Source organism: Ischnura elegans, chromosome 5 (genome assembly GCF_921293095.1).
Source record: "Ischnura elegans chromosome 5, ioIscEleg1.1, whole genome shotgun sequence".
In the NCBI taxonomy this organism is placed as follows: Eukaryota; Metazoa; Arthropoda; class Insecta; order Odonata; family Coenagrionidae; genus Ischnura; species Ischnura elegans.
Window position 1 is genome coordinate 84,105,937 of NC_060250.1, and position 60,182 is coordinate 84,166,118.

The window sequence follows — 60,182 nt, forward strand, 5'->3', positions numbered from 1 at the left end:
TTTGACCTCAGTAATCCATTGGGATAACTAAAACAGAGTTACCGGCCGCAATGCCACTTGCATTCCTAAGTACTAGGTAGAAAACGGTAGCGATGGTTCCGAAGTAGTCCCGATCCATTTTTTTTCTCGAGATAATTTCAGCTGATGTAAATTTTAAGCACAATTCCGGCAGTGATAAAGTAGTTTGCTTTATATTTCTTGAGATAAATTTCACATTAATCTTCAATAAGTCCAAAAAATGTGATTAAGGCCAGTTTTAAACAAAAAATACATGGTAGATTTTGTATCTCGCGCGTGAATGCTTGGTTTTTGGTGGCTACCCGAAGAAAGGTTGTTAGTTCTTGCAGAAGCATCTGCGAATCATGAAATAGTTAGATATTTAACATACTTTATGGGCGTTTAACCCTTTTTTAGGATATAATATTTGAGTGATAAGCACAATTTCCTTCAACTCTTCTAGTATCACGAAATGCCAATAGATGGCATTACAGTTATGATGAGAAAAATTTTCCGCCTGTCATTTATTTATCATGTTTTTCTTAACCTCCAGAAGAGAGCGTTCGTGTTCTAGCTATTAGAGGAGCGATTTGAGCAGGAAGATTAAAGAGTCGTTGATACAATCTTACACGGACGTTCAGAAGTTAGGTACGTTGCCTATTTATCGGCTTTTTACATAACTGAACTCGTGGATTCCTTTTTAACTGCTTCCCTGCAGCTGTATTACCGCAGTGATGTATATTTTTCTTGAATTTGATATCGAAAATTGTTTTTATTTGTCTTTATACTGTTTGGATGATGAAAATTGGACTTCGAGTGATTATATTCCCTGCTTTCATATTACAGAGGTCTCCTGACAGTGGAAAAAATGTCCCTTGACGAGGTGAGCCAATCAATCTTTCTTAATTTTCATTGATATGAGTTAATTTTGCATCGATTATAAGCCGGCGCCGTTGTCTCTCTGTAAGGGAAGGGACGGTTTACTCGTTCAATTAGGCGCTTTGGCGTTTTTCTAGTTCTGCATGATTTGTCTTTGACGTATATTCTTGCTTTTTTATCGACTTTTTAAACTAGGGCCGTTTGTTATGTGATTGCCTTAATGTAGCCGGCAGGAGTCCGCTTTCCTATTAGGAAAAGATATTGTCCTCAGTTTTCGTTGTTGATTATTATCCTAACTCTCAAATATGAATAGTTACATTTGACAACCAATTCGTAGCACCTTATCGAAGGAATACGAAAGGCCTTTCAGGGCTGTAGTGGGAGCTAAGGCGACTCCCGTTCTCATTTGCTCTCCGGTGAAAAGCCGGTTTATGCATGGAATAATGATGATATTTTGTCGTTTTGTCATTATTTATAATGCTCTCCTCTTTAAAAATGTTCTACTTACGGGAAACCTGTCGGGGTCCATTTGGATGATCTATTTTTGGATCAGCCTGATAATTTGGACCGCCCTTGCTAACTCGCCCCTGAGACTGCAATTCTCTTGAATTTGTCCGTTTATTCACCTCTTTTAAGACTAAGGATGTTTTATTGTTTTTCATGTGACAGAGGTTCAATAAGGCTGCGGAAGATGTCAAGAAACTGAAGACATCCCCCAAGGACGATGACCTCTTGGAGGTATACGCCTTGTTCAAGCAGGGATCCGTTGGAGATGTGAATGTCCGTGAGTATCCCTTACAAACCAGTTCTTCATTCAATCGGCCATACCCTCAGTCAAAACATCGTACAGTGCATAAGGGCAGTTCATGTCGTTGATATTTAAAATACTGTGTCGTCCCTTCAGTGATGACGGAGGATGGGAATTAATTAATTGACTCTTTCCGCCGGTTGTCTATTCTCCCTCGAGAACGTGACGGGCCAGCATCCTTTTCATGGCGGTGGAGGCTGGGTGTACCATTCAGTATCATCGACCAGTACCATTCAGTTATTTCTAGTTAGTCGCTTAAATGTATTCCGAGTGGAAAGTCCACAATTTAGGATTACTCGTACATTCGTGTGAGTTGTACGCGGTATTCATAAAAAGGCGTAGTAAATTGGTCGTGGGCCATGCTTTTACAATGGAAAAAACGTCTTCCCACGTAATTTCCGCTTCTCAAAGTATTACTGCGTGCTGAGAGTTTAACAGACCTATCAAAGATTTATCTCTGCGAGACTACGGAGCACGGTTTTTTTTTGGGGGAGCAATGTAGATGTGCTTGTTGGGCTTGTAACCGGGTTAGTTAAATCATCTCCGACGCTGCCTACTTCGCTATCGTCGAAGGGTCGACAAGTGAGACAGTTACCCTACTGCTAACCTAAGAAGCGCGTCTTCATGTTCTTGGTCGAGAGAGTAAATTATCTACCCTCCCGCAGATCACGAAACAGAAGGAATGCGAAATAAGAACTGCAGTGGCTAATAGTTGATATGAATGACTTTTGTCCGATGTGTTTTTTCGAAAACTCGTACAATTTATTCATATCACCATGGTTTGCTTAATAGTTACCTAATTTTTTCCAATAAGTTAGCGTAAATATTAACGAAAGAACGGCTCTTAAAAAGGGCAGAGGGGCGAGCCCCCCTACAGGCGTCGAATGCACATGACTCTTTCACTAACAAAATTGATGGTTTAAGGCGTGACTTGGTGATATTTCTTCGTTTTAAATAATAAACATTGTAAATTTCACATGTGACTTTACTAACAACTAGTTTCGTCGCTGTGCTTCATCATCAGCTTCAAATACAGATCTTTCACTAACTCTCCGACGCACATGGAAACCGATACCGCGGCTGTGAGATATGCAACCCGTACGGGAATCGTAGCTGCCAGTATTTTCATGTGAAGCAAATACCCCTCAAAAGTGGCATGGAATTTTTTTGTGCTTCAATCCAACGTTTGTTAGGCATTCCAACGAGTGTCCCTATCCATTCATCTGGTGGTCTTCAAAATTTCGAAAGCATTTTTTGTGCGAGTTGAAGCCCCGTAAGTGCAGCGGGGACCCCTTCTCGTGTTCATGTAAGTGTTACTCGCATGAATACCGCCGATGGCTTCCGTAATTTTACACGCACTTGTACCAGCAAGCTCAGTCGTCAAATGGTATGGCTATACGGTCAGCCGGCGATGTTCTTGGATTGCTTTCCGTCTTCGGCTAACAAAAAAAGAGGATGTCAGCGTTCATTGACACTGGAGGGTTGTCGGAGGGAATGGCACGCCTTGTCCTTGACCTAGTCGACATTTTTGGACAGCAGAGTGTCATCGTTTAGGTGGACGTTTTTTCGACTGATATTTTTAAGGCGTCTCGTTAATTTTGTATTGAAGCCATGAATACCTTAAGGGCACTAGTTCATTTTATAGAGCAAATACTCGTAAGAACGTAAGCAAATTTTTATCTCAAAGCCGTCTCTAATCCTTTTCGATGTTTATATTTAGTGTGCTTCGAATCCTCATGAATTTGTAAAAAACAGCAATTTTTTCCACATTGAATTTTTCTCGGGTTACCGACCAGGTTGAGCTCTTCATTTCTGCCGTCGTTTTGATCGAATACTTTTCAATCAACCTCAAAGAAGATACAAATTTGATTTGACGTGAATCGTGCAGCCCAATCTGTTTTTGTTCTGTAGAATCAAAATAAAATTCCCGATCCATTTTCTAATCTGGAGCACTATGTTATTTACTGCTACTTATCGATGAATGTTATTTCATCATCATCATTACTGGTCAACATCCCTAAAGGCCGTTTTACACGGGGCACGGAATTGCGCAGGTTAGAGCTGCATTAATTTCTAGAATGGCGCGGAATTGCGCGAATGCATGAACGAAATTAGAACAGGGGCTACTTTGCCGTCTCGCATCCACGTATTCTCGCATGTGTTCTAGCAATTCACGTCTTTATACACGACGCAATTATGATTGCGCCTTCGCACGTACGTCAGATTGCGCAATTCCATGTACCGTGTAAAACGGCCTTAAGATAGGTATGTCGCACCTCTCCGCTCCATTCTCCAACTCCAGGCGTGGACCTCTAGAGAGGGTATATCGGTCGAGGACGATAGAATGTTAAGGGTGGGCGTATGATATTATTACTTTAATGCTTCATATTTCCCTCATTATTTGACTTCCATTTTTGTTCATAGAAATGTCTTCGCTGATGAATAACGATAAATATGATAATGTGCAGATGTGTTGTTACTCACTATGAGGGCAGTATTCAACTATTCTCTTCTTTTTTCCTCCCCTTTCCGTTATCCTACACGCGTACAGAGTACCCTAGCTACCACGAAAATGAAATCGTGCCATTATTACCACTACTACCGAACGTATGGAAGTAGTAAATATTCCTCCTTTCTTTACTTTGCCAATTGGCACAGATTCGGATACGTCATTGATCTTACTTCTGGTGGGTCAGTGAAATGTATTCTGAGTTTAAATCATTATGATGTTACTTTGCGATACCGCTCAGAAATATGCCTTTCCGTGCCAAACTTTTGGGAAGAGGAAATATTGCATTATTCAGTACATCTGTGGTTTCTAATATCTGTAATAGCTCGACGGAAAAGTAAATACAACGGTATTGTAATCCCGTTTCCGTACGAATTTCGTTTTGACGAACAAAAAGGCCTCTTGATTTTGCACTTAAGAAGTCGTAAATGTAAGCATAAAGAAAGTTTAAAATTAATAATGCATGTGTACTCGATTAATCAGTGGCCCTCGCGATCTTGGGCTCCATCAAATTTCGCCTTGCTGAGACTTGGCTTCAGAAAATTGAGGTGTACCAAAATTTCTCATCGACGCCAGAGAAAGCCTTAATAATGACCAAACTATTTTGAAAACGTCGTCGGAAATGAAGTTACAGTGTGGAATTTTTCGAGTTAATTTTCATTTACTATTTCGTAGATCCGCACATGGGAGCTTCGAGCGTTTAGACAGCAATTTGCTTAATTGATTTGACAGGATATTAACTGTGATTTTGGTCGGTCATCACATCATGTGGTATAAATCCTATTTGAAGGATGGTCCTAATGATAAGACTGATTTCCTCTGAATTTTGTATAATCAGATAATCTAGTTTTTTAATATTTCTTCGTTAAAACTTCCGCGGGTACTCGTCATGTTGGTTAAAAGCTTTTGGACTTTGTCGCCGCGTCAATTTTCGGATTTCCCGACCGATGCTGGTCGCTTTTTCTAGGGAATCTGGGATTTTCAAGGGAAAATTGACACGGCGACATAGCCCAAAAGCTTTTATACAGCATTATTTCGTATTGTCAAATTTGACACATCGTTAATATAATGACGGAAAGATGTGTCAATCATTTTTCTCGAAAAAAAAAACGCTGGAGTTGTGAGTACGTATTCGAACATATACATGTAATTTTCACTGCCTATGAATCGCCAGAGGGTATCGGAATGCCGCTGAAAAATATCTTCCCCGCCCGCGCCCGGCCTCCGGAGTGGGGCATGCGTGATATTTTGCAGCAGGTCGCGACCCGAGTCACATCTCGGCCTGCCTTGAGAGTCCTTCGCGTAATTTGGATCGGGGAATCGAGCGGAGGATATATCTGGAGGCTGCTCTCTGTGTACACGCTCCGCTTTCTTCCCTTACGGGCATCGCTTGACCCTTCGTTTTTCTATTTGGAATCGGTCCCTTCCCAACGCCACGCGTTTCCCATCCGTTATATAACCCAGTGGTGCGCTCGCTTCTCTTAGACGAGGCGAAAAAAACCAGTTTCCACCGCGCGTATGTCCATTCTTTCGTAGTCCCTTCGACGTAATCCTTTAACGGCCGCGGACTTATTTCGTGTCCGCGGCGTCACTCGTGCGGTTCAGAAAGCTCTCTGGGTGGTTTCAGGGTGTGGCCATCCTTAAGGCCGCGTTTTTAGCTCTAATGTTGCCTGAACTGTAGTGGTTCTTTCTGGATTACAATATTAATGGACGATGAAAAATTCTTGCGTTACATTTGTAACAATTTCAAATTATGCTCTTTATCGTGTCTACATCTACGTGGTACCATACAAGCCACCACCAGGATGTGTGGCATTGGGTGATTCCGCACCAGGCATGCAGCAGGTATTCATCCTAGCCTTAATCGGTCACGCGCTCTCAGAATTTACGCGTCATAGTATGCGATATAATTGCATTTACAAATCTGTAAACTTATATGACTCCGTTTGTAAAAGCCGTATGGTTAAGTTGCGGTATGATTTACTAGATAAAGATAATGAATCGTGGACACCCTTCCATACTGCTATTGCAGCCATTCGCTAATTTATTCTGTGATTGATGGTAAAATACGTTAATTCGGTGTAAGTGACGCTGTATACCGCCGTATCGAACTAAGTTGTCTTTTAAAATTCAAGGCCATTAACTTTACCGGTTTTATGTAGCCCACATGCGGCGTAATTAGTGAGAAAATTAGCGTATAGTTAGCGTTGATTTTAAGTACAACTTAAAATGAATTTTTTGTTTGCCTCCATGATACTGGGATCATCAGTGAATAGGGTGACTTTTATGCTAAGCCATTTATTAGAATTTCATATTTTTGTGTTAACAATTTGCGAGTCCTATTGATCTCAACGAGAACAAAAAATTGAGAAAAATCTGGTCACGGTTACTTTTGCTCTACGCGTTATTTGACGGGATTAGCGGTGGAGGGAATGAGATGGTAAGTTTTTTTAACCGACAAGCTTATTTCGTATTTATTAAGGAGGGACCTCTACCGCGTCCGTTATCGTGGCTCGAACAATTCGTTAAATTTGTGGTGCACATTATTTCGCGGAGGAAGACCAAAAAGTTACTCAAGCTTATTTGAGTGTTGGAGCGCATTCTTGCCGAGTCACTATCATGTCCAGCGACGTTTGTTGTCTCATTGTCGGTGATTCCTTGACGTCGCTGTGGACGAGGTGATTTGCCCACGGCGATGACAACGCGCTCTCGGCTGAACCTTTTAACGCTCCCGTAGATAGAACGGTTGCTTCCCGAATGACATGTCATTCAAGCCAAGGTCAATGTTACGAAAAACATGTTGTACGTATCTTTTCAAAGCTTCCGTTCATTAAATACTGGTACTATTTCCTATCTTCTGTCCATTTGCCAGGAAATGTATCAGTGAAAATATGTTCGTCCTCATTTTTTAATCACTCTGTCTAATTAATTATGTAGCATTATAATAACTTGTTTCAGTATCGGCTCCTTATTTCGTCTCCGTGGCGTAGATGCAGTAGCTTATCCAAAGCAGTGCCGAAGAGGCCAAGGCATGAGGGCTCTGCCTAGAAAAAAGAAATTTTCAAAGGTGGCGTCCGCAGTATAAATGTTCCTTTTTTCAATAATGATATTTACTTTAATTCAGTATTCACTCGATAAGGCGGGACACTCCCTCGTGATCAGTCTTATTTGTGGCGCAATGCTCGTTAAAAACATGGGCAAACATCTTGAAACTGTCAGGATATAATAAATATACCATTGCCAACATTTGCCTGTCCCTCGAATCCGAAAAAAATCATTATTATCTCTGATGTAATATTTTTATATCGGAAATGCAGGAAATGTGGAAAAAAATCTACTTGCTATACCCTTAAAATTTTAAGATGATAGCGCCAATTATAAAGGCTTTAGAAAGTAATTACACAAACGGTTGTAGTAATTTTCCACTCTTTTTAATTAGCTCAACCGGTTTCAATGTTTTCACATTTAATTAAGAGCTGTCTAAAATAAGTGTGGTAATTTACTAAAGCTTTTTATATTATTACTGTAGATGAATTACCTCAAATTGAACTCGTTGACAATCAATCTGATTCGTAAGGCGTAAGGTGAATAAAGACAGTGTGGCAGCTCGAGTGATTCGTCCTGTTAATGTGCTCCAGCAATTATGACCTAAATGCTGTTGATATTACCTACGACATGCGCGATTTGTAAAATCCATTCATTTAAACATCAGTGTTTTTTAAATTTTTTAAATCCCTTTTTAAGTAGTCATATCTTTTTCGCCTTGGTATCCTCTAAACTTGTAACATGGCCGGAAATCGAGGGATCCGGGTTCGAATCCCGGTCAAGGCGAATGATTTTTTCTCTGTGGATTTTTCGCACAATTGTGCATTGCGGGTGACTCCCGTAAAAGTCATCACCGTGGCTAGTCCCGGTATACTTAAATTCGTCAAAGAGAGAACACCTATATGTGTTCAAAGTTCGGACTTTACTCTCCGGCTGTGGCGCCGTGCGCACGATTTGGACTGCTCGTCGCATAATATGCTCAGCAGTCCATACCACCTTGTCCGGTATAGTCCACAAATTTCCAAAGGGAAGAATGACGCCTCGGTAGCTTAACTGGCTAAAGCACTCGGCCGGAAATCGAGGGATCCGGGTTCGAATCCCGGTCAAGGCGAATGATTTTTTCTCTGTGGATTTTTCGCACAATAGGGAAATTGCATACTTTTTATAAACAGTATGCTGATATACTACAGTAAACACTTAGTACAGCAATATACTTTTTTCCGCTTAAAATTCAGTTTATACCCTAGAAAATGACTCCCAAAAGTCGCCCGAGTTTCGCGGGCTAAAAAATACCGCCCCCACTAATCTTTGGCTGTGACGTCATAGTTCAGTACGAGTCCAAGATCCAAGCCCAGTAACTGCAGGTTTGGAAGAGCCATGTTGCGTTTAAAGGAGAACATGGGTGAAATAAGGAAAACTTACAAGTGGTGCATTGTTCCTCTGTGCAATAACACCCCAGAAAAAAATTTCGTCTGCATTCCCACGGAGGAAATTAGAAGAAAAGCCTCGATGCATGCCGTCTGTCGGGATGAGCGTTACGGAAAAATAAGAGTATTATAAACGGAATGATAAACCCGTGTGCTATGTGAGCGAAGATAACTTTAATATAAATAATATTTCCATATTTAATTGACTGAATAACTGGAAACTGAGATTATTCGATAATTCGGCCGCCGTAGAATAAAAACTCAACTTCTCAACAAAAATCGAAATACTTGTTTCTCGATGGGTACGATGGACTCGAATTATTTATGGCACTTGTTCAATTTCAGTTACGGAAGGACATAGAAAATTCCATGATGCTTAAAATCAAGGGAGGAAATATGAATATAAAGAGCAACGTTGATCCTCGTGCATTCGAGTGCCAGCCAAGAAGACAGCGTTTTCTTCTACTGCCGGCGTCAAAATGATGTGCCGCTGTACTTTGCAAATTTATATCCTGGCTTCATTGCATGCTATAATAATGAACTATACATAATTTTAAAGGAAATTTTATTCTAAATTCTGATTTATTTTATTACAAAAAAATTCAAAAATGTAGACACGGCCAGTGCAATATGTGACTCCGCGCACCGAAAAATTAGCCGTTGTCAACTTCATGAACTTTGCAACTCAACCTAGGGAAAACTATACTACGTCTACAGCATTCATCTTCCACATTAATTTACACTCATCAGTGCGGATTAATATAATGGCTTTTGGGTATTTTTAGAACTTATATTTTGTTATAAATTAATGAAAATATTTAAACATTATCTTGTCCCATAGTTTACCCCGAAAGATAAAGGAAGTTGTAGATGGAAAAAGAATGGAATCCAGAAGTGGTCACAAAAAATGAATCGCAGCATTCTTTGATTTTATTCTACGCCGTTGCTTGCTTTTCAAAAAAAAAGTTGAGTCACAAGAGGAATGTTCCGCGGCCTTTGATTTGGAAACTATGGAGATAAGAATGGACATGTGTGGATCAGCAATTTCCATTTAGTTGGTTGTCAGGATAAACCAAGGATCCATTTAAAGGTTGTCAGGCCATCGTATAAAGATAGGACTGATGTGCACCACAGGGGAAATGGTGTGTTTGAGGGAAAGTCAAACCCAAAGTTGCCGAAAGAATGTGCAGTTTTATGTTGCTCTTTCCCCAGTTAAAACCAAATAGAAATTGGATTGGGATGATATTTTCACCACGGGTTCCAGTGATAGTGGAGGTGATCACGGACATCGTCGAAGGTCATCCCTCTAGGATTTCCGATACGGAATTTTTAAGTGACAACCGATCGCAATGACGATGAGCTCGCCTTTAGAGAAGGTTTCAGATATATCGTGAGAAAAGCTCCCAAAATGTATTAAAGACTCTGTTTGGAAAACATGCACATTTTAATGCTAATTTAGGAAGTATTTCATTTCAAAAGTAACTTATTAATACCTGAAGACGTTGTGTTTATTATATTGATCGAAGTGCGATTGACCGATTCTTTCTGCAGAATAGGAAGTGGCTTCGGGGTTTTTAGTCACAAGATGGTAGATTGTGTTGGAAGTTCGTCTATATTATCGCTACTAAATTGAAACATTAATAGTCTGGCTTCCTCAGAGCTTCCTGTCGCCCTCCAGGCAAGGTATTTTTAAGTTGAAAGTATCATCGACAGCTTCGAGGTGGAAATAAGTTCACCATAAGACTCTACCGGACTGCCAAAAGAATACACATTTCACATGAGTATACGCTTTCGCCAATATTATACGCAAGTCTCACTTTGTTATGAACTATAAAACATTACAGATGCACATCAGCTACCTTTCCATTTCTCGGCATCGACTTTCCGAGCCGACGAAGTCTACAGTTTCACTAAAATACCCTGTTATCATGATGGAATCAGTAACAGGAAGCTTGCTAGGATCAGCGTAAGAATAACCATATTCCTTCATCTTTACTCAATCTATCGCTTTCAATGGAGGAGAAATAGATCAAATAATAGCCCTGAAGTCACAATGAACAACTCCGATACGTCTGCACTTCAATAAATGAATCATAACCACGCCGTCGCATGTATTCAAGTATGCAACCTACACTATGGCCGTGCCGCCGTGCCTCGTACTGAACTATGACGTCACTTTTCTACCAGCCAATCATCGGGCGTTTTCGCTTCTCACTTGAATTTGAAAATTCTCGTGAACTTTGATGCATTAAATATCGCAAACCACGTCAAAAAATAATAAAAAAACTTTCACCGAGGTATGCAAACATATATTTTTATATAATTTTGGGGCTATTGATTATATCTGAAATATATGCAAGTTCCCTATTGTGCATTGCGGGTGACTCCCGTAGAAGTCATCACCGTGGCTAGTCCCGGTATACTTAAATTTGTAACATGTCATTTTTAGGGCCTCTCCCAAACAAGGGAAGCACGGTTCTTTTTTATCTTTTTGCCAGGAATTATCTGAGGCGTGATCGCCAACAGTGCTGTCTAATCGCATTTTATGCGCTTGTGCCTTCAGATGTAATTAAAAACTCGGGTGATTTAGCGTAATTTCGAGTGCTTCAAATAGGTATCCACGACGGGGCCTGTTGCTTAGCTTTTTTCTGCTCTTTTTAACCTCAATGTTTGCATTAGTATTTATTTCACTCCACGTGTAGCGATACATTTAGTTGGTTTACGGATAGTTTCGTTGCAGCATAAATTGTTCATAATATTTGGTGAGTGTACTTAATGAAAACAATTGACGATAATGGGCAGCATATAGCAACTTTTCAGGAGAGCAAAGAAAGTTTAATTTTTTTGATTGTATATAATTTTAATTTTAATTGAAATTAAATCCCAAAAATACAAAAAAAAACAGAAAAAGAAGCATTCATTTGCAAACAAAGAGTTGTTTTTTGCTTGAATTTTATTTTTATTAACAGTATTAGTAGAATTAACTCGGACCGGCCAAATTTTGAGGTACTTGTAGTTAGAACTTAGCCATCGATATGGGCTTTGTTAGTAGAGCCTCGTATTATTTGCTACGATAAACCTGTACTCTCGGATAATTCAGTCCTCTCGTGCCGCTAATTCACAATGGCGAAATGCTGTCCTATAAGTAATGAACAAGGTGACTACATATCGGAGGCATCCGTCCGTCATGCTGGAGATAAATTTTTGTTGCCGCTTACGGCGCTTTTTAATCTAATTCCAAAAATGACCGCAGCGCAGCGGTGGATGCAAAGTAATCCATTAATTCCCAATATTTGCAACATTTTATTTGCTATCACGAACACTAGCACTTGAAAGTTATTAATATCATCGGTTACACCGTCGTGAATCGGTTGAGAGCCCGAATTGTTGCGTGTGTGTCCGTGAAATTCGGGTCGCTCTGCCTCTCAGCGACGCGATTGGCGAATTCAATGAACCCATTTAAATGCGCGCTGGATGACAACACCTTTCGTGGCCAACTGAAGAATTCTCTTTAGTGACATTCGTGGTCATGAACGTCAATCCGGGGTCACGCTCAAGGTTCTATGTACTGCCCTCGGGCGGTGTGAAGGGTCGTGCAAGCAGAATTTGAAATGATGAAATTCGTCAGCTGCTTTTAACGGTTTATACTGTTGCCGTTGTCTCGAGGTGGTAATCGCCCTTTCCGTAGGCCAGGTGTTTCTCTTCTTCCGAGGTACTTTCTGCCGAATGCGCGAATAAAGAGGAGTAACTCGTGACTGATTCTGCAGAATAGGCAGTGGAATGGCCCGTGGCGAAAACTTATTGCGTTCGGTGTGGTGAATAGGGTTTTGTCCAGTCAGGAATTATACTCAAGCGAAGAATGCTATGCATCTCTTGTAAAACAGGAATTAATTACCTTGTCAGAATACTCGTATATCTAATTTCATCATCGAAAAATGTATCCTATATAATGAAGGCTCCCGAGTGACTAATGTATTCCACGATTGTCATTGTCAGATTAGCTATTATAACTTAATTCTTTTACGAGAGAGGTTTGAAGTGATTAATGTTATTGCGAGTGTTTAATAATTTTTAATATGGAATCACTCATAAATCCACCTTACTCTAGCCTTCTTTATTTTTCTCTTAAATATTTAGACACGGTAAGGATGTCAAATGCACTGAGTGGCTCAGAGTAATTGTATAAAAGTGCTCTTGTTGGCTGTGCAGTAACCAAAAGCTGAGGCCAACATGGAAATCCCTGTTATGTATTACTGTGGGAAACAATAAAATGTAATGAAGTGCTTTTCAAAAATACGTGATGATTTTCCTTCTTCATGAGTGTTTAATTCATTGGAAATACATAAAATTGAAATGAAGTACATGAAACAAACGCTAATGTCGTAGTCGTCCAATCATACCCATGAAACTCGTCACGTCATGACGTAATGATGCGTCATCGCGAATTTTGCCATTTCAGTCATGTTCGCTTGTGCGGATGTCGAACATTGTTTTGTTTATTTTTAATCTTACCCAACCGGTTAGGGAGGGTAGTATGAATCTTTCATCCTACCATCAGGAAATTAGCGATAATAGCTTTTGTTTCTTGAGATTTTCTTGTGCATTTCATCTCCACCGTACACTTTTCATGCAGAATGATCCTCACTGAAGATGTGCAGTTTTCAGTAAGTTTTCTAGGTATGCAAGCATAATGTTTCAATGGCATTCTTACATGCCATTTCGGTGATCCTTCATAGCTGTTAACATTACTTATGTTCTAATTATCTGTTTGGTTTTAGGATTGACCCTTCAATACACTCTGTTTTAAATTTTTTTGAAAATATATTATTCTGTACAAAGCATTCTGTGGAGCAGTTTGAAATAACGTGAACAATTTGAGTGGACACCCTGCATTATGCTATATGTACTGCCCTCTCGTTATCTCCTGTGCAAACTTCCATTTCCGTTCATCAATCGTCGCTCGGCGGCTTTGTGGAAGTCCATTTCGCATTGAGTCTTATCTCAATTTTTTTATTTTTCTCCGCTTAGAATGGAACTCGACCTGTTTCATCGGCCTCGCGTAATTATCAAGGGATAAAGTAAACGCTGGCAGTCAGGATGTAATTTAGTTGGAGACTAGTTGGAAGTGGGAGTAACTAGGATATAGGAATGGGTGATAGCGTGTAAGAAGAGACGTTGGGGCCAATTTTATGATTGGAATAAACAATTTAGAGAAGTAAAAAACCAGGAACTTGACTGTAATCGAAAGTAAGTAACTCATTCAACACATGGCATACACAGGGGCGGATTCAGCATCAAATTTAGGGAGGTTCGTGACCTGGGTCCGGGGAGTATGGAATACCTCCCGGTAGATAAGGGCGTTTTTAAAGTACGTAATGCTACGTTCTACGATAAATACTACTCAAACTTCTCCCACGTTTGGGACTTGTAGCCATGCATTTCCATGGATATTTCTAGGTATGCAAGCATAATGTTTCAATGGCATTCTTACATGCCATTTCGGTGATCCTTCATAGCTGTTAACATTACTTATGTTAACAGCTATGAAGTTCCATTTCCAGTTCGAGTTCCATTCTAAGCGGAGAAAAATAAAAAAATTGAGATAAGACTCAATGCGAAATGGACTTCCACAAAGCCGCCGAGCGACGATTGATGAACGGAAATGGAAGTTTGCACAGGAGATAACGAGAGGGCAGTACATATAGCATAATGCATATTTCTCTATTTACAAGGATAAAAAAACTATTGAAGGAATGAAAATTGAATTTTGACAAAATTTGTAGCGATCATGATCCTTACCCACAGCTCCCTAAATCCGCCCCTGTGCGTACGCACCGTTTAAAAGAATTATCAATTTAAACATTTTCCATAAAAACATCATTAGGTGTACATACACCTGTTATTATAATGTTGAAATGCAGGTTTAAAAGGTGAAAAACTGTTTTCTACTATATGTTTTGCAGGCATTGAGTTCTTATCCTTATAGCTCATTGATTTCTCGTTTTCTTTCATTCTATATTCCCTTAAAATTTCTTCCCGTCTGTTCAGTGTTTGATGAGTAAATTTACCACCTTCCCGTTCGCCGATCCACGCCCCAAAGAGAATGTTGTTAGTTTTTTGATCCGGCATTCATTTTTTCGTGTGCGGGTCGAGTTCGCAAGGGATTCGTTCCGGTGTCAGGTTCGTGTTCCAGTTCAGTTCCAGTGCATGGACTTGTGCGTAGGTATGTCCGATGTTTGTGCATGCTTTTGTTCCAGCGATCCATGTCGGTGAGTCGAAGAATTTACCACTTTTTCCCACCGACTATGAAAGTAAGTTCACCGCCGCTTCATCTTCCTCATCAGTGTTTAGTTTTTTTCGACTTACCCTATTACATGAGCATGAAAGTATTGATTCGGTGTGATTCGTCCACATCCGCTCAATACCTTAAAAGACACCTTTTAAATTTTTTGCGTGGGGTTTAAGGGGGGGGGGGGGAGTTTCACCATCGTGCAATGCATGTTCTCTTCATTGTTAAAAAAAAACTTCCAAAACACTCGAGGACGTAGAGTTAGTGACACAAATAAGTTTCTATGTTCCCAAAAACAGTACGGTTGGTAATACGAATAAGGTTGCAAAAGTAATGGGTTATTCTTAGAGGGCGTTTTCATTACTGAAACACCCACGTGGTTGAGGCATCTTACAGAAGTACATAATTGGAAATTTGGAACGGCCTAGGAAAGAGACGCGGGTATCAGGCAGATTTTATTAAGGTGAGAGTAAAGGCTATGAACAGTTTGAATCTTATCACGAGTAGAAAAGGAGAGACTGAGAAACTAGGATTGGGTGTAGATGTCTGAGGTGTGGATACTTAGGAAAGTGGAGTTGAAATGTTGTGAAAGGGAGGCGGGGAAATTTATAGCGGGTTAGGAGAGAAATTTTTTTTTTTTTTTTGCGAGTTGAGGAAATTCAGTGAATGTGGTTGGATGGGTCTCTGTGTGGATGCCTTAGTCATGGGAGTAGGATGTATATTGGGTAAATATGGAAAAGAATGAAGATTAAGTATGAATAGTATGAAAGAAGGTGGGAATACTGCTGAATACGAATGAAATAGTATTGATGAATATGAATCCTTGATCTAAAGGAAAAATTTTGTTTGTTTTTCTATTAGGACCTTACTTTATCGAAATATCTTTTGTATTTTAAATTACCCTAAATATTCTTTCATTGACCGTCCAATCCGACCGCCCATTTCTCGAAATTTATTTTATTCAAGGAAAGGGTAGACTTGTGAAGTTGATTGAAACAAGTGAAATGAAAATGGAGTTTGCTCGCTATTAATTTTTTTCGTCTTTTTAATCACATGTATATTATCATTCACAACGCTTATTCTAATTACCTTATAAGTCTGTTCGATCGAATTTAGTTTCTTCTTAGCATAATATACTCAGCATAATTTGTACTCGGTGAATCTGTTATTAAGTATTTCCATTGCTTTGTTTAGTTTTAAAATATGGATCTCTTCCTCACCTACTTTTTCATCTGCCTGTTAGTAAATAGGTCCCGGTGTTTGAGACGCCACTGTCTCGTCAAGGAGCTGTTTCAATGACCTCCTTCAACCTTCCCCCCAACTCAACTTCCATTGTCTGCTGATCCTTCCGTTTTTTTTCGCTACGATTGTCTCTTAAGAGTCATTATCATAGAATCGTCGCCGCAACGTCAGCTTTTTTTCGTTTTATTCCATAAGGAGGTCCAACCGGTTATTGATTGACTCGGTCGAGACTCGTTGGAGGTCTTCAGAATACTTTCGCTTCGAAAGATAACAGGCCGCCCCGTCTGCCACAAAACACTCTGATTTAAATGGGTGTTTGCACCGCCAGTTTGGAGCGCTCTTTTAGCATTGTCACGTAGAATCTTGCGTAGAATCCTGATCTCTATCTGTGGGTGATTCCTTGAGAGCATTTTAAGTACAGCGACATGACCTGGCAGAAATTTCTTTCGTAGCTCTAGTTTAATCGAGTACATGATTTACCACTCCAATGTAGAATTGAATATGACTTTTAAAGACACATTTTTTCCAAGAACAATAACATGCGGTAGAAAATAAAAAAATAAGATTTCCATAACTCGGAGAGTAAAGCGTGGTTTATTTGCCGTGCTTGGTTGCCGATTGGGTTTAGATATAAATGTTGAGTTCCAATCCCTACTAACATATCAGGCTCTTATACAATTCTCATAAACCTAATAAGTACACAAGATTTATTCCTCGAGTGATGAAAAGCTTAAATTTTTTTACTTTTTAGTGCATTGTACACTGTTTTTGAGAAGGATTTTTTTACAAATTTTTATTTTATTTTTGTCTCCCGAACCATAGTAAATTAACTGAGATGTTTATCTCGCTTATATATATTTTTTTTTGAGTTTCTTGTTCTAAAAAATGATTGGAGACAGCTCCCTGTAGTGCTTTCGAGTTTATCCCCGTATAAACTCAGTTGGTTTGTTGAATCATCGGAAGGCAAAATCTTTATCAAAGCATTTATTTTGATGATGTTTGTTTATACAACTTGCAGTGCGTATTCTAGCCAAATAATAATAAATTAATAGTTGACGTTATTAAGATAGGGCCTCTTAAGTTTGAAAATACATGGGAGCCTCGGAATGGTTCTTGATTTATTGGGAAGAAGCTTTGCAGTGTAGAGTATTTTTCGTGGTGAAGGTGCTCTCGTCCACTCCAATTGGTGTTTTTAAGATTTTATGATGGGTCGGAGTGCATGGAATGAAAGGACTTTCAAATTTATTAACAGTGTCTGCATCTAGTAATCAAGAAATGCGCTCTTTTTCACTACATCCTCTCCATGAGTGGTCAACAGGGGTAATTAAGTCCCCATGGCATTACAAGACCGTTTTATACGTTGCTTTGAGAGTGGGGTGACACGTAGTGGTTCAAAAATAATTATGCCATGTGCATATTACCTTGCGTCTAACGTACGCCCTCTTCGTTTGATTACTGTAGTACCGATCAAGGACTCAGTCGACGTTTTTACACCTCAAGACCTGAGTTTCAAGACTGAGGCATTGCATTAACGATTTCCTCAATGGAAAGAATTAATTTATTAGGTTGGCGGGACTACTAGTTTCAAAGACCGGCCTATCAGGATTTTGCGGTTTAAAGTGGTTAGTTGAAGCCGATCTGGTCTTCTTAATTCGTGTTGAAAAAATGCTCTCTAGTAAGTTCATTTTATTGCTTGCCTATGTTATTGCACCACGCACTCATGAGTGATCCACCTCGAGTCATTTGTCTTAGTGGCATTTGCTTGCATGGTGTTGTGGTGCATTTATGCCCTTCATTAGTGCATCCCCACCAGAACTGGAAGAAATGATTTTGTAATTTCTTACTTAAAGCCATTTTTTCTTATACCGCGCTACTCTATTTCCAATATTAATGGCAAAAATATAAAAATGTAACTTTATTTACATTTTTTAAACATATTTTTCTTCTGCAGTTCTCACCGAACCCTTATTCATCTATGCACACCGGAAGTAATTCTCTTTATATTATTTAAAACTTGACTTTCCTAAATATATTTGAAATTTTTACAAGCATGGTCTCATTTTAATATTGGAATGGTCCCAATTGGAATTCCATGCATCAGTGTAGTTAATGCGGTGACTATTATTGAATAAATCACTGTTAAAAGAAAAATTACTAGACGGTGTTGCTCCGGAATATCCCGATTGCCTGATGAGTATGGTATCATGTAAAACATTCAGCCTTTAAATCAGTTAATGCACCCTCTTATGATTTTCCCATCACTATATCTTAATTAGGATAGTGTTATGTTGGTAGCCATGTTGTTCAGCCAAAAAAAAGCGGCGAGCCGGATGCAAAACGTGGCGTGGGACCTTAATTTGCATTCGTTCCCCCACCGCTCCTTGTCCTTTCCAGCCTCGGTTCCTGATGGAATTATCACGGCGAAGACATTAACGCGTGCTCGCGCGTGAAATTCGCAGGTTCGATCCGCCGCAAAGGAAGGTTTGAAGGAAACCGACGTTGAGTGCCGGCGAACCGAAACCTTCTAAACGTTAAATCTTCGCCCGCTCAATACTTGGGGGATACAGTTGCCTGTAACTTCGAATTCTACAATTCTTTCCAATTCTAATAATGTTTATTATAATATGTAGTCTGAAGTTAGTGGCCCATCTTCGTACTAAGTTTTCCGTCCTTGACTTTGTCGGGAAAGTCTCTAGTAAGTGGTGCGGGCCGTACCTCAGCGGCGCTGCGAGGCGTGGTGGCGCCCTGGGGAGTGGATTGCATTACGACGGACGATATATCGCAAACGCTTAGAGATAGGTCAAAACAAACAGAAAATCGTCCCATTTGATCATTACTTTTACGTTTTACATAGGGGCAGCACTTTTTCGGCCCCAAAAAACTCAATTGAGAGTCCTCAGTACTTATGGCCCTTGGGACACGGGTTGCCGTTATTTTAAAGCAACCAAATTTTAACACGTGAATATAAACCTCATTTGGAACATTTTGAGACTAGGAAGAAATAAATATTCTCAGTTCTGAAAAATAAGGGCCGGCCTAATGAACAGGTTATATCCTTCTGCTTGCCCTTCAGCTGAACAGTGTGCCTTGATGACTGGAGTTTGACTCGAGACCCTAAATTTCAATGAGCGTTGAATTTCGAATGTACCTCCATGAAAATGATATTTAGAGACGAGGGGTCATTCAATTATTACCTAAAGTATTCTTGGACATTATCTTGCGTCGGATGGGCTGGGTGTCTGAAGACATTTTACGTAAGACGTTACGTAATATTCCGTCGTGTGCGCTACTGTTGCTGTGGGGGAGTTTTTATCAGCGGAATATAATGAACAATGTGACGAAATAATATGACTGCAACTAGATTTGTTTCAGCTGCAGTTTTACTACGGCAAGTTTCGAAAATATTTTTTTTATTTTCTCCCAAGTATTTGGCAACCTTATGTGGTGTAATTTTGTTCCTATATTTTTTACAGGTCCAAAATTACGCTACAAATCCACAGCCGCCTTACAGCGATTGTTTGGGTGATGAGACCGACTTATATCAGAATCCTTACGTGATATTTAGAAGGAGCAGTCATGCATCATTCATATTCATGCGCATATGAAACATTTCCATGTATGTCATTTTTAATTTGAAATTTTGAATTTTAATCTTTGATCGGAATTTCGAAGCTTGTTTCGAGCTCGGTAATGAATTTTTTCCTGTTTTTCCCAATTAGGATGCGTTGCAAGATGTAAACTAACATTTTTAAGCTCCCCTAAACCTTACGCTGCCTTACATTTGTGGCAGGAGTGGGTCAAAAATGGCAATAATGGTCTTGCATAATACTTGAATGCCCCCTTGTATTCTGGGGCAGGACCCTTGCCACGCGTCTTGTCTTCATCCATTGTATTCCTGTGAGTTGATGATGATTTATTTGCAGCGCCTCGCGCTCTGCAAATATCCATCGTGTTTTTCTACGTGACCCTCCTTTGACCCTGTCTGGTGACCTGGAGTATCAGCCGTACATTTTCCGGGCGAGTTAGATTCTTTTTTTTTTTTTTTTTTTGACGAAGATTTTTTTTAGTCGAGAAGGGTCTCCGTTTTATAGCAGTGGTGACTGTCGTCATGTCCGCTGTGAGATGGCTCGGACGTTTTTTGGCACGCGCGCGAAATTTTTGCGTCCGGCTAGATAGGCGGGTAATTTGTTTGCGCGGAAACGTGCCTCCCATTCGAATATCGGTTGCGGGTCACCAATCGTGGAATGGTTTTCTATGCGCGCCTCTGCCATGTTGGTATCTTTGTCTTTCCTCTTTCTCCTATAAATCTTCCCCTAAGCGTTTCCTGTAAGTCTCTCCTCTAAAGAGGTGAATTATGGGGTACAGTTTCACCATGGCTGAAAGTCTTCAACTTCTTCGAAAGAGAGCCGGAATCATTTTTATGGAATGAATGTGGGGGAGGTTTTGCGTTGTTTACAACAAATCCACCCCTTTTAGTGATGTAAACAATTTGTTTTCGGTAAACTGTTAACGTTATATCTTGCTTTCTGTTACCAAAATTTCAAATTGCTGGAACGAAAACTATTAGCATACCAAACGCTCGAAATTGGGAGCTTGATTTTAGGCGTAAAGAAACGGGTACATTTTGAGAAAAGAATAAGTTCAGGAAATACTATGAAGCCAAAGATTTTCAAAGTAAATGATTCAACGCAGAAATTAAACTCTCTTTCGCATGCTTTTTGTTGCATTGAAATTGATTTCTTTTAGACGTTAGAGATTTTCCAACTCGGGTGTTTTTTTACAGACAGTAATTACTCTTGTCTGGCGGATAAGTTTTTTTCTAATGGCATATCAACTGCGTGTTTAATGGTGTTTATGATTAGCCGTATCTGCCTTGTTGTGCTAAAATTAAAGCCATCTGTGTGGAATACCATAATTTGATTTGAATGAAGGCAATAGGCACTTCGGAAAATTGTTAAAGGTGAATTTGAAATGCATTTATGCAGAGGTAATTTTGATTCGGGTGACCAATATTCCGTAGTAACTAAGGGGTTAGTTAAAGAACTTTTTTCAGTCATAATATCTCCATTGAACGTTTTGTTTCCATTGTTTCTGAGCAATTTGAAATTCTGATTTTTAATTCCTTGTCGCTATGTTTTTTTTTGTATTAATGCACTTGTGTGGAGAATGGTTTCAAGGAGAACGGGCATAGTAGTGAAGGTTTCAGGAAGGACGGTATCATTGGAAAGAGTGGAATTTTTTACGCATATCGAGGGAGTGACCTCAAAAGGACGCTTACCTCCCGCTATACCTGCATTTTTTTGGTGACGCGTTTAACATTCGTAATACTCGTTTCAATACTCGTTTGATCACTTAAAAATTTAAAGGGCATAGGATATACATATTTATTTAACATATACCTGTATTTCAAATTGTACCTCATTATTTTCTAAAATTATTTTTTTACACGTGAAACACAGAAAATTGTTAACAAAGGTTTAGTGTTTAAAATTAAGCGCTTTGTGTGAAGACCGTAATTTGAGTTGAATGATGGTGATGGGAAAAATGTATTACGGGTGATTTTTAATCGTATATATTCAGAGGTAATTACGTTTCGTGTGACCCACATTCCGCATTAACTAAGGGGGTATGTAAAGAACTTTTTGTATTTATAATTTATATCAATTTTCCGGTGCGTCAAATATAAAAAAATACATCTTAGAAAATATTCCAAGATGGAGGGAGGATTTTATTTACTTACGCTTCACCTTTTCACCTCTATACACTATATACCCAAAAAGTTTCAAGTTGGTTAAATAAATGAAAGGACGGAGACGATTCTTCATGAAAATTCCTTGCCATGTGTGCACTTATAGGTACCTACGTATTCACTTTGAGAAATCAGTTCCTTGGAGTCCGTTTCCTTTGATTGCAGAGAGAGGTCTTTCGACTAGCGTTCTCTTGTTTTTTTTTGCATGCGTGTTGGGAACGCTTCCGACGCTACCAACCCCCCCTCTAGAAGCAAGAGCATCGAAGAATGCGATTGGATCAATAGCCGTAATTTCGCCCCATCTTCAGGATGTCTGGCTGCAGTTGGGGGAGTTAGATATGGAGGGTTGCAGAGAAAGAAATTGCCCGCGGCACCGCTTCGGAGCGGTTCGCGGTCTGTTGTTCCCCCGTCCCGTTTGAAAAGTGCCCTTTCACGCCAGGGTGACTCTCCATCTTTTTCCGCACGGCTCGCGATTGACGAAGCAGCTGCATTCATCGCGCCAATTCATCCTCATGGTGCGGAGTTTCTTTCGCGGTTTCTTTTTTGCACGATGGAGCCTTTCATCCAGTTATCGCATCGTCACGGGATCTATTTTTTTCATTCTTTCTCCCATCCGCCAAAGACTTCCTGCGACTTTTAGCGCTGGAATGGCCCTTTCTCTTGGAAGCTTGCTCGATTTTTGAGTGATGGGAATTTGAACTGGTTCCATCGCCCATTGGGATGACTTGCTTGACGTTTTTTTTAAGGGGACTTTGTTTTGCCTAGTGGTTTCTTAAGAATACGCATCACTCCTGGTAGACCTGTCCATTTTCGTGACGTAATACTTGTTTAAAGCTTAGACAATCATCTTGAAAATTTCGAGATACAGGAAAGTAGAACCTTGTCAAAATTTGCCTGTTTTCAAAACTGGAAAATTTCTCCTAAGCATTTTATTATACCTAATTTGTTTTATATTTTATATTAATGCAAATTTTGACAAAGGCCTGTATGCCGTGAAATTTTCAGGTTGCAGATGTTGATTCTTAACTAGTAATTCGTCACGAAAGAAGACAAAACAATCACATCACCATCACTCAAACAGCCATTGTTTGAGTGATGGTGAAGCGTCATATCATAGTTTTAAGATTTTTTCCTTATTTTTTTCTAAGCTCAAGTAATGTCGGGGAATATTTTCTATCTTTATTACGCGTTTACTTTATTGTATCTCTATCGCTTGTTTGATAATTTAAATGGAATTAACCGTTTGAAAATATTATATAATGTTCATAAATTCTGCAGCTTCGATTTGCATGTGTTTTTATTATATTCATTATACGTGAGGAATTACACCCGAAGAGACAGAAACGCGCAGTATTTTTAATGCATATGGGGAGCACTGACATGGATTGGTTTCCAACCGTGGTAATTCTTTGAAAACTCCCGCAACTTGAGCAACTGCATTCACCTAGGAGAAGGGTACAGGATTGTAGTTTTGAAAAAATATCTCTCATTTAATGCATTCCTCCGGATTTGAGCTCTAATTTATTTCAGTTACTTCCCTGGACGTGAACCACGTAACAGTTAACAAGACAACGAAAATACTTGAATAGACTCAGAAATTTTCCAGCACAAATAAGCTATTATTCTTATCCGGAATTTCCCTACGGTTTTTATTTCAATTAATCAATCCTGCTTAAAGCAAATATACAACCATGATCACGGAAAATCAATGAATTAATGTCACATAAGATGGAATTGAGTCGAAGGGTAGCTTAAGAGGTCATAGGCTGCAAGAAAAGGAATGAATTGACTTTGGAGAAATAATGCAAACGGCAAGTGCGAAAATAATTGCTCCATTTAAAAATCATCATTTGCTATTGGCCGCGAAAACTATTTAATTCTGATGCCGCCTAATCTACTCGAATAACACATGAGTATTACGCATAGATGAAAATAATTATATCTTAAACAAACTATTACCAGTTCAGTATCGAAGTCATGCCGTCACAATCATTTATTACGATGCGTACTAGAATTGTACAGGATTAATGCTCGTGCCATAAAATTTATAAAAGTCACGAAGAAACTGCATGATGCTTCTGGGTTAATTGATTACAATAACAGATGAAAAAAATCTTCACCACATGCTTTTATTACCTCCAATAAAACTGGCAATTCATATTTTACGGTCGATTAACGCGTTGTTTATTAAAGATGTCAAACACACAATTTCTGACAAAAATCAAACGCTACCAGCTTTTAAACTTGCTGTGTTTGTGACCATAAGCTTAGTCATCAGCCTGGGTTGGGTTTCAAAAATAAATTCTGTTCTAAAATTTGCTCTTTTCCTGGCTAATGGTAATAATGAATTCTGCTCGGGAATTTTAACATGTGAAAATGGAACAAAGTCATCAAATATCGCTCTGTTTCTTCTCGCTATACATAAAATCGAAAGACTCTTATCAGCGAAGTTAAATCAAGGAATCTGACGAACACACCCCATCGATTTAAATGTATATACCGATGCCCCAAAACGAGCTCGCGTGCAAACAGAAATTGCATCACAAAGTTCGCACACAAAATTCGCATTCCGACCCGATATTCCCTAGAAGGGTAGCTGATCCGCAATCACATTGGGGTTATCCGTCCGTACATAGACGCAGCAAGATTGACTCATATGGCGTGAAACCATCCCGACTTACGGAGTGCGATACGGTAAAAGGAAACGTGAGCCGAGATACATGTCGTATTCTTGGGCAATAACTCACGGTATGGATACAATGTTAACAACAATGTTACACGAGTACGGGCCGGATCGCACTGATTATTTTTGAGAACGGAGCCCCCTAAAACTTCAACATTTCTCGAAAACTATAAACTATAGGGATAGGTGGATTCAGCATTTTTGCAGATTCCAAAAGGTGAAATTTTTTTACAATAAAAAAAAACAATAATTTAAAAGTCTTTGTTTTCTCAGTTCGAGTAAGATTCCATCGAATATAGATTAAGAAAAAATAAAAATACTAGTTTCACTTAAGACTCATCAAGCCGAGTTTGGATCCATCGCTCATTAGCAGTCAGCGGAGCTATTGGGCTAGGGTGTGGGGGGAAAAGGGGGTAGATACACCATTTCGTCGAGACTTCCCTTTATCGAAATGATTGCCAGGGAACATTTTCTACAAGTATATATTAGCATATTCCCGCTATTTACCTTCTTATACGAATTAACTTAAGGATTGCAAATTTTAAACTTGGGGCATAGTACTTTACAAGCTTCTGGCGCGTTCAGTGTAACCTCGGTTTTTGAGCCTTGAAAATGTTCAAATTCCTCGTGTCCCCCTTCGGTCCAAAGGGCTTGGTTTCAAGTTTATCCCCCCTAGGTCAAACCTAGATCCTTCACTGTCCATAAACAAGACTTTTCATGAAGGTCTACGACCCCGAATTGTTTAAGTGGGTTAAGGGCTTTTAATGTTTGCCATTTTAGTGTGCAGTCTGATATACGTGCTTTTAAAAAACGATTACATCATCGTATAAAGTGGCAGGCTGCCACAAATATGTACTGCTTAAGTGGAGACATATCTCTTTTAATTGCTTTCAGGCACGCTGGAATGCGCGAAGCACTATTTGCATCTGTCTGTGCATTGGCGAGCAATACCGTTATCGGAACAAAAATCGGTGGAGGTTGTTCTTTTGGAAGAGGTTGGATTTCTGGGGGGATTAGTTTAGAGGTGATACACTCGAAACCCTCTATCTCAAACATTTCGGGGAGGGGTTTTTAATTCCATTGACCCCTTCCCGCTCGTTACTGCCGTATTTAAGAGCCTTTGCGATTCAGAAGATTTGGGGAGAGGTGGAATAGTCTGCAATTCCTCCTTCTTCTTGACAATCTAGCTAGAAAAAATCATACGATGGCCAAAAATTCTTTTGCCAATTCTAATCTACTTTCAAATTTAGATATACGCGTACACCAAAGGCTGCAGAGAATGTTATTTTTGAAAAATAACACGACCTATGCAATCGGAAACGCGTTGACTAAGGTATTAGATGATTCGTAAAAATTCAAATTCGAGTCTCCACAAACACGTCGATGAAACTTGAAAAGCTTGGATTCCTGCTAGTCAGCATCATCGAGACGACGCGACGTACAATAAACACATTGTTGCAACGTAATGGTTACCATGCGGTAATATTTACCAGGCGTTGCCCACTCTCTCAGTAAGGACAATGCACGCAATGGCCTCGTCTCAGCAGGATACGTTAAACTTTGCGAACCAAAAGATCCCTCGGCCAAAAAATGAAAGGTCACGAATAAAGGGCGACGGAGGGGAACCCTCGCAAAAAGTGACTCGTAACTTCAACCCTCAGATGAGTTCAAATCACGCGATGCCCACCAGCAGACATTCTGGGAAACAATTTTATAATCAACAGACTATTCAATCCCAATCCGATTGGAAAAAGTCTCGATAAATTCAACCAAAAAACAGTAGAATATCTGTAAAATTCCTATATCCCTCTCTGACTAGCATTTTAATGTAGTTACATAAGCGTCATTCCACGCTACTTAGGGCGGGAGTAGTCCGTTTACTTTGCTGATTATGATTATTATAAACTTCGCGACATAGCTATGTAAAAAAATGCATTGGTTACATTTTTGGGATTTTTATGAGGATATATTATAAAAATGAGACGTCAAACATCTATTTGCGTTGATCCCATCCCTTAAAATGTGACGTCGAAAATTTCGTGCCCACGAAAACCGGCATTGTGAAAATACCAATAATTCAGCTTATTTTGGTATATTTTAGCAAAAATCTTAGAGCGCTATTTTTTCGTTGGGTGAGGCAAACTTTTTTTTAATTTGGGTTCAAATCGGAAAGATGAATTCTCAACTCTGGTCAGAAGCGGCGTGTAAGAGCCCATGAATTTCCAACTGGGGGAAGTAAAATCGAGGGGTGTGAAATCAAGACCAGTGAATGTAATCCTCTATACGACATTTTCATCAAATAACGTGACATTAGTGACGACACTGGAAGTAGCTTCTAACAAAATGGCTTAATACAACGTACCAACATGAGAGAGCATGTAATTTCTAACCCTGGAAACACCGCGTGAACGGCGGTGGAATATACAAAAAATTTGAAACCGACTTTTAATATATTATGACCACTACCCTATCCAGGTTCTTTAATTCCCAGGATATATTATAAAAATGGGTTCTTTAATTCCCATGGTTCCCAAAAAAAGGTTCTTTAATTCCCATGCCAATTATACCGAGGCTCATGGTACTAGGTGATAGGCCCTCGCGGTCCATCGAGGATGGCAAACGCGAGGGAGAAAGGACTTCCAAGAAGCCACAACCGTTTGACCGGTATAATTGCCATGGGACTTAAAGACCTGGATAGCGCAGTGGTCTGCGCATTGGCCCGGAAAGCCAAAGTTTCGTGGTTCGATTCCCGGTCCAGGGAAATTTATCTCATGGCAATTCCTGTATATGGGATAGTATTTTAACCGGTTTCACAATGCATACAAGAAAGAAACTAGGCAACGCGTATCTAGGCAACCTACTCAACGTTTTAGACATATACATATCTGCCATATCATGTAAAACATAACGCAATTGCGGAAGATCCTCCTACTCATTCGTGTAACACCTGTTATAGACTGTAAATAAAAATGGAAAGTACGTATTTGTCCGTCAATATTTATTCAATTTAGTAATAAATTTTAAGTAAAGGGGAAACAAAATATCTTTTCCCAATCAGGATTAATTTTTCCCCATTTGGTCGAAGCATTATAATGAAAATTGTTCAGTAAGTTTACATCCTTATCAATTAATATTATATTTTAAAAATCCCTAATTTAGGAAAGAACTGTGACTTATCCTTACACGTAGTGGTTTGAAATTACTTAAATATGGTGGCCAACAGTGATTATTTTCCGCGGATCTGAATTATCTATGGATGTCATTCCTTTCTTATGCTATGATTTCTGTCAGTGTCTCCCCAACTCCATTCATTCACTGTCGTATTTCCTTGCGTGTTACGGTTCCCATCATCTTTTCACCGCATCACCGTTCCTCTAATTACGTTTTTATCTCCTCCACTACCCGTGAATTAGTCTCGCCCCCTTAGCGCAGTTTTTGAATCCCCCTCGTATTTCAATTTCATTTTTTCTCGTGCTCCGATGCACACAAGTGAATCGTCGAGTTTCTCCGACTTTATTGTTCAATCTTCCCTCAGCCTCCGAGATGTATTTGATGTAATTACCTTTTGGTGTAAAGATGTTACACAATATAGACGTCCTAATTGATGTGCGGGAAATACACTAAGGTATTATTATTGTTATAATATAGTTAAACCCAGTTTCAAATTTTTCGGAGCCACAAAAAAATGTGTTCATCTGTGTAATAGGTCTCACTGTCTTTGTTGCGTCTTTTTTCGCTCGGAAAAATAACAAAAAAATGCTTTCTTAAACGTGAAGTAATTTTCATTTGGGCATGCAAGATTCTACAAATGATAAATAGAAATTTTCATTTTAAACTAGTATCATTGAACTAAGTGTACATTCATCGGCCTGAAATCACGTCGATGCGCTCCCTAGACTAGTAGTAACCACTCCTATTTAATTGCGATAAACATGATGAATACATTTGAGATTAACCTATTCATAGCAATCATAATAACCTTTTCATTGACAGGCTCGAGGCACCGAAAACAGGACTGCTACGTTCAAGTAAACGATGTTCTCGGTTATAAATATGAATAATCTTACTGCACCTATCTGAGGCTACGCCTCATCCGCCAGCCATTCCGTTAGCAACATCTGAGCATGCTGCATAATTGCTGTTAGCTCCCGCTACCCCTTGAAACTCGTATGATCTCAGGCTTCGAGATGGCAATCTCTGGCCCCCTGCCGCAGTGGACGTTGGAACGTACGATCACGGCGTTGATGACATAACTGTGTGATAAGCGACCTTTCCTTTCGTCTCTTTGGTTTGTGTACCCGAAGCCTATAGACTATGATCGGTTAGCGTCTGAAGTGGTTTGGGTTCGCAAGATAAAGACGCCCCACATCATCCATTTAATCTCTCTAACGGGGAGCGGTCGTCTGAGTCATCAATACTCTATACGCTCGTCCTGAATGAGAGGAGTATAGCATTCATCGAAACGGGAAATAATTTCTTTTCTCTTGCAATGCCCGTTCGTTGGCTCTTCATTCTTGTAATCCGTCCTCTTCTACTTTTTGTGGGGTGTTCTATTTTATTCTTAGCTCCATACTATTAATGTTTTGCTAGCTTCGGGGTATGTTAAAAGAAACTTCTTTCACTTATAATTCAAGTTTTTACTCTTTTCATTGTTGTTCTTCATTTTCTATCGTGCGCAACGGCGATTGGGCAGGGAATTCGTAATTAAGTGCTGGTTGATTGAATACGAAATAACTTCTTTCCATACCAAGAGTATCTCATGTATATTTTATTTTCCTTAAAAGGTTAATGGATTTGAATCTTAAATCAACTGCTGCGTAGGGATAATTATGCTCTAATAACCAAATAAACCATGGCAACTGTGGAAAACTGGTTGAGTAATTCCCAGTTTCTTCCCGAAGTTAGGATCAAAAATGTGAAAAAGATATCAAATTTCGATACCATTATTTTTGTTGGTAGACTCTCCTTGTCGAACTTAGAGAGCGTTTTTCCTTGTGCTACAGTTGATTAATGTTCAGTTGATGTATATTCAATGGTGGAAAATTATTTAAATTAGCCCTTCATATATAATCCATATCTTTCGTGCTAACCATTTGTCATTATAGTGGTGGAAAAGGGAAATCGTGATACCTATCATTGAAGATAGTCCTGAATCTGATCGTGGGGAATGATTTTGTGAATCAAGGCTCATTTGATTCGTGCTGATGAAGACTTCCACGGAGTGGTGCTATAGGCGAAGATAGGTTTTCGGGTTGTCATCCGCATCGATTCATCTTCGTGACCACAGTTTAGCCGGCATCACAGTAGGCGTCTCCAGGTTTGAAAAAGACTTCAAACCTGTTAACGCCTGCTGCAAAGGCGTCGAAACTGTCGTCACGAAGATGAATCTACCCGGAGGACTACCGGGAAACCTTGCGGCGCCTGCTCATTTAATTCTTACTGGAAGGAACACCCTCATGTCTATACGAATGCATCCCCAGTTAACTTATGCGTTTTAGTTGATGAGGATAGTTTCCTGGCCCGCGACCAGCATTCATACAAATGCCGTCACTATTTTTACTCGGGACTTTCGTCTCCTGTCCAGGATGATGATTTCTCCCGATGGCAAAGAGGAAGTGAAACTGCAGTCAATTCGGCCTTGAAATCGCACGTACGCGGCAATCGTTGTGGGGTGAGGGTGGCGTGGGTGGGCGCCGTCTAGTACTCTTATCTCCCGCTTCGATCCGCTCACCCCACTCATTCGATTTTCCCCCTCGAGTATTTGAAGAATCGGTCATGTTCGAGGCGCGTGAAGTTTGCCAAGTGCATACGCTGCGAAGGTCATATGTTGTGTTATGTAGCCCACAACCGCCACGGTGCAGACTATTTTGGTATGCCATTCATTTTTCTCTCTGGTTTGCCCCCTTGGAAAAAGCTCTAATTTAGGGGGCGTGTTACACCCTATGGATCTGTCTTATATAGTCGCGTGCTACGTGTTAAAACTGTCTCTGTTTTCATGAAATTTTCGGGTAATACAGAGTCAAATTTTTCCTCTATCCCTCATGTTAATTATTCAGCTGAGTATTTTCTCGAGTGTGCATTTTTTGTATTTCATGTGCAGACAATTGCTGAAAAGTGTCCACTCTATATACACTGAAATTCTCAACAAAGTAAAATACAATCAGACGAGCTATGAGTCTTCGTACAAAGTCAATCCTATACATTTTTACATTCCTTGAGAAGGGCACCAATGTGTAGAAACCTGGTGGGGAGTAATAATGCTGTTTAAAATCACATATTTATTTATTCAGCCATCATTGATCTCGGGAAATTTTTAAGCCGATTTCAATGGCATGATTATATTGCGCTTTGATAATGATTCATGAAGATTTTCTCAAGTTGTTTTTACGATGACATTTCAAATTTGAGTACTTGTTGAATCTTGGACGTGCTAATCAGTTTTACTCCTCAGTCGTGAGCTTTGATCGGAAAAGTAGTGATCATGAGACATCACAGATCTGTACAGTGTGATCCATGTTTTTTTTTAATGAGTGGCATATTCGATTTGCAATGATTGGGATTAGTTACTTACCTTGAGTTGAGTACTGTTCTGCTGATAGAGGGCATTAAATGGGATTGATTTATCTCCGCTTGGTGAAAAAATTGTGGGTAGCACGGATCTTTATGGGGACTGTTTTATTGTTCTTCCATCGAGCAAGAAACTTACCTTTTATCCGAAACTTAACGACTTCCCTTTACGGACAGTCGTCTCTCCGTGCAATCCCTGTGTGAGCAAAGAATAATCGTCAGCTGAGAATTTCATGCTTCGTCACCCGTATAGGAGGATTGAATGAGAGAATACCATCACGCTTCTCAGCGTTGAGGAGACATATCGCTACGTCTCACCCGCTCATAATTTGTTTTTTTTGCTTGTTTCTGTTTCAAATATCTACGCCTTCATTTTGAAACTATCAGATTTTGTAATGTAGACCCTGTAGCTGAAATTTGGAAGTTCAAATTTTAGATAATGGAAAATGTAAACAAAACTGGCAATCACATACATCCTGGAAGTAATATTATAGCTTTCTTTTAATGAGCTATTATTCACGGACAAAGGCCTGTCGAAGGAGAGCAATGCGTCCTCTGCTATAAAAAGAGTTATTCGTCGTCCGCCCACGTAATTCATTAACTTCTACTGCGCTATTTACTCACGATTAAGACACGTAAAAAATGATTCGTCAATCAATTTCATCATTTTTTTTATTTTAATTTCAGCCATTATGTAGTAGTGTGATACTCTTGTGTTTCTCATCACCCAGTGATGTGGTTAGTATGCTTAAAGGGGAAAAATGTATCCTGCCAAAGTTTGTGCCACCATTATGGGGATGTATCGAGATGCTTTTTTTCCCTATAATTTATAGTTCTTCCATCACTTACTTCATTTACTTGCTACGCCAACTTTTCGTTTGCTATTATTGTCTAGTAGTTTTATTTGCATGGTTGCACATTCGTCTCCTTAGCATTCCCCTAGTTTCTGGTCTGACCGTGTGTCGTTGTGTATGCTTGGTCTGATTATTCTAAGTCTGTGGGCTAGGATGAGTGCTAAATGCCTGGTGTGGAATCACCCTGTGCCACACACCCTGGCGGTGGATTGCACGGTACATCGTAGATGTAGATTAGTGGTAGAGCTTGTGCCGAATACAAGGTGATTCTAAAGCAACCGTTCCCATCGCCTGCCCACATCGCCTCCCGACATTGCATGGCCTAAAAAAATTGTAAAGGAGTAAATGGACGCTGAATGATTCAGCACACCACCTGACAACGACAGTGAACATTCTCGGGGATCCCGCGACACTCGCATTTCTTTCTGTTGCGCTGATAAATGCGTGGAAAGTCTGTAAAAATTGTAGCTTCAAGAAACCCATTTGGCAGCCAACGTACTTTTGAATTATTCCAGGCCGTCTCTCAACGATAACGATAAAAATAAGGCTCGAAAACGCATCAGTCGCCGCTCTTACAGCATGGAATTTAAGTGAGCTATCCGTTAAGCTAGACCATGAAAGCGATTGCTGACCCCTGGAGCAGAGCCCAGGCTGGCTGGAAGTCCGATGGGGGACAACTCGAGCATAACCCTTCCAGCGGCACTGCGACAGTGGACTTAGGGTATACAATTGGACTGCGAATGCCCTCTTTAACGGGACGGCGAGCGCCATAAACGACGGACGGAGTGAAAGCTTTATCGCCTCCACGTAGAGAGGATGAGAACGATTCGGAAAACAAATCCTGCTTCTTGAAGGATGAGGCCTACTCACTTCAAAATTTAAGTAGGCTGCATGCTCAAAACCCCATGAGGGAAGAATCAAAAAGCAATTAAAACAAACAAATAATGAACTTCATAATATAAAACAGAATTATAAAGTATATAAAAACATATGTAAAAATGATGGGAGTCATTCAAAGAATGTGAATCAGCTTGATTTAGATCGGAATATTTCCGAGTGGTTTTCGTGACTAGTGGTTGATTCCGATTGGTTGTCAAGGCGATCTGAATTTGTTATGTTCGAGACATTTAATTCCGGCGACGACGTGAGCCCTAGATGAGGCGATCCCCTGGTATCGCATTTTATTGATTCGCTTTGGCTCATAAAGGTTACAACCCACCCTTGAGTGTCATCGTTTACATCGGTCATTTAATGTATCCGAAGAGATTTTCGATGCAGACTGGAAAACAAGGAAAAATCTACACGAAGTCTGAATGGCTCATTTTTACTTTGCCAGTGATATTTTCCATTTGAGTAGACACCGGCCTAGACGGAAGTGGTCGGAAATTTGTCTCCATCAATGCATAAGTCAGTCATGAGAGGGGCTCATACCTCATGGATGTAAGAGCATCCGCTGATAAGCTCGAATTACCCCAGCCATATTAAGTCTCGAGTTCATGTATGTGTCGGAAGCTGTTTCCTACGTCGCTAGACTTAACTAGGCAAATTATATCTTGGTTGAACCATGAGACACATGGTTCGATTCAAAGAGCGATGCGTTTCCCTAAATGTTCTTAACAGAATTCGTCGATTCGATCCTATTTTTGGATACGAGAAAGCATTGTTCGTTTAAAGATGTGTCTCTCGCTAGTATTGATCGATCTACTCTGAAAAGTCGATTCTTCGCATGAGGGTGCGATGTCTTGAACTTTCATTTCATGGACTGGAGTGTCACTTATCCGTGAGTACAGGAAGATGAGTAGTAAGAATTTTATCATCGTGCCTGCTGACTTTTGCGGGCCCTTGTGCCTATGAGCTAATATTACTTTCATTGTATCGAAAGCGCATTCCAGGTCATGAATGTATCCACGAAGCATATATTTTATGTAATGAGGGATTGATTAGTTGTCAGGAAACTTTCATAAATAGTTTTTGTCTCTTTTTATATTAATATTTTCTTAAATCTTAGGTGTACAGGAAGTTACTTTGGAGGCATTGTCGTAGGAAAGACTGAGATTGCTGAAAAACTTTTCGATGTTTTCATAACCCTCATGAATTCTCTATGTTCACTATCCCTGTTATTTGTTCAGCATAATACCAAGAGCAGTTTAATTAACACTTGGAAAGTAATAAATCCCTTGAATGAAGTTGATGACTTTGAAATTTTCGAAGAAGCTAGTGTGAAGTTCGCCACATCATTGTCTTAAGCGTAGCTGGCGATTAGTTTGCGCTTATTCATATGTTTTCCCATAGAATGCATTCAGATGATAGGTATTTCCTGTTATAAGAACGAGCCAATATTGAAAAGAGCCTCTTGATTTTCTTGAATATTCAAATTTAGGTCGGCCGCCTCTAATTATAGCTTATTTTGTGGTTGAGGTCAGTTTTTACTTTGTGGTGCTTGGATCGTAAACAAAATACAGTAAAATATGCACGAATTGCTGTGAGAAAAAAATCCCCTGGACCGGGAATCGAACAACGGACCTTGGCTTTCCGGGCCGCTTCGCAGACAACTATGCTATCCAGGTTCCCATTTTTTTTTCCCATTTTGCTCCCATCACAATTCCAAAGGTCCGTGGTTCAATTCCCGCTCCACGGAAATTTTTTCTTACGGAAATGCATGTATATTTCACCGCCGTTCACACGGAAGGCTGTGATATATCACAAAAAATACTGTAAATTTCGCTTCCCAATTTCATACTGCCTTTTGCCTGTAATATTCATATTTCAATGCGATGGTCCTAAACAATGAGGAACTTGCATGGGTCGTAGATTGCTCTAAAAACTATTTTGAATAGGTCAAATGGATACATTAGCTCGCAAAAATACCTTCAGTTTCTCCATTCAACATCAAAAGAAATAAAAAAATTGCATTTAAAATCGAGAAAAATTTCTCTGAGCCGACCACTGCGCGAAGACACCCGAGCGTTGCCGAGGCCAGGCGTGACGTCATAGGTGCCTAAACAACCGCAGGGAGTTGGAAAATACGCTGAGCGCTTGGTGTAAAATTTGTTTTGAGGGAGTATTTAGCCGCTCATCATCACTTTATTTTGTTCTGTTATTCCTGGGCAAGTTTTCCTATTGCTATTGTGCCTAGATTATTACTTGGGATATTAATAACGCGGCATCGGGATGATGAAGTACAAGCGTTTCACTTCGTGTGTTTTAGTTATCAGAAAAATGGATGATAACGTTGCCACTCGTTCGAATAGTACACCTGAAATTCATCTACGTCTACATAATGCCCCGCAAGCCGCCTATAAGGCGTGTGGCATGGGATGTTAGGACACCAGCCTTTTTTTAGGACACCAAAAATTGATGCCATGACCCTCATGGAATTTGCTAAGACAAATTATTGCTATACGTTGGCGGCAAATCGAGTTGTAAAAGAAACTTGTAATACTGGAGGATAACGATCGTAAGCTGTGCTGTTGAATTTGGCAACGCCCGATTAGCGGAGAAGGTAGTCCTATCCGTCCTACGGTACGAATTCACAGCAAAACAGTCTACACACAATCCACATGTGATATCGCGATCGGTTCCGCTGCCAACAGACACACAAGCTACAACCTATTTCAATAATATAGGTAAATCCATAAACAATATACTAGCATATACCATAAAAATATAGCGGGAAATAGGCAAATACTCTTATCAAAAACTGGATGTCACTGTCACATTCTTATATTCATCACATACAACTTACAATAACAGAACTCGTTATGATGAATACAACTATTTATTCACTGATTCACCCTTAAATTAGCCCACACAAGTGACACAGGTGACATTTCTCACTACTATTCGTTGAAATAATGGAATAACAAACTTCACACACAGTTTTTATTTCAATAGCGTGATCGTGAAATGTCATATCTACGGTGACAACGGAGATTAGCACGCCACTGACAACTTTTACACTACTGTTAGACATTTATCGATAGCGTAATAGCACTTTTTACAATTCAATCACGATGGAACACTGATAACTCTTGGCCAATATTTTTCAACCTTGTCAAACTTTGTGCATTTCAACCACTGGCACTGTGATTATTAGCAGTAGTTTAACGGGAGACGTCACGTTGAAAATAACACTATTTTGGCACAAAAATGTTCCTAGAGATCTCCAATCAGCGAGCAAAAGTTGCATTGACTGGAATTCACCCCATAATACAAGCACAGACAGTCCTAAACGACGAATTCTCCGGTACCTACGAATAAACGGATGAAGTTATTGTATATAAAAGCTAAGCGGACATCAGTAAACATCAAAATCGTTCTAATTGCATACTTAAATGAATGATATACCGTCGATAACATCAACTTACAACTAACGTATCCCCCTTCCAAGGCCGTGGCTCAGACTCCTACAACGATGTTATTTAGGTATTATATAATTTTTGGTTTAACTGCACCAGTTTTATATTTTATGCCCGTACTCAGATATTAATATTATAAATAATGCAAAATATGAGGGCTTCCAAGCCTCTATCGTCGGATATTTATCTTTAAATATAAAATAATCAACACGTCTAACAAACGAAGCTCTCACAACTGCTGGCAACTATTACAAACAATCACAACAATAGCTTCGCGTGATGTTTAGGCACCTTTGACGTCATCGAGGCTTCGTCGGCAGTGGCTTGGGGGGTGAGGTAGTTTTTCCCGCGCTTTAAAATTCGTAATATTTATCATTAAATATCTCGCGAAGGAAAACTCAGATAAACATGCGGTTTTCTTTGTTGTATTCAGAAAATAATTTTCTGTCCGCCTGTGAAATAAAAAAAATTCATGCAAGTTCCCCATTGCACTGTAGGAGTGATCATAACAACAAAAACTTTTATGAGAACTAGATAAAAACTTTGGTTGTACTCATCCCTTAGTCCCCCTCATATAACGTACACCTTGCTTCGATTCTATCTTCCTCATCCCCCTTCACCAACCTCACCACTTCCTTTGCACGTATAAGCTGTGCTGTCCTAGAAATTTTTGGTCCGAAACTGGTCATTTTAAATAAATAAAACTGTCGATGCTGCTAAAGTTTTTTTTCAATTATAATTATGGAATGCTCCTATCACTTCGAGTTTCATGGGTTCATGTTTTGATTTTATTGAATGGGTAGGTATGGTTAATTTCATCGTTATTGGCCGTGATTCAAGTTTCATCGCATTTCAGGTCCCCGGCATGCTTAATTCCGCATCGCCCACACAGAACATTCTAACCACTCGAGGAAGATTTCCGAATATCGCGGAATTTCCGTTCGGGTCAGGAGTGTGAGAAAAATTTGATACTTCCTTCCAATCATTGATCTCCTTATGTTCTCTGTATTGCTTTGAACGAGGATTCTCTCCGGAAGACGTTCATACTCGATTATTGTCGTGACCGGTGAAAATTTGGAGCCATCCGTCATGTTCCAAGAAGAGGCCGAAGAAATTTAGGGCAACGGACGAGGCTGCCACTGTGTTGTCCCAAGCCCATGCTGGAATTTTCCCATTTTGTGGCGGAATTTTCTATCGTAATTTAGATTCCTGAGTGATACTGAAAATAAATTTAGATTTGAGTGCATAAACTAAATATTGAGTCTATTAGCCCACTGAAAAATGTAAGCTGTATTTCAAAGTCTAAGTTTCTAGTGAATTCATTTTCGGGCGAGTTCCTATGCAGACAATTACATTTTTCTAAGTATGACTGCTATTACGCAGTTCCACGAGAAAGAAATTGTGCTAATTATTGATTTAATCAGAATGAAAGTACTATACAGAAGTTTCGTATTGCTTGAGTGGCTTGCATTTTATTTTAATTAACTTTTTGGAATTCTGAACATCGAATCTCATAAGATTTTTATTTGTGATGCATTAACCTCTTCCATTTCGATTAATTTTCCGATTATCGTGCTCCTTTTCTGTATTTATTTTCTTCTGTGGTTCAATTTTAAATGGTTGATAGTGAAATGATATTTTGTAATGTTAATCAACGTAGAACCGTGAATATAAATGTTATTATTAAACCTGGAGAACACAGCTATCGCTACTCGAATATAATCATTTTAATCCTTCCAATGCATCTTGTTTCATGAAATATGAATTATTTATGTATACTATGTATGTTTTAACATTTTTAATCTTTAAAAGTAATTATATTGTTCCTCTAAGTAGTGTTAAAATTATGAAAATCCGATGACGAGCTACACTTGTCATTGCGCAGTTTTGCATCGAAAGTTCATGGCGAGCTAGACTCGTAATTACAGCGCAAGGTGTTAACAAAGTCGCCTTTAAGTTCCGATAGTCATTCTCTTGTAAGGTGTTCTTTCATTCCAAGGTCGGGGCGTTTGAGAGAATCGTTGAGTCGATTTTGCAATATTTGAGTCGGTTATCCAATAACTACAGGGGATTCCTTTCGCAACGGGTTTTTAACTTCATTCATTTTCGTAACCGTGGCCTCCGTTCCGCGCAAGTAGCTACGTGAGTGGAATCCTATCTCTATAAGCTTTACTACTGGAAGCGATGATCTCGTGTCCGTCTCTTCCTCTATTACTTTTGCCGTGAGTTTCCTCTCCTCGCTATTACGTAATTGTCTTTATGAATAAAATGATAAACAAAGATATCGTAATCTCCAGTAATTATATTTTAACTGCTAACAACACGTGTTGCGATTTCTATACATTCATTATCAGGTACTGTACTTTATGGATAAAAGTTTGGCATGGCTTGTGTTCAATTTTTGTTTCTATAGTTTTTTACCTTGTACACATGGAATTGGTTTTTAAGGTATCAAACTCTTGGGTCCATTTCTGTTGTCTGTAGTCTTTGGGGCTTTCGACATAGCCATACATATCAAAACCTTGGTATCAAATGTTTCTGTTGCCTTAGGAAACCTCATTCAAAGTATAAACAATTTTATAAATTCACCGCGGATGTCAATCAACCGTTGTACAATGCCGGGTCCATCTAATCGGGAAATATTTGGTGCTTGGAAGTTTTAAAATAACGGCGCACATTAGTCCAAGTTACCCAGATAAATACGTTTGATGATGTCGGGCGAGAAAATGTGAAATGTATTAAAATATTATGGTGCATATAATCATCATATCCCTAAGTACCTGATTAGGATTTTTTTAGCTCAGACCTCGTTCATTTTTTCATTGTAAGAGGATCGGAGTTACGTTTGTGTAGTTTTTGTGTTGAAGATTGACGTCAATCGTTGAATGATTTTGCTGTCGCTAATCTTCAGTGCTGTTCACGATGACTGCTAATTTCCGGGTTCTCCAGCCGCGTCTGTCGTTTATAGTTGACTACAGTTTCGGAAGCCATCCTGCTTCCGTCTTCAGGTCGAAGGTGAGAAGTGTTCATTTTTTGCCGTCTTATATAGCACTGGCCGATCTCCTCCTGTGCGCTGATTGGTCAGAACTCTCTTCCAAACGTTGCTGATTGGGTAGCCGTTGTCCCTGTTAATATTTTGTGTTGGCCAACCTCTTTATGGAAAAGTTTGAGGAGGAGGCCGTGAATACCTACCACAAGCAACCAAAGCTTTGGCTTCGGTATGTTGATGACACGTTCATCGTATGGCCACACGGTGCAGAGGAATTGGACAAATTTTTGATATATCTCAACAAACAACACCGAAGGATCCGCTTCACAATGGAAAAGGAATGCGAGGGCAAGTTGCCCTTCTTGGACGTAATGATTAAGAGGAAAGACGATGGCAGTCTTGGACATGCGGTGTATAGAAAGGAAACGCACACGGACCGATACCTGAACGCAGCATCACACCACCATCCCGCCCAGAAGGCCTCGGTGGTAACATCTCTACTCCACCGAGCCTTCACCATTTCCGACGCCGAATCATTAGAATCAGAGAAGAAGCACCTGACCAAAGCACTAATCAGGAATGGCTACGACCGGAAAATGGTCCTCAAAAGGGCCGCTAAGGTCAAAAAGATGCACTCACGACCATCTGAGGAACGCCAGGCCACAGAGGAGGAGGAATTGACCAAACCTGCAGCACGGCTTACAATTCCATTCATAGCAGGAGTGTCAGAGTGTATTGCTAGGATACTAAGGAAGCATGACGTGGTCACAAGGTTCAATTGCGTGACCAAGATACAAAACATTGTACCTGGACCAAAAGATCGTATCCCGCAGGCACTATGCGAAGGCGTGTACACAGTGCCATGCTCCTGCGGAAAATCATATGTTGGCGAAACATGCCGAGGAATGGCGACAAGGATGAAGGAGCATGTGAGGGCTACCAATAAAAAACAACTGCACTTGTCAGCCATTGCAGAGCATGTTTGGAGTGAGGCCGGCCATAACATTGAATTTGAAAAAGCGAAGATAGTGGCAAAAGAGAGTCGCTACTACCCAAGGCAAATTAGGGAAGCGATTGAAATCCACAAAAGGCAAAATATTAACAGGGACAACGGCTACCCAATCAGCAACGTTTGGAAGAGAGTTCTGACCAATCAGCGCACAGGAGGAGATCGGCCAGTGCTATATAAGACGGCAAAAAATGAACACTTCTCACCTTCGACCTGAAGACGGAAGCAGGATGGCTTCCGAAACTGTAGTCAACTATAAACGACAGACGCGGCTGGAGAACCCGGAAATTAGCAGTCATCGTGAACGACGCCGCGGAAACCTACGCACTAATTTCAGTGCTGTTAACGAGTTTTTTTTTTCTTTGCGGCGCGATGCGATGAATTTACACCATGCAACGTGATTAGTAAAGTGACCGTGATAATTTTCCGTGTGGAAAATTTTATTTCTAATCAGCGATGAACCTTTCATACCTGGATTGATATTATCTTAGGTTGTCACGCGACTATTCGAGGTCTTGCTCGTTCTTGCCTAACATTTTCTTCGTACGTAATTTAAAAATATTTACACGTAACATATGGTTTATACATAATAAATAAGTGTGAATCAATTGTTAAATTGGAGAGCGTTGTGGCCTTGCGAGACGAGCGATTGGCCGCTGATCGAAGGGTCTTGAGTTCATATCCCGGTTGAAGCCTTTTGACACCTCAAAGAAAAAGTAAGAGTAGGCCCAGGGAAATGAACTGCCCCTTCCCCCACTCTGATTGTGTGGATTCTATACGCCTGTGCCTTAGTCAGGGTTGACGTCTATCTTCACTCTTCCAAACCAACTTCTGGGTTGAACAAGTGGGTCTTTTACGGGGACCCGATATTGGAAATACATGAAAAGAATTTGGTTGATTGAAGGGAGAAGTGAGTTACGACGAAAAAAAAACGAATCTTTTTTTCCTGATGTGTTACTCGTTTAATATTTTGCCATCATCGAAAGAGTTACTAGTGCAAATCCTTTTCAGCTTCTGTCTGTATTTAAAATTTGAAAACCTTACATTCGTATTTACTCAGCCGTAAAAGGATACACTTGGTCTAAATACGGACATGTAAAAGTGGTGAATTCCTGAGAAATTGCGATTTTCATTGTCTACAAAAATCTCACCGGTTGAGTAGTAACACCATTGGAATATTTTTTTATAACTTTTGCATCGTTTCAACTTCCTGCTTCGAAAAACATATTTTTATAATTTTGTCCTCTCTTTTATACATCAGCCAACTGCGGGACAGTAATGAATTCCGGCCGAAGTGCTACTACGATAATTTTTAGGGCCTTCTTCGGGACATAACATTCAGAGAACCGTTTCGCTACGACAGTGGAAACGGCCATTTTTTTCGGTAAAATACGCAGAGGCCAAACAGTCCTTTGTTTTTCTCCTGAACGTTGATAAGCAGGAGATGCATTCCCTATAATGACTATCATCCGGCGGGCGTGAAAACAGTTCTCCTGCCCATTTACGCTTCGGGAAAGTTATTTTCCGAGGGATGTGCTTCGTATTTCGAGGTCTGTGTCAAGTAAATAATGTCCTCCGCTCTCTCCGGACAAATAAAATCGAGAAGCATGCAAACCAATACCTCCGCTTCTCTTCCACAAAGTGGCGAGCGATATTTGACGTGCTGTCCTTATGGAAGTTGTGCCCGTGCTCAATTTGTTGTCGTCTGTATACTTCGCGCTGAGGAACAATATTAAGTTCTCCCTCCTTGGTTGCATTTTGTACTTTCACCCACGAGTAGAGTATTCTACAGTAGGCCACTTATTATGCTGGCAACCACCGCGCATTTAAATGGGTTTACATAGGTCTACGCTCGACGCTGACGTCACAGGGATTCGAATTTCACTGGTATATATATACTATAATGAGGGATGTTAGCCGAGACTAATAGTCGAGATCATATGATCTGTCAAATCCATGACGTATCAACGATACTTCATGCGAGTACAAGCACTCTGTTGTGAACATTTTGAATAATTGGATCGCTCTGCGCTCTTTGCCGCCCTGCGAATATTTCTGAAAACAGATTTAAAAGTGAGGGAAGTGGCAGAGTAAATCAAGCTTCTTGAGGACGGACTGTGGGGATTCCTCAGTGTTGTCAACTTTCTCGCACTACTCGAAGCCATTACGATGCTAATGCTTGACAAGTTTCCTACCATTGTGGTCGAAGGTGACGTAAAGCGGTTATGCCACTATTTGAGGATGGTCTACACTAAATCTGCTCTTCCTTGCTTATTGGCGGGAAACAAAAGTCACTATTAATCTAAGAATGCCAATCCAAACTTATTTGATCAATAAATAAAACAACAGGAACATGTGATGTCTCCATGTTTCTGAGTTTCACGGCGTGGATTTTCTTTGTGACGACAGTGGCCGTTTTCCAATCCACGTAGTATGCACTCATTCCCTTGATCCCTTTCTCCCTTGCACCCTGTTCCCTTACTAATGCTCTACTGGCGCCATAAAGTGTGAACGGAAATAATGCGAACTATTGGCAGTAACGAAATGTGACGCACGGGGTAGTGTTAGAATATCTGGTGGTTGATTTAAGAATCAATTTCGCCTTTATACTTATATTTTTGCATGCGAAGAGCAAGAATTCACAATGCCGATATAATATAACGTAGAAGAGCTCACATAATAAACACAAAATTACTTAAAATTCCAGTTCAAGATTTCTGAGTTTTCCATTGCCGCCATTTTGACGTCCACTTCCTACGAGGGGAAGGGAGCGAGGGAGCATCCGCGTTCCCTAGTTCACTTACCCTTCGTTCCCTTGCGCCCTCAACCGATTGGATCCACCCTTGCTGTCGTCACATCCGTAAGTTGACGATCGAAAAGTGCACGAAGGGTGAATAATTGCGAATTGGAAAACGGCCAGTTTCTCCGGTATTCCAACCGGCGTCTTCAGGTCGATGGTCCACCATCATCTCCGGTATTCCAACCTGCGTCTTCATCGACGTGAAGACGCCGGTTGGAACACCGGAGAAACTGTCGTCACAAAGAAAATCCACGCGGTGAAACCCAGAAACATGGAGACATCATCTAGACAACGCCGCGGAAAACTACGCATCAACAACAGGAACATGTGAAAGTAATTTTTCTCGAAACTAGAGTGGTTGCCGTTGGAACCATGCCAATCGAATGGAGAGAGAGCGAAATGAGGGAGGATGGGTAAAACTGCACCGAAGCTTCTAAGTTTGCTGGCCACTTGCGTTAATGTAAGCAAGAGCACGCGATGTGCCTGCGCAGTAGCCAAAATCTGAGGCCAACAATTAAACCCCAACTTCAGTACCATAATCGAAAAAGGAAAACATGAGGAAATAAAGTGCTTAGGAACATATTTAGTTGAAATCCTGATGCTTATACGTCTTCTTGTGCGTAATATTTTGGAGGAAATTAAATTTCCATCCGAAATAAATAACATGAAAAAGAACTATCGCCGAAGGCAGCCTATCAGATCCATCTCGCGATCTCAGATATTGCCATTTCAATGTTGCACGCATGCGCGAAATCAGAAAATCGCTCTTGTTCATATTTACCCGTAAGTTTGCGCCCTTGCTCACTTCGCTGTCCTCTGCATGCTTCGTTTGCAGGAATGATGTCAAGTATCATCGCCTCTGTCCCATTTCGGTCACTCACCCACTCGCCGTTGGAAGCCGTTGGGTGAAATGAGGTAGGGAAGTCGGAGAGGGAGATTCCGGGTTTGCTGAAGAGTTGACATTTCTTTGTCCGATAGTGCATATTTACGAATCGGTTGGTAGTGGTTGTCGAGTTGGAACTTCCAGGGGAGATTTTTTTGTAAATTTTAAAAGATTTTCACCGCATGTTCGCGATTCTGAGGTAGTGTATAATCCCAGTTTTCTCAAATTTCAAATAAATGCTGCTTTAATTGGTATGCCACATTCTGAAAATAAAAACCAAAATTTATATTTTAGGTATGCATGATGGAGAGACATTATTTTTTTAGTTACACTTTTTCCAGCCGTTTGAGCTATTTTTGTTGCATTTAAGTTTATTTAACATTTAAGTAATGAATTGTATGTCTACAGTTGCATTTTTATGTTAAAAAAAATTAGTGTGATGAGGTGTCTACGCTTTGTTCTTGTCATGAGTCTTTCATATATTTTGGATTAAAGTGAACGTCATGCTGAAGAAATAGCATTGAGATTGCTGAGCCAGAATTTTTTCATGCTTTAGCAACCTGCTGATTTTGTCATATTTTCAATGGTAATTTCGGCGGATAATAACGTAGGAAGTTCTACTTTTTAACGGTATACCGTTGTCTTGACGATATCCTATGGTGGACATTCACTCTTTGGTGGATCCTGTAGCGTTTGTGTCGCTTTTATGTTGTGTCCGAGATATGTTTGGTAGAGGAAATGCTGGAAATAACGTAATACTGAAAGGGTTTTTTTTAACCTTTCATCGAATATTATGTGGATCTGAGTCGGGAATTATGGGTGAGCAAATGAATTTCATAATCCTTTGCCGCTGCAGTGTTGAAATGCGCTGGTCTGTGTGTAGGTCATTATTTTCCATTATAGCCTCGTGAGGAAAAAATATTATGCATATAATGTCAATAATTAAAACCATGGGACTGCTCGGAGGTAGGTGCCAGTCCGTCTAATTTTGGAGTGAAGTATTTTCACTCGCGAGGAATATTTTTGAAAAGTTATGATTTTTTAATATAGATATATATATATATATATATATATCATATCTTGTAATAATTTCGCTAACAAGGAGACATCGCCAAAGTGATGTTCGGGATCTGGATGCGGATGTTATTATCTGAAACTATATAGGTAAGGTAGAAAAAGTGTCACGGCTTTCTTCCACATGGACCCGGGTTCGAGAGATCTACGTCCTCTAATTCGCGTGGTAAGGCACAATTCGGAATTTCGTGTAAAATCCATAAATTGATATTTAATTTAAAAAATCGCGAAGTAACTAAATATAACGAATTGGGGTAAAATGTAACAGTGATTTCAAAAATTAGAAGAGAGAAAAAATATTGGTAACCCTGGGACTCGAACCCGGTATACCAACTGTAGAATATAGGACTAACGCCCTAGACCGCACCACCGCATCCGTAGTTGGGAGGGAGCATTTACTCAAGGGATCTCAAGGTGAGCGAAATCTTTACATGCGAATATCTCTCGAACCCGGGCCTATGTGGAAGAAAGCCGTGACACTTTTTCTACCTTATCTATATAGTTTCAGATAATAACATCCGCATCCAGATCCCGAACATCACTTTGGCGATGTCTCCTTGTTAAGCAACCGTAATTATAGCTTATTTTCCCATGAAATAGGGTTTTACGCATTTGGTGGTCGAATGGAAAATCATTTATTGTAATTGTCGCGGATTGGATGTTCTTCTAAGCTCTTCTGGATGAACGAGTGAAATTCCTTATCCGCTGCTACGTGTCTAAGAGTTCCCCAAAGGCAGCGCTGTGTCGACCACTTCACCCCATCTTCCTACTCATCGTCACGAAGTCTATAGAATGGAGACTGGGGGGGGGGGGAGGTGGGAGCGCCATTATTTAGTTGTTTTTTTTCTGCATTCCTGGTTGGACCGCAGCATCCTAGAATCCCCCTTATCCATCCGATCGCATCCAGTCTTTTGTTTCTCCATTTACGATTTTGCTCCACCCCCTGTAACGGAAACTTCTTCTGGTTGATTTTTTCTCTTTCTAATTTGACCATCACTGCTCCATCATCCTGTCATTTTTAGCTGACTATCCTCCGCTTCCGTCTTCAGAGCTAAGAAACAATATTAAGGACCTGGAACGTTGTTGGAGATTAGATTTAATAGAGAAGTTGTGCACTTCTGTCATTATTAAATTAAAACGTGAAAAGGATTTAATGAAATGTTAATGAAAACGTGGAAAGGATTCGTGAAATTTTCACCTTGGCCATCATAGTGGAATTTCTACGATGTTATTTTACGATTTCATTATTAATATGCTGCCGCAAAAGTCTATTATATTTATGGGCACAAAAAAGCTTTGTATCTATGTGGACAAAAAGGAAATGTTATGTAGGTTACTCCAAGAGACTTAATGTTTCCCCTGATTTATTACGATTTCCTTTTTTGTGGGTTTCCATTTAAAATTATTCTACTGTCTTGAGTATTTCGTAATTTTTATTGTTGTATTTTTACTACAAAACTGTGAGACTGAGAGCAATAGAAAACTGGAATATAATAAATGTCTCGATTGTAATTCCTACGTGATTTTCCCACAACGTAATTCGCCAAAAATTATTTTAATGTCATTTTGTTGTTAATAATAAATTACATGTTCATGTCCAATATAATTTCTTCCTTTTTACTCGATCTGATTTCTTCAAAAAGCACTCGAACATTCGAACATTGTAACGCGTCATAATTAAGGTCTATTATATATTATTATTATATATTAGGGATGGTCGGATCGGATACCTCGGATCCAAATATCCGCGGATATTGCCCTCCATCGGATACATCGGATCCAAAGTAGCGGAAGATACCGGATCTGGATCCAATCCGAACCTTCGATTTTTCCTATTTTCATTTTCAAACCCAAGCGTAACAGTTTAGATCCTGAGCATGTAAAGATTTTTTTAAACAACTTGAAAGCCTATTAAAATGATTTTTAATTTATAAAAATATTAAAATGTGTATGAAAATCTAAAAATCATTCCTTTGATTGTATGTATCCAGAATAAACTCGAATATTCACTTCGTTTAATAGTAGGAATTTGAAAATGCATTTGGATCCGATCCGGATCCGAAAAAAAGTCTGGATCCATCCATCCTTACTATGCAATTAACGATGCAAGAATGCAATTAACGATGTGAGACGAGATGTTGTGGAACATAATTATGCAAAATGAAATACCTGAAAGATGTAGCATATGTTTACTTATTAGAGGATATAATCTACATCATTTACGATTTTCACTTCATTTTTTATCACGAGAATGAATTTCCCAAAGCAATATTATATCAATTGAAAGATAAAGGGAAATTCATTACTCGTCGCTAATGATTGGATGTTAAGAATTTATTAGACAATTGAATGCGCCAAAAAGTTAAACATGTAATGCTTTCCTCTTTGTTAACATGTCGTGGTAAAAGTTGGTATATTTGATATTTTTATGTAAATATAATGTTCAATATCTATTTTCTCTTTTGTTCAACGAATGAGGAAATATTTTACCCGAACTGGTGTGACACGGCTGATGTGATATATATGGACGCACATGACTTTTTGGAAAGCACTTTCGACGTTAAAAATTACAAGTAATTCGGCAATCCATTATTTAAGTCACTGTTTTATCGTGGTCAGTTAAGACCTTTAATGGATAGTTAACATATTTTTACCAAAAAATAAAATAAAATGTGTAGGTATTCTTAACTATATTTGGAATCTTAAAACAAAGTTGTGAGTTTTGGCAAACTTTTTCTCGACCTACAGTGGTAACTAGAGATATTTAGAGTTGTTCTAATTGCTCGTACCTTCCTCCGTCGTCACGGTGACTTGCAACCTGTTGGTGCCCGAACCTGTTGTGCGGCAGCTCATTCAAGTGGTGTTGGTGGTGGTGGGCTAGATGAGTCTATGAGGAGTAGCGGTTGTTGCGATGGGCCCGTGACCGCAGATGTCGCTCGTGGCCGTTCTAGGATGATAGGTAGTCGGGGGAGAGGGTTGGGGATGGGTAACCGAGAGGGTGAACGGAGTGGTCAAGGATGCGAGTATCCCCCGGGTCAACAATCGGCCCCATTGAATAGGAAGGTAATTGGAGAGGGAAGCGGAATGCGGTTGCTGCAAATTTCCGCGTCACTTGCATCCAACACCCGTCACCGTAGGTAGTTGCACGCGAAAGCTATCTCTTCTGTCGACGGATAAATTATGTGCACTCTAGTTTCGGTTCGAATAATTAACTTAAGAATTAACTCTGTGATACCTACCATTTTGGAAAATAAAAATCTAAGTAAAACACTAAGGTAGGTTAATATTTAAATTTTATAGACACGGCGAGTGCTTCGTAACGAGTATCCTACGTTACGATGTAATTTCCTTTGATGTGGTGATAGTGATAAGATAGGTCCATATTTGTGAAAGGGTAACTTGAGATACCCCGTTCACAACCCCATATCCTTGAGTTGCCCCATCTTATTTCACACCATGTTCCTCAGATTATAATTACTATTCTGCATTCTCATGTTCCGTGATGTAGCGTCGACGGCATTGCCAATATTTTGAGAGCTCTCGTAAATTCTGTTGACAATCGTATTCCCAGAATGCAATGTCACGAATGCAAATACAGGATTTTCGTCGTCGCTGCGTATGATCGGCTGATTCCCCGACCTTGCACCCCTGGAAGTTAAATGTCCCTGTAGACGTCTCCAAGGTGCTCCTAGCCATAAGAAAATTGTAAATAAGCTCTTATAAAAAAATTTTTTTTAAAAACCAGCCTTTATATTTAGATTACAGGGGATGAGCAACGTTTATATATGACACAAAGCAAAAAAACTCAGTGACCCCGAAAAACCAAAAGTGACGTATTAAAAAAGTCACTATATTTATTAAATTTTCAGTGAATGGTAAGCCCCCTATGTTTCAAAATGCCACCCCTATGCTTTTAAATGCCTACCCCTATGTTAAAAATGCCACCCCCCTATGTTAAAAATGCCACCCCGTACGTTTTATGTAACGGTAAAACAATATTCAAACATTTACAAAACCTTACAATTGTTAATAAATATATGAAGATCATAATATGGGTGTCAAAAGATGGGAAATTTTATGGTGGATAACTTTTACTGTGGTCGCAAAACACGAAAATCGACCATTTGGAACTTCTTAGATCAAAAACATGTTTTGGGGGGCTATAGGTTGACTGGGGGGTGGTTAAAGGGGGGTTGGAGAGAAAAAGTTATATTTTCATGTATTGTCATCGGAAATGAAGAAGTGTGCAAAATTTCAGCGTTTTTGCTTCACAGGAAGTGAGTCAAATTTCAGTTACAAGATTTGTACCAGACAAACAAACAGACAAACAGACAGGTTGGTGAGTTGATATAAAGGCTGGAAAAAAAAGAATCTGTGCTATTTTGAATGAGAGCTGTGCTGGTGTAATGAATGGAATCCATTATCAGGGCTCCCACTCAACCGTGAATAAGCCGTGAATTTCGTCTCCCGTGAAAAAAAAAACCTGGAAAAAGCTGTGGATTTCGCCATAAAGCCTTAAAAATCTCTCACTTGATTGCAGAACTACGATTGAAAGATCAGAAGAAAAATCGATTCGTCGATTATATTTTAAGGTCAGTCACGCGCAGACCCTGTCCACGAATTTATCTGCACATCTGCATAACTCGTCAGAAGTGGAAGATAACCACACTAGACGTATGTGTAAAGGAGAGAGTATTGATTTCCTGTTTTTGGAGCTTGGCTTCTGCGCCAACTACGTGAAATATTAATTCCACTGAAAGTTGCTCATTTTTTTTTTGCATCAGTTGCTCCAATGCCAACCTGCCAGCGATCCATGGTCTTCCTCAGCCGTTTCGTCAGCATTGTGTCTTAATTACGGTGTGAGTCTCAACGTAAAGATGCATAAATGGGAATAAGATAATGAAAAACAACCTTCCTCGTCTGAGTTTTTCCTCTTTAACAATAAATAAGACAGATTACAATTTTTTATCATCCAATCTTCTCAATCCTCTCTCAATCCCTCGTGACACGGTAGTTTTATTTATTTTGATATGCACGTCAGAAACTAGTCTTTCATGTCGAATTTTCGTGTAAAATCTTAATTAACGTGTATAGAACTAAAAGGCTAAAAATATGTTTGCTGTATTGAAATTTTATGTTTAAGAATCATCCTCAAAAGATCAATTTTTCGATAAAAATTTTAAATAATAACAATTTTTTCCCCTCGTCCGCTGCTCACGTTGTTTTTATGAAACAAAAGGTGGTTTGGTTGAATTGAACCATATTTTTTAAGCCTTGTACGTAAAATTATCTAACTTCAGGTGAAAGCTAGCTGGTTTCTTGAACATGTCACGCCCCTATCTGCAGCTCTCGTCGGCTTCATTCGTTATTTTGACCTTTCTATTTTTAATCCCTGTGGAATTGACCTCAGCGCCGTCCCATCGCCGCATGATAAAATAGCCCTTTCGCATGCCTCTTCATGCTCACGTGATATAGGCTCGCCACCTTCGGTTTAGAAGGTCAGTGCGAAAACTTTGAGGTGGGGAGTTAAAACAAAAGCGTTGTATCTCACTGTTACGATTTATTGGTTGGCCGTGATTGAGCTCAAGCCTTTAGTGTTTGGTAGCCTAGCGTCTCAGAGCGGTGGCGTAAAGTATTGATCTACATACCGCAAAGTACTACCTATCCTTATTGTTTGGGTTTGAATGTATAAAAGCTTATTTTATCTTTCTCAGTGGCCCCCTGCACGCATGGTTGTTAGTTTATAATACGCGAAAAAAAGTTGGACATACCAGTCTTGCATACTTAATATTCTATGGCATACTTTAATTCCTACTCACCGTACAACCATACTGCATACCTCCTTTTCAGTGGAAGCGGCTTTACCGAAGGATTCCCTCCCTGCTTCCTATTTTTTTTTATCTCAACCTTGAATCTTGGAGATATATGATTGTTCTTAATTAGTTAATTATATGAGTCAGCTATCTTAATTCACTTGTGAAATAGATGATGACACCAAGCATATTTCTGTTCTTGAGTTACACTCTCCTTTTTAAATACATTATTTAATTGCTATATGTGAATGCGGAATCCTTAGCGAGGAGGGGATGTTGAAAACGATGTTAGAGGGTAGAATGTTAGGCAAAAGTGGGAGGGGAAGGAAGACAATGGGATTTTTAGATAGAGTGAAATGGAGTAGGCCTTACAGTGAATTGAAGAAGGCACTGATGGAAGGAAAGGGAGGCTCCCAGATTACTTCGTTAGTACTTCATGGAAACCTACCTTAATCGGTAGAATACTATAATAATAATAATAATATATGGGTGCAACTTAGATAAGCTATCTATCATAGGCTTTTCGTATCCTCCATTGGTCAACAGTGGCTCATTCCGTTTGAGGAAATTGCTTGTGCTCTATAGTTTTCAAATAGCAAGTAATTTAAAAACGTTTACTAGCTGCTCCCTCCCAGCCATGGTACGGGGGCACATAGTTGGTTAGAGGAAGGCGCGTAGTGGGGGGTTTGGGAGGCTTTCCTTCCCCCCCTCGATTTTTTTCGTTTTTCGCTACCGTCCGCGATACATCTGGTAATGAGAGCACTATCCCAGAGGCAACTGTATTCTGACACTCCATTTATTTTCGATATAGTCATTTACTTCTGTCTGCCAATGATGAACAATGAAAGTAAATTTTATAATTAGGCCAACGAAATATTTAGCTGATTAAATGAAATGTATGCTTTTCTGAAGCGTGCGAAATGACAATAAAATATTAATATAGGCACATTATACTGCACATTAATATCAAGATTACTATGATCTTCTCATAAGATGAATCATATTTTGGCGTGTAAGCAAGCATATTTTAAATCTGCCAAGCGTAGGAGCGCCAATGAACTTTACCGCCGTAGGGCTTCATTTTCTTAGAATGGGAATGCTGTTATGAGTGTTATTTTTTGCCTTGATTGGCATTATTAATGTTTAAAAGGGAGGACATCGTTTTTTTTTTCATTCCTTCCGGCATGGCAAAACGAGGTAAAAGTTGAAATTGTAGGACATGATCGGGATTTTTTGTGCCTATGGAGATTTGTTAATACATATAACCCCATTCCTATGGCACCAAGGGCGCAGTCTAAGTCGTCCCGAGGAATTCGATCCATGTATTCAGGAGTGGCCCACTCGACTCTCCTCTTCGGCCGAACCAGTCCGCGCGTTTCCTTCCTAGCCATCCGAAGCACGCGGTCCCCACACCCCTCCACCATGCTGGGTCCACCAGCGGCTGCTGCTTGAATCGACCACTTCCCTTTCGCTTCCCACCCGCCGCGCCTCCTCGGATGCCTCCCTGTGGTATGGGCGGGTTCACTGGCCGAGCGAGTTTTCGCGTCATCTGAAGCACGTCACCATCAACTCACCGTGACGTGGAACTACCTGCGTAAGGAGAACCCAATGCGTAGAACCAAGGAAATCCGTTGTCGACCTCTTTTGGTCCGTCAATTTTTCGAAAAAAAAGATTTTGAGTAATTAAGGACTGGATTGATTGGACATTAAATTACGACTTTTGCGAATTTATTGCTATACCAAAGTTTAAAAAAAGTTCTTTTAGGTAAAGAAACGTTGCTGAAAATAGCGAATGAAAGGGTTTATCCAAATGCTTTTGCGATATCAGACGGCGGGATTGCTGCGTCTTCCTGAGTCGTATGCAAAGCTTTTGGGAAATACGTTGAAATTTCGGAGTTTGGGAACTGAAGCCATGGTGTCTTACCCTCCCTGACCACGTGTCTACTTCCACGTGGGTATTACAATCGATAAGTAGACGAAGTCATCTTTCGAGTAACGATAGCCAAATTCATTATTTGCTACGATTATTTACTCGGCCTGAAATTTATATTGTTTTACTGTGGAAGAAAAGAAGCGCTATCCGTTCAATTTCGTCTGACTTGCTATGGGTCAGCGATGTCAGCGCTACTCCTCTCCGGAAAGCAACGCGACGCTGGTTGGCCCGGTCGCGGCTGACCTACCGTGCCCCCGGAAATGAACGGGTCGTCCGGCAATCCCCCGCACTCTTTCTATTTCCCTTTCCTCCACACCTTACATTATATGAATCTCCGCAGGTCAAAAGGATTTTTTATGCAAGTGACCATTTCGATCTAAACGGTGGAATATTAGCTACCTTATGGTAAAATTAACGTTGTCGTACGTAATGCCATGGAAATCCATCTTATGGAATGAGTCTATTTAATTTTCCTCAGCTTTGATGACTCCGCATTTCAACGTTCACGTCAACATCAGGTTGCTTTATTTGAGTAGCCAAGAAAATAGAGGGGGAAGATTTTAAGAATAATTTCTTCGAACAGTCTCCTGTGAGGGAGATTTTTGTTGATAAAATTACTCTAGAGACTATCATACCTACTTTTACTCGTTTAAGGACGTATTTTTAACAGAAAATACTATGGCTTCGAAGAGTTAATGATGGAATAGGATGATCAATAATTAAGAAAGCAGCCTTCTCTTTATTTAATTTGAATGGTGAAAATTATGTGAAGCATGAAGTTCATTTAGTAAAAAATCTAAACTCTTCTTGCTGCATTGGGATGAGGACTCTAACGAATTCTTATGCATTAAAATTAGTGGAACCCATCTGTAATTTAAAAAAAAACTTATCCAGCTCTCTCCCGCTTAGATGCTAAGCGAGTGTAGGGTTAGGGATGTGAGACTTAAAAATTTTATGTGGGTTTATTCAAATTCTGCATTAGTTCTTTCAATGGTTTCTATTTTTTGCAAAAATTAGGTGCTTCTCAAGGTGAATATAAACCAGGCGATTTGCGGCTCTTGGGCCCCAAACAGAGGTAAAAAAAAACGAATTGCGCGATTAGTCTCATTGGGTGACTATGCGATAACTTTTTTTCATGTTGTTTATATCGATTGGAAATTTTATTTACATTAAATTTAATACTCGCGAAAATGAGTTATTGGTGCTTTAATAAAATGTATTAAAGTATTTAATTCGATTAATCTTTCTATATCCCATAACAACAATGAACGAGTTTGGTGATGATGGCCTCAGCTTTCGGGTACTGCGAAGCCACCTGGAGTGTTAATTCTTCATTATAACTTTCGCGAGTACTTAGTCATGTTCTTTAAAAAAAAAAATGTTTGCACTATGTCGCCGCGTCAATTTTCGGTTGGCCCCCAACGTTTCCCGACCAATGCTGGTCGCTTTTACAATGGGGTAGTTTCTTTCATCAAAGAAAAGGAAAGGCATTGATTGCGATTCTTTACCCACCATTAGTGTATTCATAATATACAAATTATTTGGTTTTAGAAATACCGGTTTAGACGAATGGGAATGGTCAATTTTAACCGCATTTGAAAAAGGCCAGATTGGCGCCCATGCGATGCCACTCCACGTGACCCCACAGGGACCTAGTTTCTATACGAGTAGATAGAAGTTTTACATCGTCTGAGATTACCAATGCATGCATGAGGCACAGAGCTCAGGGAAACATGTCTTAATAATCACCTATTAAAACTGGCTAAGGTCGGAAAGTTTTCTTCATTTGATAAGGTATTAATAATCCTTATTTAAGCCAAGCGCTGCCTGCTAGCAGGGTACTCTGCTACCTGCTTGCATCCTGCGTCGTATGAGCGCTCAAAGCCTCGCCCCAAGGTCACCTCACTTGCGGCAGCGGGAACCAGAACGACGTCTCACGGAATTTTCCCAGCATTCATACTTAGCCGTCGCGTTTTCGCGCGCTTGAAACTTTTCACTTTTCATTTAATCGCGAAAATAGATATCGTCATTTAAAAATCTAAAATCGTGTAATACGTACTCCAGGAGTGATAATCTTTCGATTTAGGCAATAAATAAATAATAGGAAACCACACTATTCACTTGAAAAAGCGATCAGCATCGGTCCAGAACGTTGGGGCCACCCGAAAATTGACGCGGCGACATAGTCCATAAAGTTTTTTTTAGCCAACAACGCCTTGAGCACTCTTGTGTATATTTACCCCGTGTTGGTGCGCCGTGTATGTCGCTTCCGTGTTGAGTTATCAAGTCGAGTGAACCTGTCGCGTCCGTCTTCCTTCTGGATGATTGGGTTGTGTTCTCGACGGCCCAGGTTCCATCGCGGGGGAAATTATGAGCCCGTGACGCCATTGCAGATAGACTGTCGTGACCGCTCCCATTCGAAGTCGCTCGAACATCGAGAACTCGCGACCAGTATCTTCCGTGACCAGTCATTCGTTCTATCTCGCTTGCGCCATACCCGCACATATCCGGTTAGGTCGTTTGAAAAGGAAATTATCGAGTGAGGCAAAAATTATCTCAGTCAGCGAATCCTATGTGGTCGTTTAAAGATTTGGGATAATGATGCGAAGTAGGTTCCCTGTGAATTATGATATAGACGGAATAAACGACCAAATTTTATAGATATTCGATTATTTATATATTACATGACTTTCATTACTGGTGATAGACTACCACGTAAGTTGAAGCGAGAGGTGGATCAATATGGATTGCATGAGTGTTTATTATGCGACGGGCAGATATCAATCAAAAGAAATACATTAGGGAAAACGTCATACATATCTCAGACCAGCTGTTCCCAGCCTTTTTTGTTCCCGTACCCTGGTTAAGAGATTCATAGTTCCTGGCATTCACCATTACCGATTATTTTCGGCATATTGATCCCCACTGATTCGTTGCATACCTCCGGTTGTGAACTGCTGTCTCAGACAATTTATGGTGAATGTAAAAATAGACATTTGAACCTTTGCTAACTCACATAGAATGTTACATAGTTTTTGTCTAACTAAACCAAATAAACATAAAGTGGTAATCGTAATGTTGGAACAGTTAAATTCTCTGAATGATTGTTTTTTTTTGCAAAAAAATATGAATGGTAAAATTTTGGCAATTTGAATTGTTAAATACGATTTTTCCAACCAATTTATGTGTATGTATGGACTATGTGTATTACTTGAAAGTTTGCCGCATGAGCGGTAGTGAAACATTCATTAATTGCCATGAGAATAAATTCCCCTGGACTGGGACTTTTGGATACCACCATGCTGTACATGTTCCTTGCACAATGGTTCAATACTCGGTTCAAGGGAATATTTTCTTATGGCGTATACGTATGGACTAATTAATTCAACAATTTGAGTGAAAAAAGGGTGTTTCAAACGAGTCTCATGAAAATTACTCTTTTTGTTATTGCAGCCAAACCAACTGGTCTGCTGGACTTCAAAGGGAAGGCCAAGTGGGAAGCATGGAACGGGAAGAAGGGGATGTCATGTGATGAGGCTAAGGAGGCATACATCGCCAAAGTGCAACAGCTCATCGACACTATTGGGTTCTAAACTATTGCCCTCTGGTGCTATCACAAATCTTACCATGCTGCAATGCGCTCAAATCAATTGTCTAATGTGTACATGTTGATATATGTTTATGCACTGCACTGCACAAGCATCAATCACTTCATCGTACAGAGTGCAGTTTGATGGTGTTCATTCTTATTCAAGGATAATTTTTTTCTTTGAGTTAAGAGTTGAGTGCTAAGTTTTTAATAAAGTGTTTGTTTTTCTGTTAACATATTTAATTTTTCCGCGTAATGGCCGATGGCATTAAAAAAGTGAAGTACTGTGTAAAAAGAATGACCTGCATTGTTGAATGATGGGATCCTGATAAATCTTAGCTCAAATATTTTATTCCAAAATATCTTTTTGATATATTGCAAGGTCTTTGTCTCTTTTATCAATTTTATCATTTTTGTTATAGTATTTTGCTAATTAGACAGAGAAAGTGTATTTTTTTATTCCTTGTGGTGTTAACATTCACATTTTATTATGAATTTTTTTAACCACTATGAAGTCTGCCTTACTAAGGGTTGGCGGTTTGTATAGCTGTATTTTTAAAGTACCTATCACAGTAACCTCTTTTTGTAATATTTGAATCAAAGAAAAATAATTAAAGTCTTCACAAAAATGGAAGTTATTTTCACTTCTTATGAATGTTGTGGTAACCTTTATCACTATGTTAAGTAAGCTAATGGAGAACTTGCATACTTAAATTACCAGTTGTAACCGGAGTCATCTCTTTGAAACCTGAATGTATACATAATACATAAATTGCAACCCAAGTGGTTTTGGCATTCCAAGCTATGACTATACATTTTGGTGAGTGGGTAACATTGCCTTAGGAAGCAAGGGAGAGAGTTTAGGGGGTTTAAAAATGCCCTAAATGTTTGGGCGATATGGTCTTAAGTCTACTCCCTCCAAACAGACCCGCCCCCAAATTGCCAAATGTATCCCCTTGACTAACCCTATCCCCATAGGAAATATTTGTTAAATTCACTGTTACTCAAAAAAATTTGTTCCCTTTCTTAGCCATCTGACAGAAATATAAAGTGAAAGTATTTTCGCTAGGTAACAAAGTTTTGACAGTAAGCAACATCTACGGTGATTGCTTTGTATGTTATTGTGCGTACAGAATAACATCATCAAAAGTGAAAGGGTCTTTATCCATCATTATTGGTCAGTGCTGGCATGTTTTTGTCAGTAATTCGTGTGGAAACTAGTCTTCTAGTTCAGTGGACCTCTCTTTACCCCCAATTCAGACTTGGGTCACAAAATTAACTTTTGTATATCAGCATGCATTTTTTTGTAGTTTCAATTCAATATTTTTGAACTGTTGCTGGCTGTTTTACCCTGATTATAAACATTTTTTAGCCTTTATTAAAGTGTCTTTTTTGGCATGTATGGAACTTTTTAAATATTTTTCATAATCAAAATAAGTTTAATCTAATAATTGGTGTAATGATTTTGAATGTTTCTACATTCATGCCTGAAAGATTTGTTCTTCCTTTTGCTTACTGATATAAAAAAACTACATTTTTTGTATTCTCGGTATAAGTTGCCTTATTATTTGATGTATCCACCATCAGTCACTTTTGCTGTGTGAACATATTTTATGATTTTTTCTCAAAAATAAATTAGGTCAAGGTGGACACAGGTAAGATGAACGATAGGGATGTAAAAGAACTGATAAGGCCTAGGGAGAAATGGAGGGCTGCACTATACCAGTCCTAGAATTTAAATATTATGAATGTATAAGCCTAAAAAAAATTTCAAGATGTTCACTTGTATGAGTGGTATAAAATGCTTACTCATGTGGTGGTAACGTGTCTTACAGTGGAGTGAAAATGAAGTGGGACAGTAATCTGGAAGATCTGTGGGTAAGGAACAGGCAGACCAGAGGTACCTAAGTTGGTGGTATCAGGCATAAATCCCAAGGTTTGCCCTCTTTTAGAGACCTGCATCGCAGGTGAAAAATTCATTCGTGGTGAATCCTTATAGGTGCAAGAGGTAGAGAAAGAAAATTGTCTGCATATATATATTATTTGGTGAACATAAGTGACCCAACTGTCATAATTATCTCTCATCACGAAGTGTATGCTGGGCTCTGGGATGCAACATTGGGAAATATTGCATCATCCACCACATTGTATCACCCACCAAAAGTCATACTGAAGTAGAGGATTTTCTGGGCTGTCATTAGGTGCGTTGCCACCCACCACTCATTTTAATAATTCACAAGTCCCACTCGCATTTCTGATGGCACGGCAATCTGAATTTTGTGGGAAAGTAAGGTCTAAGTAGATTTTTTGCCTGAAATTTATATTAGTGATGACACAATCCTTCAAATTCATAACTTTTCAATACTATTTCTCATGAGTGCAAAAACTAAATTGCAAGTATGTATTGAGAATAAATGGATCCCTCGGAACTCATTGCCATTATAGGTACAAATATTTTTGAAAACATATAAATGTGCCCTAAAAAATTAAGCTTCTGAAGGACTGACCGACTCTTTGTGGACCTTTTGTTATTCATGGTAGGCTGATGTGAATGTACATATTTATATATTAGTTATGACACAACCTTTAAGTGTTTCTACAAGTTACGGAATTCTATAAAATTTCATTACCTCCCAGAAAACCCATAGGTACTGCTGGAAGTTTACCCTTCAGGCCCCATACATAGCCACCACTTGCCCCTATCCTGGATCTGCCACTGTTGCCACAGTCACTTTTTCTTCGTATAGGTAATAAGGGAAACAAGACACCTAGCTGCTTAGAGAAGGCATATGCAATCTTAAGTTGGCTCCTGCCACCCAATGTATTTTCCTTGGAAGTGATGTGAACGATTCCTAATAACGTTTTAAATTCTTTGTGTAATGTATTTGTGATATTACTTCATAATATAATTATATTTTCTTTTATTTTTGTCATGTCTTTCCCACATATGTATTTCCAGTTGGATCCTTGCACTTTGGTGCTGGTTCATCCATTGTCAGTAAATTTATATGAAGGCTAACAAGTTAGGGTAGAGCTGGATAATTCTCACATATTGCATTAAAAGTCTCCATAGCAGTGCAGTGAAGCATCTTCAGGTGCTAAAATATAGAAATTGGATGCTACGAATAAATGTGCCAGTAAGTGAAGACATCAGCTAAACACTACAGCACGTTATGCAAGTCTTACAAGATCTTTACTGTTGTCTTTCAAATTGATAGTTATTTCACTTGAACTAAATGACTAATTAATTTATAGAAAGAAAAAACACCATATTTAGCTATTTCCCTCCGAGGCCACTATTGTTGATCCTTCATTCTGGCTGGAAAAAATTTTTACATACGACGACGCCTCCAGGGAAAGGACGGGGAAGGAAGGAAGGGACGAGGAATCCTGCACCGTCACAAAGGCGGGCAGGTCCTACTACTAACGAAACCAAGCTTACGCAATTAATATGCTACCAATTTTAGTAGATTTTCCTATGAGGAAGAAAAATCTATCGATCAAATCGGTAGATTACCGGTGACACAGTGTCAACTCCTGCCATACAAAACATACTTCATGAGCAGCACATAGAAGCAGAGCTATAGGGAGGGGGGAGCAGGTTGGGCACTGCCAGACCTGGGCATTTTGGAAATGAATTATTTTTCAAGACAGTCACCTTACAAGTTTAATTTTTTATTGTGCC

The 60,182-nt window shown here is 39.6% G+C and overlaps 1 protein-coding gene across 3 annotated transcripts; it reads left to right on the top strand.

Annotated features, from left to right (window-relative positions):
* Positions 1–537: 537 nt before the first annotated feature.
* Positions 538–57,126, top strand: LOC124159144 (putative acyl-CoA-binding protein). 3 transcript variants are annotated; one of them, XM_046534727.1, is made up of 4 exons: positions 538–645; positions 844–880; positions 1,546–1,660; positions 56,362–57,126. In XM_046534727.1, the coding sequence occupies exons 2-4, from the start codon at positions 866–868 to the stop codon at positions 56,499–56,501; spliced, it is 270 nt and encodes an 89-aa protein (XP_046390683.1). In that variant the 5' UTR covers positions 538–645; positions 844–865; the 3' UTR covers positions 56,502–57,126. The 3 variants fall into 3 exon arrangements, with proteins under 3 accessions (XP_046390683.1, XP_046390684.1, XP_046390685.1); XM_046534728.1 differs by having other exon boundaries at positions 628–733; XM_046534729.1 differs by lacking the exon at positions 538–645 and adding an exon at positions 709–728.
* The last annotated feature ends 3,056 nt before the right edge of the window (positions 57,127–60,182 follow it).

Coding starts and splice junctions, on each gene's coding strand:
- LOC124159144 (XM_046534727.1), top strand. Junction 1,661..56,361: donor CGTTGGAGATGTGAATGTCC/GTGAGTATCCCT, acceptor TTGTTATTGCAG/CCAAACCAACTGGTCTGCTG.